The following is a 72,089-nucleotide window of genomic DNA, read 5'->3' as shown; positions in this document are numbered from 1 at the left end:
GTGAGTTTAGGGATAGAAAACACATTAAAATTTTATATAGAGTAAAATAACATTTCAAAATATGTTGAGGGATAAAAATATTATTTTGTCCAAATATAAATTTTCCTCTCTTGCATTATGCAAATATATTACAATTTACCCCAATTTTTTATTTTTTATTAAAAATAATTTTATGACTAAACTAGTTTTTAGGCTTCCCTACCATGAAAGATTTAAATATTACATTTTTTTTTCTTATTTTTAAATCTATAAAATTATCTTTTAATAGATGAAAATATATCGCACTTTTTGCCATTTTTATATTTTCTATAAAAAAAAACTAATAATTTATATTAAAGAAAAGAATTTGACTAGAAAATCATATATTGATATATTTAATAATTTTTACAAACGAAAATTTTATATTATTAAGTTATAATAGTATTTTTTTTTTTTTAACTATTTCTTCATTGAACTTCATTTGTAGTCTTTTATACTATCAACAAGTTTGGTTTGATAATTTGTGACTTCTAAAACATATTTACTTATGAAGAGAAACAATGTTGATGTATAAATAAGAACCAGTTGGGACATTGAGTAAGTGAAGGATAATTTAGTAAATTATTTTTTACCACCTCCGTTTTTAAATATTATACTTTGTTTTAATTTTATTTATCCAATTTTATAAAAAAAATTCAAGATGCATTTTGCATTAATTATTTTTTTACCCAAATATCCTTAGTTACTTTACAATGCATTTTTTTATATTCCTTAAAATGAAAAAAATCTTGAAATCCGGGTCGAATTTTTCAATTCATTTCCATTTTGAGATTATAATTTAGATTCTATCTGTTTGTTTTGTTGCAAATTCCTTCCTTCGAAGTTGAGTATAAAATTCTATTTTATTTATTCCTCTTTTCATAATAGGTATTTCATACACGGGATTAGTTAAATATTATGTATTAAAAATATAATGTATCATCTCTCTTGTAAGGATTAGATAAGAATATTAATAAACATTAATTAATTAGGTGAGAAAGTAATTAAATGAAAAGAGAAAAAATGTGTCCCAATATTTTTAAAATGATTTTGGCAAAATAATACAAATTTTTAACAAATTTCATGCAACTAACTATATTAAATAATTTTCTTAGAGGGTGTAAATTAGTTAATTAAAAGAGTCTTATATTTAGGAATAGGAGTAATAACATGTATTTTGATAGACAAAATATAAGTATTATATGTTAAATATATATTAAAGTATATGTTTTATTAAAAATTATAAAAATAAATTTTGGAGTAAAGTTCAATATAATTTTTTTTACCTAATGCAAAAACTGTTCAAAATTGTATTAACTCAATTAACCGAAAGCTTATAAGTTACAAGCTAGGAGCTCTAAAAACAAAATGTTAGTTAAAAGCTTATAAGTCAGTTGGTTTAACTGAAAGTGTTTAGCAAGGTTAATTGATAAATTAATTTATAAATATTAAATTATATATTTAGTATTTCTAATATTTTAATTTTATTTCTAATAACTTGTATATCATCTTAAAAAGTAGGATAATAAATTTTTTAATATTCTATTATAAAAAAGGGTAAAATAATTTTTTTCGGTTTTTTGGAAAAGTGAAATTAAATTAACTTTATTAGAATTATATTGTTTAAAATCATTTTTTAACATTTAAATGCCTTAATAATATTATTTTAGAAAAAAAATAAAAAACTATTTTTTATTCATAATTTTTCTTAAACATTCATTTTTTATTTGTATAATAAGAATTTTGATATATACGTCTCTCTCCCACTTTACTCATTACGAAATAATTATAAGAGTTGATATGATTTAAAGAATTTTTAAGCATAAGGAGCAATATAATGATGACAATTGACGGGATTAAAGTAATTTGTCTCATTTATGTGTAAGAATATAAAATTAAATATAAGAATTTTTTCAAACAACGAACAAAAAAGATAAGAAGATTTTTAAATTAAATAAAAAGGTAAAAAAAATAGAATTTCAAATAAAATAATAAGAATAAAAAAAAATAATAGTAACTATAAGCTAACTTATTTTCCTTAAATTAATTTAAGTCACTTATCAAAATAAGTTCATTTACCAAATAAATTTACTTTGATCAAAGAAACTTAGAAGCTAATCAAAAGAGCTTATAAACTCCTAAAAAAAATTACCAAATATAACCTAAAATTTATTTAAAATCAATTTTAGACTCAAAATCAATTTTTCAACCTAAAACCAAACTCATTATATCCGTGTCTTAGATACCACCATGACTGAGGCAAGTTGCTCTTCTGCAGCTTCCTCTTGCTGGTGACAATGATGGAAACGTGGAAACACAAGTTGTTGACTTCTGCGGGCCTTCATTAGGACTGAACTTGTATCTGGTCCAACACCACCATCATACTAGCTAGGATTTTTCTTCGTGAATCTAGTCTTTTTCTTCTATACCCAACAGATTTACGAATTATTCCTGTTAATAAACAGATTTATAATCTCTAAGAAACTTATAGATTCATAATCCATAAGCCTCTTACCAATTCATAATCCATAAAAATAAGTTTATGGATTCGTAATCCATAAGAGGCTTACTTATAATCCATATATGGATTGACAATCCGTATGATTCATACGGATTGCTAATTCATATAACTTAAACTTTAAAAAAAAAAATTTAAAATATTTTTAATGTATTTTAATAAATTTAGTTATAACTTTTTATAATATTTGTGTAAATATTATTACATTAAGTAAATTTCTATTTTTGGTTTTATTACAATTAATTTTGATTTAATAATATATTTTTTACATATATAAATTTTAAATAAAAATCATAGGTTTAATAAAAATTTATATATAAAAAAATTAATTATTAGATCAAAATTAACTGTCATAGAATTTATTATGTAAACTTGTGTATTAAATATATATTATAAATTTTAGTGTTATATTTAGTGACATTAATGATTTTATAATATAATTGACCTATTAACTTAATTGATTAGAGCGTCGTGTTAATAACACGCAAATCACATGTTCGAGTCTTGCATGAGTCATTATTGGGCATACAGATTGCCAATCCAGACCGCGAATCCATATACGGATTGCAAATCTATTTATAGATTCACAATCCGTTTGAGCCTTACAGAATGGTATTTTTGGAATTTTTCTCTTACTGTTAGATGCACAAGAAAAATGTTAGGTGTGCAAAGCAATTCCGTACCAGCTAGTGTCCTGCCCAAAGTCGAAATTTCTATTCTTGGACTTAGACATGCGTAAAAAAAAAACGTACATAAATATTTTATATTATCAATTTGTCTTTTATGTTTGCCTATGGGAACTGCCTTCTTTTGTACGATGACGTAATTTTACTTTGCAATTCTAATTTTGTAGTATATAAGAAGGTTCACTATTCCAAAGCCCTAGAAATCCTTTTGAACTAAAAAAATATATCCACAATTTAAACATCACTTATTTGAAGTTGTAGTTAAAAACATGTTGAAATCTCGCATTCATATATCAGGACTTGCTTGATGTACGTTGAGAAATAAAACAAGCAGAATAACATGATTCAAGAAGTTAGTCACAATACAATTTTTTTGTATATTATTTTATGGTTGATGTATAATAAGCAAATTTGGAAGTATACAGCAAGGGATTGTTGTCGGTATCAACCCAATGACTTGTTAATTGTTCTTTTTTATCAGATTAACAATTATTTTTTTAAAAGCATTGTCAATGAAATAAGTTTTTTTTTTCTTTCTTTAAATGAAAAATATTAAGACTTTTGTCAAATATATATTGGGTTTTTGCAAATTAAGATTGCAATACATTTAAATTAAATCAATTATCGGATTCGACTGCAATTTTTGAAATTCAACCTACATAAAATAGAAAAAAAATAAAAATTCAATGTGTGCGTGCATGTTCATTTAGATACCAAAATATCATGTAACAATACAATATTGAAACTCTTACGCATTTCAAGTAATGTAATGTCCTTTTCTTTTCACTTTTCATTTTACCCAGAGAGAATAATTATCTTCAATAACCAAATTAATGTCGTCAGAAGAACTGATATGAACTCACCTTTCACTGACTGAAATGATTCATGCTTAGAAGGCGTTCCATGATTAGATCCCATTTGTGAAGCACTTTTTTTTTACCAGCACACAGGATTCAGGGACATATGTATGCACCGAGCACCCCCAGTATTTTATTAGTTCAGTAATCAAATAAGAGGCCCTCAATGTTCTACAGCATGCGCCATTCCAAAATGTTTAAATCTAAATACCAAATTTTATCACCAAAACAAAATGTGTAGAATGATCACATCTCAGTTTACAACAATCAAATCTTGAAGAATGAAAGCATCGAGAGTGTCACTCCACAGAAATTGCCTCAAGCAACTTCTGGGTGCCTTCACTCACCTCCACATTCTCCATCTTCAATCGCCGTTGCATAGCCGAACTGATCCTACCAGCAGCTGCATAAGTTCTGATCAAGGATTCAAACACCTCCACCCCTGGAGATTCCACAGATTTCTTCAAGATCTCTAGAAATTCTTCTGCACCATCAACATCCTTCTCTTGCTCAAAATGCCTCATCATGATACTGATGATCCTTGACGATGGAACCCACTTCTCACCATTCCCTCTACCCATTGATATTGCTTCGTTTAGATAATCCACTGCCAACTTAAAGTCTCCTTTCAGCAAATAGTAATCCATAAAGATTTCCAAGGTTTTGGCATTAGGCTTGGCACCCCTCCTCCGAGCGCGCTCCTTGAGCTCTTCAGCCTTCTCCAGCATATCTAATTTTACATATGCCCGTATCAAAACATTCGCAACTCGAATATCATAAGTGGGGCAGCCACATTCCCACTCCCGGAAACATTTTTCTGCTCCTGGGAGATCTTTCAAGTTAACTAACACCTGAATCATGTTCAGGTAGCTTATGTTTGCAGTTTTAGGAAATGCCAGCCTAAGTGAACGCCACACCCTATAAACCTCGTATAAGTTACCCGTTCGCCCATACAATGTAATTAGAAACTGGTAAGCAGTAAGATCTTTGAAAGCATTTCTCTTCTCCAATTCCTTGAGCGCCACTTCTGCCTTGTCAAACAAGCCAGCATCAACAAAAATAGATGCTAAGTTGCTATATGTAGTCCAATCTCCAGTGACTTGACCACCCCTCTTCATCTCATCATGGACCCTTTCAACACCAGAGATATCATTAACAGCAGCAAGAGCTCTCATCCAGACATTGTATGTATATGAATCCAGCATGACATTACTAGCCTTCATTTCTTGGATGAGGGATGGAATCTTTTCAGGTTGCCCTACTTTTGTATAAAGCGTCATAAGACTGTTGTATGGCATGGAACTTAAAGGAAGGCTAAGCTCCTTCATCTTTTCCATAAGACCTTCCGACTTTTCAGTCATTAATTCCTTGCAGTAACAATTCAGAAGGGCACCATAACAAAGATGATTCTTAGAAGGTTCTGGGAGACTAACAAAATAATTTTCAGCAGCAGTAATTCCTCGAGCCTTTGCAAGAAGGTCAAGATGTATCGCATGGTCACTGACGGTCTTGATCATGTTCCTCTTAGCCATGGTTTCTGATAGCTGTAACATAAAAAAAGAACATTTCTCCATGAATACAAGTTATGAAAACTATAGCCTGCTAACACAATATCTCTAGATTTAGTGCTTGCATAGTTTTGTAATCGACTTGATACAATACATCATAGAATGTAAATCACACAAGACAATTCATTATTAAAATTTGAAAGAATTGATACAAAGAGAAACATTAATTTCTTTTCTTTAAAAAAAAAAATTGGATACTCTCATTTTCTTTAAAAATAAGATGCAAATTTTCCTAGTTTTTTATGCATCAGTATTGTGAATAAGAGTGTGTTTGGACTGAACACCAATCCATCCCTCCCCTTCCCTCTACATTTGCTGCTTTGGAAAGTGGGGTTTTACATTTACAAGGCTCCAAATGAGTTTACACACACCCTTAGTAGCCAGAAAATGCTATCAATAATTCACTACTACCCCTTTAATAGCCTTTGGTTCATCCACATCCATAAACCATAACAAGTGTTAATTCAAAATCCTAGGCTTAATAATAATTTGAAGAGCAACAATAATAATAATTCCTACTACATTGCAAACCAGATCCTAAGTCATACATTAGGAAATAAAAAAAGATTAAATGTTTGTATTCCATTCAAATAGCACAATGTTAGCTTTTCCCTCAAAATATAATTATCTTTTTTCCAGTTTTATATTTATGGAAATGTGTTATGAGTAATTCCCAAGGTTTCAAATTGTGCTTGTGGTTTCATCCATAATCCTAGATCTTGCCAGAAATTGCAGTCAAATGCAGCCAATGCGGCCACAATTGCGCAGATGGCGATGCAGTCGCGAAACCTAGTAACAGCCGAAACCACAATCACGGACCATTTTTTAAAACCTTGGTGATCCCCATTTTCATAAATCAGACAATACTTTGTGAAGGACAGAGACTACACCCAGTAAATTTTCACAACACCAAGGCATTAGAAAGAGACAATTTCAGTATTTATTTATACGAACCAGAAACATATTTAACCCAAAAAAAAACAGTTTAATAGGAAAAACAAATAAAAGTTAAAATGAGTAAAAACTTCTAAACAGTGAAATGTGAACAGAAGGTAGAAATGATGTGTGTGACCTTAAGAGCGGGTTGATAGAGCTTGCGATCGCGAAGCTTCTTGAGCGTGTCGCCTACCTCCCATTTGTAAACGCGCTTTCGGCTCTTGACGAAGTTGTTGAGGCTCTGGCGAACGATGAGCTGGGAGCTTCCATCTTTGAAGAGCTTCATGTAAAGCGCTTCTTCCAAGTACTTCTTCGACCGCTTCACCACGCTCTTGCTGCGCCCGTAAAGTTGCATAATCGACATTTTTTTTCCTCAGATTCGTGTTACTCACCAAGATGGGAAGCGTTCAAGGTCGGAGAAACCAAAACCAAAACCCTAACAGCTCCAGGCATGATGAACAAGAAGAATAGATTGGGCTCGCGGGCTCAAAATTGGTGGGCTCTACTTATTGGCTTCATAATCTCGTCTCAATAAGTTTAACTACTTTAAAAACTAAAAGTGTGAATACACACCTAATTTGGTTCCCAAAGAATATCACATTACTCGCTTATTTTTTTTTTTACCAAATAGTATCACAAGATTACAAATGTAAGATGATAAACCATCAATCTGATCCATCTCCTAAATAGTTCCTAAAGTAATGAAACTATATAAATTAAATTTCTTAAATATTAAATATCTATCAATTTAATCTCTAAATTGATAATATTTTACTATTGTTTGAAGACCATTTTGAAAACAAAAATTCAACAGTTACAGGACTATTTACCATAATTTTTTGTGCTAAGTAATTATTTATCTAGTTTTGTTTTGTTTTTACTTTAGAAACTATATAAGAGAAAGTGAGAGAAATAATCAGGAAAAAAAAGTGAGGGAAATACTTTAAAGACATAATCCTGTACTTGTTACACATTTAATAACTAAATTAAAATTTTTGTTCTTTCAAGAATTAAAATTGTAACTGATTTACATATTTAAGGACTAATGATTATTTACCCGATTTAAAATATTTCTACCTATTTACCAACGCATTGAGTAAATCCATATCCAGTGACCAGTACGCTATAAAAATGTCACGAGAGCTATTGCTACGAGTGAGTTTAGGCACCCAATCTAAAGGTTACATGGCATCAATTTCGACAAATTTTTATACAAATACTTATATAAAATAAATAGAGCAAAAGAATCAAATTGTATCATTTTGTGTTTTGTAACTGCATTAGTTTTTACATTTTCTAGATCAAACGTGAATTGTTGGATTAAGAATCGATTCATTAACCAGAAATATATAATCATTTAAGTGTAATACATAATCTTTTGATAAATTGTGTTCTTAATCTGAAAGAAAAAAAATCAAACATCGGGTTGGCTTCAACGAAACAAGTTCAAACTCCAATTGAAAATCTTTTCTTCAGTGAGAGAAACAGAACTCCACTTTCTCCCAAACATGGTACTTTTGTTAGGAGATCAAAATCACAATCTTTCCCCTCTTCCCTTCTCCGTTAACAATTCAACTGACCTTATTTCTCCCTATATGCAGCTCATGTATCCAGGTATGGAACCCCACAAACACTATAGAATTACCATCTCAACTCTCATGTTACACTGCAATCTTATACACCCAAAAGACAGAACACAACCGCGCTTTTCTGCAATATATCTGTAAAACTGTGAATAGATATTTGAAAAATACATGTATATTTTATCGTGCATACATGGTTGAGGGACAATTATTTCCCTATCTATAATTGGTCAGACTACAATTTGACCAATTATACAAAACCCTAGAATTCTCTGTAAAATGAAGATCAGACTACAATTTGAAGACGATAGAAAAAGATGGACAGATTGTGATTACAAAAAAGGCCTGAGAATGAAGAGGAAGAACCAATCATTTTTCCTATCAAAACAGATTTGACCAAAGGGACTTGCAAGAGTTTCTAGCTTAGATTTAGCTGACAACTTTCTAGACAATGAGTAACTTATAATTTGATGCGGTCAGCCAAAAATCGATTAAAGACTCCCTCTTCCATCCACGATCGTTAAATGAGACAATTATTTTGTGAATACCAAACAAAGACACAAATCTCAAATGAGCCTCAGTTCATACTCTCCAGCCATTGTTATGTATCTCACCCATGGAAGAGCCTGATAACCACTTTTCTCAATAATCTTCAAATATCTTACCTACAAATCAAAAACATTTACATGGTTGATTAGCACCTTGATTAATTAATAAAAACCTCATTTAACTGAACTAAAACATCACAGTATATGGTAAACTTAACAATAATTTCAACATTATATCATGTGGATGTTGATGTTTCATTCAGATTACCTAGTCACGCAATTCATATTACTACTACACAAAACTATTAACCATAGAAAAGTTATAAAATTATGTATATTAGTTTCTCATCCATTTATGATGTCAAGTTCTTTCTTCTCATTAGTAATTAGTAATTATTTTACAATTTAATATCTATAAACACTCTTTGTGAACTGAATATCAATTCGCCCATGAAAACAAATGAATTTCAAAAGATTCATCGAGTTCACTAATTACTTCATGCCTCAATAAATAATAAAACTGACAAGTGAGACACCAAGGCAACAAGCAAGTAAAGACACCTCTCTTGTTTGAAGTGTTACAGTGTTGAACATGCTTCTGACACTGACACCTGTCTTATACAGGTCAGACATTCCTCATTAAGTGTTCAATTAAAAAAAAGTCTATTGTCAGCTTGAACACTTGTGCCATACCCCTATGAAATATGAATGAACATGCACTCTAGTGTTATAAAAAAATATATATTCATTTGTTGGAATTTTTTGTAAAGAAACCAAGTACTTTATTGTAAAACAATTCTTCTTAATATTTATTGGTGATGCTCACTAGCATAGGAAAAAGATGAACTTGATGATATGAAAATATTGATTATTAATAAGATCATATGTTATGTTCATATTCATTTCATTTTAGTTTTTTTTGTCTCTCCTATATATAGAGAGGTGTTCTAGTATCCTATATTTTTTATATTAGCCGTGTTGAATTATCCATGTCCTTGTTGTATCTGGTACAGTATTAGAGTCTTTGCTTCAGGATAGGAGATATATAATACTGGAAATATTCATCTTTTAATCAGATAGCGATGCATAGAGGCATAACAATATTCAGAATATAAGAAAAATATTGTATATGTAGCAATACCTGTATCCCAGACACAGTAAAATATGGTATCTCAAATTTTACACGTATAGGAGCTTTTCTCTCAGGAGTTGCTTCCTCATCTACTATACTGGGAAGATGAAACTCTGCCCTTAACATGTACTCCTGAAGTATCAAATAAGACAACCAAATCCATCAATCAATCAAACTATAGCATCAATATCGGTGTACAATGCACTTTCCTAGTGAATTAATACCTTTCCTCCAGGAAATGATCTTATTTTCCAGATTAATGCATCTTTTTCAGGTGCATATGATGCAGATCCCATTGAAGTCCGAACATTTGGATTGGTTGCATCAGCAGGAACAGGCAACTCAATCTCAACATTTGTGGCAGTACTGTAAAATAAATTCTCTTGAGTAGTTTGGAGAAGTAAATACATATAGAGTGGTCTAAAATTTAAAGCAGACCACTAGTCAGTACATAAATTTAAGGTAAGCAGTTCTCTCCCAGGAACAGATTTAAAGGGGAAAAGGAAAAATATCAGCACCTGCGTTCCTTAAATTGACTCCTAGCTTTTACCATAATCTCGATCCGGCTTTTTGAATGTTTTTCAACTTGTGCTTCCACCCAAACTAAAGGCTTAACCTGGAAACAAAGATCAAAGAATCGACAGACATGGAATAGTTATTTTTTAGTATGAGTGTAATTATGTAATTATTATGTCACCACTCAAACAAATATATTTCATATACAGAGAAGATGTACCTGTGTACTGAGCCTATATGTCATTAAATCAAATGATCCATCAGGAGGGATAAATGAAATCGTTCGATCATTCTCAAATCGGGCCAAACGCACACACCTTTGTCAAGTTCCAGCACATAATTTGAGAATTAGTCAAGAATCAAGCATAAATTTAAATTTGTAGAAAGTATATATTTAAATTTGCACAAATAATTATCAATCAGTGAATACAAGGAAGAGAATCAAGCATACATACTGATGAAATTTGATGTCTTCCAAGTCAATTGATTTTCCCTTGGTTGTTCTACCTTGTGCCTCTAATAATACTCTATCATTTAATCCAAGTTTACACTCAGGCATACCACTGCAACACTCAAGCACAGAATTTGATTAGATTAATATATATTTCAAAATGAACGTACAGAGTTCCTAAATCCAAACCACTATCAACTGTAAAAGTAGAATCTAAAATGAGCCAAGTAGTTGAACTTATCTGCAATATAACTATTCTCTAATCATGTATCGTTTAGCACCAGCTCCTAAAATTTTTAACAGTAGTGAATATGAACAAATCAATCTGAGCATGTCTAATCAGTAACAGAAAACAAAATACTTCAAAATCCTATTTTCATTAGCATTTCTCAAATTTTAGCTGGACAAAATACAACAACAGTTTCAGAAATATTGGACACACACACACACACACAAGTAGATATAAATAGACCCAAAATAGTAACCAGAAAGCCAAGAGCAGCTGGTACTAGCCCATAAACCAACATGTCACATAGGAGCAATCAATTTATATAATCTAGCTGTAAGATTACTTGAAACTGAACTGTTTTTCAGAAATGGAATGAGTCGTATTGAAATCTCAGAGCAACCGAATATAATAACAATAGAATTACTGGAATGGAAATTACAACTTGAATTAATCATTTGTATTGCTGAAATGAACTAGCACAATTACCGTGCCCATCAAATAGGGAAAGGAATAGTAGGAAACTACGAGAGAAGAGAATCAGAACCAATAGGAAGAAAGAACATCCAGATTCATCACACCCTCATACTGGCAATAGCACCACTAAAATCTCCTCCCTGAATGCATATGCATGTGGCCAGTCCAATTTCTTTAAACTCTCAGCCAATGGGAAAATTGCAGCACCAATAGTCTATGTGAATGTTCATATATTAATGGATTATTATGAAGCTGAACTTACAGCCCTTAAGAAGAAGCTAGGAGGTCTATTTGAAACTAAGGATTTGGATCCACTGGAACATTTTGAGGAAATAATTTGCTAGATTTAAAGGAGCTATATTCATAAACCAGAAAAATATGTTCTAGACAAATGGATAATGGGTTAAGGTGTAAAGCAGTAGAAACTCCTACTTGAAACGGAGACAAGAATGAAGGAACAAATAATGGACTGAAAATTTGCTTAGGAAAGAGAGTCTCTTGACCCTTTCATATATATAGAAACTCTATGCAAGAGGTTTCCTATAAATAGGGAAAATTAGAAAAGGATAATCGAAAAGAGAAAGAAAGAGAGAATTTGTGAGATTTATGAATTCTGATATTATTCCCAACTGTTTTCAGTTACTTTGTAGTTTATATAGAGCTGTGAGACTGGCAGAGCAAGTGACAAACTTCTATAGGAAGATTCTAAGGCTTGCACAGAAAGCTTCTAGTTGGTTATGTGCCAGCTGTCAAGGACAGCTGGATAACTAACTTACATATTCTGAACCGAGTACAATAGTACAATACTCACATAACCCCCCCCCCCCCCCCCCCAAACTTAAGGTGGGTGAGCTTCAGAGAGCTCAAACACCTTGAGTTTGTCCCTGATAAACTGAAATCTGGTGGATGAGGGGGGCTTTGTGAGAAGATCCGCCCACTGATCCTGAGCAGGTATGTGAACTACAGCAAGCTTGTTGCTGAGAACCTTCTCTCTGACAAAAAAGAGATCAATCTCCATATGTTTGGTCCGGGCATGAAGAACAGGATTATGTGCTAGTGCAACAGCTCTTTGATTATCACAGAGAGAGAGGTTTGGAAGAGGGCATGCCAAGTTCTTGAAGTAAGGTTTGAAGCCACAGAATGTCAGCTTAAGTCTGAGCTAAACTTTTGTACTCTGCCTTGGTGCTAGAGCAAGCTACCACTTGTTGTTTTCGTGACCACCAGGAGATCAGATTTGGACCTAAGAAGATGGCTGCACCTGAGGTGGATCTTCGGTCATCAGGGTCAGCTGCCCAGTCAGCATCGCAGTAAGCCTGCAGACTGAGAAGCTGAGGAAGAGAGGCTGGTCCAAATCTGAATCCAAAGTGCAGAGTACCTTTCAGATATCTGAGGATTTGCTTTACCACAGTCCAGTGAGATTCCAAGGGCTTGGACATGAACTGACAGACTTTGTTTGCAGCAAAGCTAATTTCAGGTCTGGTGATAGTGGGATATTGAAGGGCCCCCACCACTGACCTGTACATAGTGGGATCTGAGAGAAGATCATCACCATTTTTAGAGAGCCTCAAGTTAGTCACCATAGGAGAAGAAATGGGTTTTGCCTCAGCCATGTCAGTTTTGTGCAGTAGATCACAAATGTATTTGCTTTGAGTGAGTAACACAGAACCAGTAGGTGTATGGTGAACTTCAATGCCAAGAAAGTAATCTAGTTGACCAAGTTGCTTTAGAGAAAAGTTGGAATTTAGGTGATGAACCAGAGACTGGATGAGATAATTGGAGCGGCCAGTTATGATGATATCATCAACATACACCAAAAGATACACCAAATTTCTGTCCTTTTTGTAGATAAATAGAGAGGGGTCACATTTACTGGTGTGAAAACCATATTGCAGTAAGGTGCTTTGAAGCCTTTCAAACATTACCTGGGGGCCTGTTTGAGCCCATAAAGTGCCTTGTCCAGTTTGCAAACAAGAGATTTATCTTGGGAGTAAAAGCCAGGAGGCTGTTGCATGTAGATGGTTTCTTGAAGGAGCCCAATGAGGAAGGCATTGTAAACATCCAGCTAATGTAGTTTCCAGTGATGACTGAGTGCCAAGGTGAGAATCAGACGAATGGTAGTAGGTTTGACCACTGGAGAAAAGGTTTCATTGAAGTCATACCCCTGTACTTGATGAAAGCCTATAGCCACCAACCTGGCTTTGTACCTGTTAATGGAGCCATCAGGATTCTCCTTGATCCGAAATATCCATTTACAGCCTATGGCTTGACGACCAGGAAGAGGAACCAGGGTACATGTCTTGTTACTAACTAAAGCATCAAACTCAGCTTGCATAGCACTCTGCCAGTTTGGATCTTGAAGGGCATGTTTGGCAGACTTGGGCTCAGTGTGTGAGAGAAATAAAGACGGATGTAGACAAGTTTGCACAATTCCAGACTTGGCTCTTGTTTGCATGGGGTGAGAATTCTGAGGAATGGGATATTGGGAGGCTGACTCAGAGGAAGTTGGACTAGACACAGTGGCAGTGGAAGAGGAATCAATAGGAGAAGAGTAAGTGGGAACTGACTGAGTGTCAGAACCAGAATCAAGAACAGGAGTTTGGGAATTTTGAGGAATAGGAGAAGTGGGAACTGACTGAATGTCAGAACCAGAATCAAGAACATGAGTTTGGGAAGTTTGAGGAGGAGGGGAAGGGGAGTTGGGTACAGTGTTTGGTAAGGGAGTGACAAGTGGAGGACCAACAAGGGGAATGTTTGCTAAAAAGGAGGACAAGGATGTTGGGGTAGAGGAGGATATGGATTTAGAAAACAGATCAGTATATGGAAACCTGGTTTCATTGAACACCACATCCTTGGAGATGAATATTTTGCCAGTAGGAGACAGGCACTTATAGCCTTTATGGTTTGTAGAGTATCCTAGAAAAAGACACTAATAAGACCTAAAATCCAGTTTGTGAGAATGATAGGGCCTGAGAAAAGGAAAAGAGGCACACCCAAAAGCTTTAAGGTGCTGATATGTGGGATTTTGACCAGTTAAGAATGTAAGGAACAGAAAACCGCAAAGAGGCAGTGGGTAGTCTATTTATAAGATGAACAGCTGTGATAAAGGCATGATCCCAAAACTTTAGAGGCATAGACGCATGACTAAGAAGTGCAAGACCTAACTCCACAATGCGATCCTCTCCACTACACCATTTTGGTGATGAGTGTGAGGACAAGCAAGTTGGTGAATAACCCCTAAATCTGTGAGAAATTTGTTGATAGGTCTGAACTCCCCCCCCCCCCCCCCAAAATCAGTTTGCAAGGCTTTAAGAGGGTGATTATATTGCAGCTCAACCACGGTTTTAAACTGTTTGAAGGTGAAAGTGTCAGCTTTAGACGTTAAGGGATATATCCAAGTAAACCTTGAGTGGGCATCAACAAAGTACAAGTAATAGTGAACGCCACCAAAGGAAATCATAGGGGAAGGTCCCCACAAATCGCTGTAAACAAGTTCCAAAGGCTTATTATACGTGGCGTTAGACGAGGGAGCATGCAATCCGTGAGATTTGCCAATAGCACAAGCAGAACAAAAGAAAGTAGCCTCTTTATTTGATGCAGGTATATTACAATTGTTCAATACAAGTTTGAGGGTGTGATCATTTGGATGTCCTAAGCAAACATGCCACAAATTTAGAGCTAGGAGAAACAGCAGTGGTTACACATGAAGTTTGTGAACTAGAATTAGTTACAACTGGTGTTTGTAAACTAGAATTAGAGACTAAACAATGTGCTGGAAAAAACAGCTTGGACTGAGGCTGCAAGTGGAGGCTTGGAAACTAGTATAAGCCATCAGGACCCACTGTGCCTCAAAGAAGAACCTCTTTAGTTGCCTGAGATTTCACAAGACAGAAGTCAGAATGAAACTCAAAGAAAACTGAATTATCCTTGGCAAAACGACTGACACTGATCAGATTTTTGGTGATACAAGGAACATGAAGTAAATTGTGTAGAGACAAAGAGACATTTGACTTAATAGGTGATTGAAAGGAAGATGAACCAGAGGATGAAATGTGCAAACCTTGTCCATTACCAATGTAAATTTAGTCTGGACCTTCAAAAGAGCCAAGTTGGCAAATATTGTTCTGATCAGCTGTTACATGATACGAGGCTCCTGAATCTGGGAACCAAGTACTATTAGTTGTAGGACATGAAGTTAATGAGCTCTTGCTTGAGTTAGCTTCTGAAAGTGATCATGAATCTTTTCCCAGACTTGAAAGGAGTGAACAGATCCTAGAATACACGATAGAATCGAGCTGGAGAGAATTGATTGTAGCCATGTCAGGAGCATCTGGTCTTGTATTTCCCACGCAGTGTACACCGGATTCACAGTGCCAAAGTTCTGATCAGCTTCATTTGCATACCGAAGAGGAATCGTACACACCAAGTAACGGTGTAGTTGATGCGCTTTGATCACTGGTTCTACTTGTTGCTTTCACAGCAAGAAGTTCAAATCAGTGAGCTTCTCAGAAATCAAGTGCGAGAACGCTGACGATGAAGAGAAAGGAGTAGCAGAAGGAGGAGGAGGAGATTCTGCCATCGAAGGATCTTTTTGGCTCTGGATACCAAATTAGAAAAGGATAATCAAAAAGAGAAAGAAAGCGAGAGAGAGAGAGAGAGAGAGAGAGAGAATTTGTGAGATTTATGAATTCTGATATTATTCCCAACTGTTTTCAGTTACACTGTAGTTTATATAGAGCTGTGAGACTTGCAGAGCAAGTTACACAAACTTCTAGAGGAAGATTCTAAGACTTTCACAGCAAGCTTCTAGTTAGTTATGTGCCAGCTGTCAAGGACAGCTGGATAACTAACTTACAAAGAACTAAAAACACATCAAATCTTGCAAAGAGATAACATATCAGATCTTAGTATAAATGGAAAAATGCAGCCGACAGGAACCAAACAGAATCAGAGAATTCGATAACAAATGTAGAAATAAGATCAAATACACCAGACACATGTCCACACATCTGGAGTTGACACAACACATAAAATGGGGAGGCAGTTGGAGATTGACACAAACTGAGAAATTATGAAAGAGATCACATAAGAGGTAATGGGGAATAACTTCTCTGAAGAAGTTCAACGGAACTTGAAGGATGTCAAAAAAGATAGTCAAAAGTTTGCCAGAAGTTGCTGGAAAAGTAACAGAGTTGAAGCTTGCGTGAAATATTGTCAGAAAAAAATTCTGGAAGTTTGGCAAAAAGTTCACTGGCAGTGACAACTTGCTAAAAGAAATTGCCATAAAAGTCACTGGAGAGTTTGCCAGTGGTGACAACTTGCTTGAAGAGATTGCCATAAAAGCTACCAGAAAGCTTGCCACTGGAAACTTCAGCACCATTGAATCTTCTTTTAAACCAATAGTCTTCCCTGCTTACATGTTGGTTCATATGTGTGGTTTTTTAAGGGAGTTCCTTTGTGAGATATTCAGAGTGCTCTTTTTAATTCATTTATTTTTTTCCATTTTTGACTGGTTGAAGGAATTCCTGATCCTCCTATGCTGCATTCTTCTTCAATTTTCACTCTTCATAAAATATGTCCCCCAGATATGTTCTCAGAGAAAGTATAAAAGCAAACCTCAGATATGTTCTCATCTTCAATGCCCCAACAACATCAGACCTAATTATTTGTCCATTGCTATTGACAAGTATGTTAACACTCTCCACCACATCCAAGAAAACCTGAAAAGGGAAAAAGAAGAGAAGAATATTAATTGGTAGCTTAGACCATGAAACTATAAGTCAAGATGATATTCTAATGCCCACCTCATTTTTCTTGTAGTTTATCCCTTCACTGCGCCAGGATACAGCATTTGTCACAGCCATGGGAGGTCTCTGTGTAACTTCCATTCTATAGGCATCCGTCTTGATAAACTCACTAAGAATCTTTGCCTCAGTGTATTGCGGGTAGCCAAAGTCCATTATTTCATCAAGTAATTCATACTGCCAAGGACATATCTAATCAGCATTTTACCTAGTACAATCAATTCAACTCATAAAGAAATTGTGTTCAAAGGCACACTAGTATTTTACCACAACAACAAAGTTATCCCTAAGAGACTCCTCTTCCAATTCTTCAAAATAATGCTTAAACACCTGCCTCAAAGACACGAAAACCATTCCAAGCAATCGTTATTGCGCCAAAAGTTTTTCAATTTGAAACCATAACTACCAATAACGCTTACGTCAACGATACGGTGTAGGAAGAAAAGGAGGCTAGCAGCATTGCAGTTTTGTCTGGTAGCCATCATGAGGAAAACATTGCTATGCTGTATAAACAAGTAGGTCACACCATTATCATACACAACCGGATCTTGAGACTGCGGATCCCCCTGCAACAATTTCAAAACAAACTTCACTATACAACAATCCATATTCTCAATCCTAATTGCACCACTGTTAACATAAACATCAATAATGCATAAAAAAAACAGCAGAAACAAATTGTTCAAAACAGCACCGGAAACAAAGTGCACACAATTGGAGCTGCAGAAGCATAGATAAATGAATAATCATATAATGGTAGAAAGAAGGAATGAACCTCTTTTTCGATGAGTTTGGTGAAGAAGCGTTCAGCTTCGACGGCGGTGACGTCACCGCGGTAGTCGCGCCAGATGAGGACGCGGCCTTTGATGTCAAGGAGGAACAGAGCAGAGGCTGCCCCAGCCATTGGATTGGATCGGATCGGAATCAGAAACAGATCGGGATCGGATCAGCGTTGTTGGCGAAGAGGGAGAAACGCTAGGGTTCAGGGAGCCATGTTTGAAGCCAAACCATGGCTAGGTGGGTCATTGGGTTTCGGTTACTGCACTTAGGAGGAATTTTGGAGCTTCGGATTTTGTTTTGTCTATCTATCGTTGGAAACGTATGTTGGAGGATTCGATTCGGTCTGCGGGGTTGAAACTCCGGAGCGCGAGTGCGAGGTGTGTGACCATACGACGACGTACCAGCAATAATCAATAAAATAAAGGCTAAATTATTAATTTTGTTTCGTCTATTTATTTAATTTAATTTAATTCAATTCTCTTTTTTTTAATAAGAGATCTAATTTATTCTCTTATTCTTAAAAAATATTTCAATGTTTCCCTTCTCATACCCAATTTAGTCCCTTATTATTTAAAAATATCATAAATTAGTCCCTTTTTTTTAAAAAATGTTTCAGTGTGTCAATCTCATTATTTTTTTTTTAAAATAAAAACAAGAAACTATACTAGATAAATATCCAACCAATCAAGAGGATGGATATTTGGAAATCCTATACACCACAATTATCATATGAACTCCATATTCAATCACTTGAGTACCATTTTGGTTAAAGCAAAAACATCTAGTATAAAAAAAGACATCCTAATAAAGATTAAAGAGGTGATTAAACACTATAATCTCGCTTAAAACAAGATTACCTAAAATGGTAATCATGCACAAAATCTTACAAGATCAAGACCCATTAAAGTTAGTATAAATAGATATGAGAATCTCAAGGTAAGAACATTATCCATTCATTTATTACTCATATTTATTTCTTTGAGTTGAAGTCTTATTCAAGCGCTAAAATGTCTCTTGTAGATTCTCTTACTTCCAAGGCCTTTAGCTTTGTAGATTCATTGGGGCAAAGTGGTGTGGCGAATCTTTACCATTTCCAATTAATCAAGGGTCATGTTTGGCTGAGGCAAAAGCTTATCTTTGCAATTCCTCATTGTTTTATGACCCAAATTTGTTCTTGTAGCATCCAAATTTATACAAAACATTTTAAAAAAACTCTTTTATTTTTTAAAACCAATTTATACAATTTATTGACAAAAACCACAATTATCAACAAAAATCTTAAATAAAAGATAAAATAATTGTCTTGGGGTTTCATGGTCTATAATTTTTTATAAAAATATATAAAAGATCATAAGCGGAAAGTAAACTCAATCTCATGGACCACACATTACACAAGAATCACTAAGGGATTAGAACATACATTTGTAACATACTTTCAAAGAATAGGTTGCTCTTGATCACCAAGCAATCGAAAGTATGATGTCTCTACTTAGTCCATGTGAAAAATGATCGGGGTAGGATGCTAGCCGAGGATAGATGCGTAGGAATTTGTTGTGACACACTTTTTCTCTCAATAGTGAATAAGGAATTTCATGTAATGCGTCAGGTTCACCTCTTTCATATATATGAAAGTGATTTTATCCAAATTTAAATTAAATCTTATCTTTATCAACTCTTATTTGATACAAATAGTTATCTTATCAAATCTTATTTTATTTAAATCTATAATCTTATAAGATATATACATACATACATATATATATATATATATATATATATATATATATATATATATATATATATATATATATATATATCATCAGATTGCATCTTATTTAATTAAATCTTATTTTATTAATTAACTATGAACTAAATTAAATCTCATTTAATTTATTCATTTGCTCCAATTGATTACTCTATGCATGTGACCTATAGGCTCCCACTAGAATGCTATAATATTATCTTATAATATTATAGATAGTTATTGACATCTAGCAATGCACCACTGCAACCTAGCTCATGAGAAAAATCAATGATTCGATTTCAACCTTAAAGCAACCATTTCCACTGTGTAGCCTTTTTCCTTTCGTTCAAATGTCTTAGTTGAACACTAGGCATAAGAGTATCATCCTCGTTAAGCTTGATCATTGATTTCTTGATACCCTAGTGGAGGAGTAAACACAAATGGATCCAATATCTCATATTAGCCCATTTTCGTGTGGCCACGCATATAATGCGTCTCACTTTATCGAGAGGTTCATAGACATAACTCCTATTATGTGTGACACCCTCTACCTCGACATATATATAAATAAGAAAAACATATAAAAATGCGAAATTTAATTTTATTCAAATCACGTAAACAAATTCATGTGGCTAAAAGGGTCTCATTCGCTTCACTATCACCAAATACAACTTATTAAAAACATATTCGGCTCAGAACAAGGTCGTCCAAGTTTACAAAAGAACTCAAGTTAAGCAACACAATAAAATAAAGTAAAATAACATGTTCAGAACATCATGCAATTGAAATAAAACTCATGTCCCAATGTCACATCCTATCAGAGCATTGTGTCCCAGCGCTCTCTAACACGGGGTTCTTTAAAGTCGTCCACCTAACCATCTACTCCTACGAACACAAGGTTTGAGATCATCACAGGATCCAAACACAAACAACACACTTGGAGTGAGTTATCACATTCCTAAACAAGTAGATATAAACAAAAGCACACACACACATATAATATAATACGTATAACAAGCTCAACTTAGCACAATTCATATCATTTTACCACTCATTGCATAACATCACTTGTCTTGAGGATTTAATCACAAAAGCACATTCCACACCTTCACATTAATCACATGTTCAAAACAACACATCTCAAACATAACACATCTCACACTCACACAATTCATTACACATCATCACGTAACAAGTGTCAATGATCATTACACAAGCGTTATGCAACAAATATATTAAGACTCAATCCTATATGCAATGTGGTACCATGTCAGTGAAAAATCTCGTTAGGCACCTAGGAGTACATGACAAGACAGATCATACACTCGTAAGTCAGGTCACTCTCACTAGGTAAAATCATAGGGAGACCAAATAGGGTCACATTGTTTTGCGAGAATGCTTCAACCATGTGGGATCGGCACAAGTTTAAAGGAGCACTCAAATCGGGTGTATTTACCCCAAGGCTTAGACTCCGCAGAGTCCATCAAGGTCTCTCCCTCCTGATTCAGGTCCAACCCAAAAAACATTTTAGCACATAGACTCTATCAATGAACTGTACAAACACACGACTCCTCAATTATTCTTAAAATAATTTTAACTCGCCGCACCTCAAAGTGATCAAACTTGTTAGGTTCCCACAATGGATCTCATCACAATAGTCGTCACGCATTAACTTGTCGCCCTTAAAGGATCTTACAGTCGTGTGATTGTACGATTCATAGCTCACAACTTAATGCATACAATATCTCAATACGCATGTATCTTACAATTCAACATATACTCAATTTATCTAATACACTCAATCTCAATCACAATGCAATAATCTCAAAGCAACATGTTATCACACCTCATGAATTATATACACATCACACAATATTAATATATGTGGCACAAATACAGACTTTACTTATGAACTAGGCAATACACACAACTACTCAATTGTTTTCAAAATCATTTTAACTCATCGCGCCTCAAAGTGATTCAATTCATTGGGTTCCCACAATGGATCTCATCACAATATTCATCGCCCTTAAAGTGTCTTACAATTGTGTGTTTGTACAGTTCATAGCTCACAACTCAATACATACAATATCTCAATACACTTGTATCTCACAATTTATCACATATTCAATTTATCCCTTACACACAATTTCATGATCCCAATATAACAATTTATCACGCTAATCCAATAAATCTTGTCCAAAATACAAACAAATCATACAATAATGTTTCTCACAACACGGGGAGTAAAACCCCTTAAACAATTTCACATAATCATATCAAAATCAAAGGAATCAAAATCATAGGTAAAAAACAAGAAAACACCAAGAACATTTAATATTACCAACCAATTCACATCAGGGCATCAATTGGTTCATCAAACACAACAATCTCATAATTATAATCGTAAAAGAAGAATTAGAATACAATAAATATCCCAAAATAAACCCTGATTTGATCATCTAAGGAGGATCCCTACACAAATTCATTTGAACCCCAATTGTTATAAACTCATCTCGTACCTCTAAGTGGGCTCACATGCATAGTCCGGTAGTGATAGTGGTGTCTCTAGTGGTTCCTTAAGATTTCTCAAGCTTTTCCTCTGGTTGCTTTGTTAGGGTTTCCAAGCATTAGAGAGAAGGAGAAAAGATTGAAGTCTCAATTTTACTGTCTCCGTGAGAGTGGTGTTTCTCTCTATAGATGTTATTTAAAAAATCCCAACGGTGAGAATGTGAGAAAATAAGTTCCTAACCTTGTGTCCCAACTTTAGGATGATCCAACGGTTAATGAGTTCAGAATTATAGTTTTACTGGGACATATTTGAGTGTATGCAAGGAAAAGAGAGGGTTTTGGGAGAGAAAAAAGGGAGAACGAATTTGAGAGAAAGAGATGTGAATCATGCAGGTTTTGATGATGTCAGAAAGAATTTGGTTGATAATGATTATCATCATCAAAAAAAGGGAGAATGTGACTGTATGAATACAGGGTTTTGATGATGTCAAAGTATATTCAAACAAGATTGCTTTAACAAACATTCAAGGTTAAGCAAACAGAGATTGCTTTAAGATTAATTCAAGGTAAAGCAAGCAAGATCAAGAAAAAAGATAAGGCCTTAGATTACTTGTTAAAAGAATCTCACTGGTTGATCAGTTTTTGCCTCAAACAAAGGGTTTCCAACAATTCAAAGGCACTGGTAATCGATTACCAAGCAGTGTAATCGATTACCAAAGACAAGATTTCAAATGAGCTTTTCAAAAGGGTTTTGAAAATTGAATTTTAAATCTTGTAATTGATTACCAGATGTTTATAATCGATTACTAGTAACGACACTTCAGAAAACACTTTGGAAAGTCAGGACCCTTCAAAATATAACTGTGTAATCAATTACCAGAATCTTGTAATCGATTACTAGTGAGAAAATTTCAGAAAAGCTTTTTGAAAAGACACATCTCTTCAAACCATTTTGAAAAGGCACAATGGACCTATATATATGTGTGTCTAACTTCAAAAAGAAAAAGGGAGAGATGTTCTAAGAGAACTTAATTGTCAAATGCTCTCTCAACAACTATTGTACAAACACTTGTAAATCTATTGAGAATTCTTCTAGGATCTTCAATTTGTATCATCTACTCTAAAGGAGAAAAATATTTCTATTCATCTTATAAACTCTGTTGTAATTAAGAGACTGGTTGTCTCTTAGATTGTACGGATATTGAACACAAAGGTGAGAGATCTCAAGGTGTGTTCAAAGTCTATAAAGGATTTACAAAGATAGTGGAAAATCTCAAGTGGGTTGCTTGAGGACTGGACGTAGGCATGGGAAGTGGCCGAACCAGTATAAATTGAGTTTGCATTTCTCTCTTCCCTTATCTTAGATATTATACTGCAGTTTACTTTGTCTTGTGCATTTAAAAGAACATTGTTAAATTGATTGCTTGTTCTTCTTCTGCATTCTGAGCCTATCATATATCATTTAAAAGGGGGTTAAAATTTGTTAGTGGGAAAATTTTGAAACTTAATTCACCCTCTTCTTAAGTTATTGAGGCCACTTGTCCAACAAGTGGTATCAAAGCAGGATTTTTGTCTAAAGTTTAAAAACTTCAAGAATAATTATGGTCTCATCTAACTTTCCATTTCCTAAGGAAAATTCTATTAATAAGCCTCTTGTTTTCAATGGTGAGGGTTATCACTATTGGAAAAATTATATGCAGATCTTTATAGAAGCCATAAATTTAAATATATGGGAAGCCATTGAAATTGTTCCCTTCATTCCTACAATGGTAATGGGAAATGCAACTATAGAAAAACCTAGAGAACAATGGGATGAAGATGAAAGAAGAATGGTTCAATATAATTTAAAAGCCAATAATATAATTACTTCTGCATTGGACATGGATGAGTATTTTAGAGTTTCAAATTGTAAAAATGCAAAAGAAATGTGGGATACATTACAAGTTACACATGAAGGCACAACTAATATTAAGAGATCTAGAATAAACACTCTCACACATGAATATGATTTGTTTAGAATGAATCAAAATGAGACCATACAAGATATGCAAAAGAGATTTACACATATAGTTAATCATCTTGCATCATTGGGAAAAATATTTCCTAATGAAGATCTCATTAACAAAGTGTTGAAATGTTTAAGTAGACAATGACAACCAAAAGTAACAGCAATTGTAGAATCAAAAGATCTCACCAACATGTCTCTTGCCACTCTCTTTGGGAAACTTCAAGAACATGAAATGGAATTTATGAGACTCTATCAACACGAAGAGAATGAAAAAAAGAGGAAAGGAATTGCACTCAAAACTTCATCTTCTTCTATTCATGAGGAAAATATCAAAAAAGACTCAAATGAAAAGAACTTAGAAGAAGATGATGATTTCAATCTCTTTGTGAAGAGATTCAATAAATTTCTGAAAAACAAAGGAAATCAAAAGAGATCAAACTTCAATCCAAAAAGGAAAGGATAAGATTCTTCCTTAGTTCCAAAATGCTATGAATGCGATCAACCTGGGCACTTGAGATTTGATTGTCCTATCTTTAAAAGAAGAATGAGAAAATCCGACAAGAAAAATTTCAAAGATAAGAAAGAGAAGAAAGCATACATCACTTGGGAAGATAATGATATGGATTCATCAAGTGATTCAGAAAATGAAATCATAAATCTAGGCCTCATGGCCAAAGACTATGAAAGCGAAAAAGAGGTAACGTCTTCTAACTATGACTTATCTATTTCTTTTGATGAACTCTAAGATGCATTCAATGACTTGCATAAAGAATTTGTCAAACTTGCCAAATTAGTTTCATATTCTAAGAAAACTATTTTAAGTTTAGAAAAGGAAATTTTGAAATTAAATGTAGAGTTAGAAAATCATAAATTTGAAGTTAAAGTTTTAAAATCAGTAGATAAAAATCAATCTTCTACAAAATGCTTAATACAAGAAAACAATAAAGCATCTCATTCATGTGAATGTTGTGATAAATTCAAAGAGGAAATTGTAGATTTAAAAATTGCTCTTGCCAAATTTACTCTTGGTAAAAATAATTTAGATATTATATTAGGCAAACAAAGATGTGTTTTTGATAAGGCTAGATTAGGACATAATCCTGAAAATCAACAAAAGATGTATAAAAATTTATTTGCCTCCACTCAAAAGAATAGTTCTCCCTTCTTAAAATGTTTTTACTGTGGTAAGAAAGGTCATAGTGCATCAACATGTTATATTAGAAAGAATGGTAGTAGCATTGGAAAAATGGTATGGGTTCCAAAAGGATCCTTACTCAAAACTAACATTCAAAGACCTAAGAAAATTTGGGTACCAAAATCAAAATATGATTATATGAATTATGGACTCCTTGAAGCAAAGTTGGTACATTGATAGTGGTTGCTCGAAACACATGACGGGATATGCATCAAAGCTTATTCATATTTCTCCCAAAAATAGTGAACATGTGACCTATGGAGACAACAACAAAGGTAAAATTGTTGGAGTTGGAAAAATAGGTAAGAAATCCTCTACCTCCATAGAAAATGTTTTACTTATTGATGGTCCTAAGCATAATTTATTAAATATTCATCAATTATGTGATAAAGGTCTTTTGGTATCATTTGATTCTCATATTTGCTTTTGATGAGACTAAATCTATTAGGCCATTTGTCCAACAAGAGAGAGCATAGAGACGTAGTAAAAACTGACTTAATTGTCTTTATTTATAGTTAGGATACTCTCAACCTATTATTTACTCTATTTTTATTTATTTTATTATTTTATACAAATGAACTCTATTTTACTCCCTATCAAATGAATAAATAAAATATCATTTTTATTTTTTAAGAACATATATTTATTTTATTTACCGTAAAACCATTATTTTAATTAATAAAATTATTTCTCCTTATTTATTTAATTACAAAAACTTCATTATTTTCCTAAAACTCAATTTATTTTTAAATAAAATCCTTTTTAATTTATTTTACGAAAAATAGGGTGTTACACTGTGTACGAGGGGCGAATCCTATCTACATCTCTCACATCCATCAGCATGATTCATTACAGACCCAGTTACTAACTTTATGATCACCCTGTTACGGATAACGTTTGATAGCATTAAAGCCTACAACTCCCACATGTAGGAATCATAGTGACTGCAAGTCGAAGGACAATTATCACCTTATGGTAATCATGAGAAGCACTTATGACACTTACATAACTGAAGCCTTCTCATAATAGGTCTATCCAGTATAAATATTACTCCTAATATTTATACATATGTGTCGACTAGATATCTCATATCTATGGCCTATGAGATTTTGTCATCATTCTACTCACGCAATAGCCTTGATGCATTATTATCCTCTCAATCAACAATAATACTTGATTACAGATGCTTTTAGAACGTTTCATTGTTCAATGAATCTCATAATCAAATCTCACTTGATCTGTCATTGAACGAATCACTTATTCTAAGGACATTATTATTCTATACAATTAATTAATAACATAATAATTGACGTGTCTCATGTATATACAAAAATATATAAACCAAAGTTAGGATACAAATGTAGTATGAAATGGATTAGCCGTTAGGGCTAACTCTAGCAAATTGCTCACAAAATAAGGTGTGAAAAGTAATTACCATGCAACCTACATGGGGGACCATCCATGATAAACCTACATATGAGTTTCAAAACCTTTTCATAGAGCATCAAAACCCTCCAAACTGAAACCCGACCATCATGACACCCACAACAATTATCACAAGTCTAATAACACTAAACACTCAAAATATATGTCATCCCATAAGATTACATGAAGACAAACAGAATATCAAACAATTTTTTTCACATAGATCTATTCATAACCCAACCCAAGAACCAACCAAATCCTACAAACACAATACAAACATTCCACAACAAAACACGACCTGTAGATGTCTTCACGACACCAAAGATATAGCCTTTTGTAGTAACAACAACAAATTGCTCCGCCAAAATGTAGATCTAAGTTTAGTGTTGCAGACACAATCACAAGTGAAACTTCAAAAACTTGGCCTAAATGCAGGACGAAACAAGATCTCAAGCATGAACACCCCTTTTCTTTCACTCGTTCACAAACTGTTAAGAATTTTCCAAAAATGGGTAAAAGAGACATTTCACACTTAAATAAAATATTCATTAAAAGAAAATAAATAAAAAATGGCTACTTGCACAACCTAGTATAACACGTTCTATTGCATAAGGCAATTTGGACCATTTGAGTAAGTGGTCAAATGGTGCTTTGCCTATTTATTAGTCCCTAAAATTGTAATAGACGGTTAAATTGGTACTTAAATTAACTAAAATGGTAAAATGGTCCTTAAAATTGTAAATCATCAATTATTTCACTTATAGACATTGTAATGGCTAGACAAATTTGTTAGATCAAAGCTTGAAGCCCTTAGTTTTTAGTTTTGGTTTGATAATTTTGCAATGTCTAACATGTTTAATAGATGAGGCATTTGCATTGAATGTTTTAGACTAGACATGTGTGTGATATAGTCTTAATCTTTTTCATGCTTAGTGATTGATCAAATATGAAATGGATGAAATATTCTTATTCTCTAAGTTTCTTAAGAACTTACTTCTACTTGAAATTTGGCTAGCAACATCGAATTAATCGATTGCCTCGTTTGGTAATCGAATGCCCAAGCAAATTTCAGAAGAAGGAAGGATCTATAGCTTAGGATAATCAATTATCTCATTTGATAATCGATTATCCGACTTGTGGAAATAAAGAGAAGTTCTTTGTGTGATTCTATAATTGATTATCACACATGATAATCGATTATCTAGTCAGCCCAGAATGAACATACATTCTTAAATTGAAACAATTAATTGATTACCCATTTTGATAATCGATTAACCAGTTTATGGAAATGCATAACAAAGGAAATTTTGACTAATTAATCGATAACGTGGTTTTATAATCAACTAGATTTGTTTTAATTGTCAAAATTTATAAATACCTCTATGTGTTTTCTTTAAGAAAGACTCTTGATTTGTTCAGTTTTAGAAGAAAAACATTTCAAGAGAGTCTTATAAAAGAATAGCACTGCAATTAGTTTGAAGATTGAAGTTGATCAAAGAATCATTCGTTTTAACATCACAAATTAATTATCTTGTGAAGAAATATTGAAGATTAAAAATCTACGCATTTCAAGCGCATTCAATCCTTTATCTTATTCCTTTAGATTGTAGTTCTTGGTTAAGGTTACCAAGGATGTTAGAGAATTGATAGAGTTTCAATTTTGGATCTTTTCTTGTAGGGTTCAAGAGAAAGATTTGATTTCTATTAAAGAATTGTGTGTGCATAGTGTTTGTACTTATGTTCTCTATATAGTGAAAATTCTAAGAGGAGTTAGAACAACTAAATGTAGGTCCGGATTGGACTGAACCAGTATAAACTCTTGTGTGATTTTTTTATTCTCTATAACTTTGAGTTTTGTAATCAACTTGGTAGTGGAATTGATCTCAAGGGTTATCATAATAGTTTTTGTTTTTTAAATTTTTTAAAGAAAATTTGATTGATTTAAAGGGGTATTTTTAATCGGTGTTAAAAATAATTGAGTAAAGTTTTTGAAAGAATCTATTCAATCCCTTCTTCTAGATTCTTGGCCGAATCCAACAAAATTGGTCCCTAAAAAAAACTTAATTGCATTTTTTTCCTAACTTTAAAAATTGTGAGTTTTGTTTATGAAGCACTATTTTATGCATCTTGATCATAACTTATATAATTTCATGAATTTTGAACTAAAAAACCATGTTGTTAGTGGACTTTGATGTGGCAATGTTAGTAACTGATATGATGATATGATGATATGATGAGGGGATATATGTTTAAAAAGGTTTAAGTACATTTTTTATTCTTTGTATTCTCAAAATTTTGTGCATTTTGTAGAAAATCTCGTTAATGAATTTGATGGATATTTCACACCATTATCATGGTGAACCAAGAAAAAAAAAATACATACAAGGATGCTTACACATGTTTTTTTGAGGAGGAAAGTTAAAATAGCTTAATTTTGATGATTCTTTGTTTTCTTGTCTCCCTTCTTCATTTTTTTTAGTTGTATTTGTTATAAAACTTTGAAAGCCCAGTGGTTATTTTTGGGTAAAGTTATTTCTTTTATATTTTTTATGTTAATATAGCAAAAAACATGGGACTCAAATTATCATGTAATCAGTTAACAATGTACATGGAATGGTTTACTTTACTAATGACTTTAAGCAATTAATACAAACTAGGATCTTCATCTTCCACTAAATAACCCACTAAAGACCTGGCTGTTTCCACATAGGGATGCTTCCCACTCTGTCGAGGACATCACAATCTGTGACAATGCCCCAATGATATCCCTCATTTCAGGCCTTTCCATTGGATCTTCTTGCAAGCACCACTCAGCTATTTCTGTCATCTGAAAGATTTATATATATATATATTATGACAAAAGAAAGGCATATTTAATTGAATAAGAAGCGAGAAGAACTACTAGAATAATTCTTCTTATTTTTTTATAAAAAAAATAAGTTATAGTGGATAGAATAATGTAAGATACACTATAACTTGTTTCTAAAAAAAATTGGATGTAGTAATATTTTGTGGACATTAAATACTAGTTTTACATCATGAGATAGAAAGAAAAAGAAGGACCAATAATATACCAAGTGATTCCATATTTTTTTGATGCGTTAAGCGATGCCACTTGATAAAAAGAGAAAGATGATAAATGCAGTTAAATACTTATACTCACATTCTGACTTGTGCCTTTCTCATATGATTTTGCTCTTCTTCCTACCATTTACATCACTTTAAGGCATAAAATGTTTTCATTGGTCCTCCCTAGTGGTCTTCCCAATTACTATATGCCAATTATATCAATTTCTAAACTAATCTTTTGCCCTTTTGATATTGACTCTATATAATAAAATTAAAGGGAAAGAATTAATGGATACTCCACATTCCAGACAAAAATATAATAATCATAGATGAATTTAACCTTGTAGACATCTTCCATCGGATAGCTAGCTTCAAGATTCTTATCTATGGCATCTTCTAAAGCAGTCTCTGGGTCATCATCTTGGAATATTTCATTAACCTGAATGTGATAAAGAAATTTGAATGTCATTTAAATATCATTTCAAACTTGAATCCAATCATCTTCTTACTTTCTCAACACTTACAACAGTAATAAGTGATTTCATTTTGATGTCTTCGTGGCTTTCTCGAAAAAGTGCACGTTTTCCTGTTAACAGCTCTGAAAGCACCACTCCAAATGCAAACACATCGGTTTTCGGGGTCACTTGAAGCTCCTTCAGAGATCTTAAAGGTCAAGAAGAAAGAATGTCAGCGTTATAATAAAATAGGAAGAATAATTTTTCTTTCCTTAAGCAAATTATTGATAGCATGAAAATTGTTTATCCATCACAGGAGAGCAAAGTACTAACCATTGTTACACATGTGCCCTTTAACATTTTTTTTCAAACACTTTGTAAAAATGTTGTTAATTTTTTTTATAACATTTTAAAAATATCATTAAATATGAATAAATGTTATTTATATTTTAGTATTATTTTATCAAATGTTATATATAATTCATATCGTTGTTTAAAATATTGTAAAAAAATTTTAGCAATATTTTTAATAAGTGTTAGATAAAAAAATATTATTAAAAATCACATGTGTAATAATAAACATACTCTTTCTAACACACCTTTTATTATTGATTAAAATTTGTTAGAAATTATAAATGATGAGTGACACTGATTAAATAAAAAGTAAGACATACAAAATTATATAATTTTTAACTAATTTCAGTCAATTTAAAAAAAATATGTTCAAAAGAACATCAATAACTTTTTTACTGTCCATTGAATGCACTAAAATTCTAGTCATGATTGAAATGCATAAAACCTTACTCTGGTGGAAGGTAGCCTGGTGTTCCTACAAGCCTAGTTGCTATAAAATTTTCATCATCTGTTCTATCTACCAGCTTTGCAAGTCCAAAATCTCCCACCTTTGAATCAAATGTGTCAAGTTAATGATAAGAACTATGTAGTGTAAATAATTGATTGATGTAATGTAATTTGACAAATAACTGAACTTACTCCTTAGGCAAGTTAATCCTGAAATCTATGGTTAGCTTTATTTCTTATGATAAGAGATGATAGTATATTACTATTATTTAGAAATATGAGCTTGATAATTTGAGAGCAAGTTCTGTTAAACATTTGTTTTTGGTCAGGTCCATAATTTTTTTCCTTAAAAAAAGAATTAATGAGAGGCATTTTGAGCCAGAACTGAGTAAAAAGAAGTTAAAAGGATTCACAAGTGATAAGTACCTTTGCTCTGAACTTGTTATCAAGTAGAATATTGCTAGTCTTTATATCACGGTGCACATATCGTGCTTTTGTATAATCATGTATATATTCAAGACCTTTTGCAGCATCCAGTGCAATTTGAACCCTAGCACTCCAAGAAAGAGGCTGGTTCCCTGTTCCAGTATCATGCTTCAGATTTCTTGATATATATCTAAAAATGTATAATTACTTATTTGGTGTCTATATATGCACAATCTTTACATTAAGTACATATATTTAGAAATTGTTCATTTAATCCCTATACATATATATTTTTTAATTTGTTTTAATCTTCGTAATTTTAGATGATTGAGACTAATACATATTGAGTATATGCAGGAATTAAAACGAATAATTTTTAGGTATAGTAACTAAAATGTAAAATTTGTGTAAGTATAAACCTATCTAAAAATATTTGACTTTTTCCTAAACTAATAGTTTTCTCAAGGACCAACTCTGTTAAAAGATGCTGTTAAAGCTGTGATTGGTTTATAGTTTAATTGCTGGCGTTTTGGAATCGAACTAACAAGCGATAGTCATAGATTTGATGTCAGTTCTGTTTAATACCCCATTCCTAATTTTTTATTTTTATGTTAGTTTTCATTTTTTATATATTATGAGTAAAATATCGGCATTATGATGCTGAAATTACCATAATAGAAGATCACAAAATAATCCCTACTATCTGCGTTTTAGGACCGTGTTGTGGGCTTTATGGAAGAGACTAAATATATCCTCTATAGAAAACAATTCTATTTAAACTTAGTAGAACTACTAAAATTCTCAATATAAATATTTAACACAGTTGTATTGTATATTTTAAACTCAAATATGAAACTATTAATTAATTTAAAAAAATCTTATTACGTCAATCCATGACTCCACGCGCTTTTTGGTCTGACCTTGTAGCCTTTTGTGGCGATACTTTTAATTATACAAATTCTTTTGTTTCTATGGCCTTTTTTTAAAACAATTTTTGCATTTAGTTTTTCCAGGAAAAGTAAAAAAAAAAAAAAAAAAAAGCCTGATTATCCAAAATACCTTTCAGTAATGGATTATGAAGATGATCACTGAGAGATCCATTTGGAACATACTCATACACTAAATAGAGATAATCTTCTCCGTTGGCATATCCCAACAGCTCCACCTGTAATAATGATTATGAAAAAAAATAGTTTTATTTTTTCAAAACAAATAAGCTACCACAAATTTTTATAAAAGAATAGGTTAGAAGTGACAGAAAAAAAATGTATGATGAGTATTATTATTAAATAAAATTATTACTTATTCTCACTTGGTTTTCAATGTATATTTTTATTCTCTAGATAAATTAATTCCATTTATAATTTTATTGGTTATAATTTAACTCTACAATTATGAACTTCTTGTGCATTATTTTGTTTCTCCTTAGTCATTATGGTTATTATACTCTCATCGAGTTTATAATTTTTGTTAGAGAACTAAATCTAAGTCTATAATTATGAACTAGATTATCATGATTTTTATTTATCTCCATATGACACATAATTAGTATTTATTGTTGTACATCTGTCACATAAAGGTTGATGTGCATCATAGACATATAGTAATCTTGGATTATCTAATCATTTCTCATTACAAGAAATAGGATACTTAGTACTTAATAGACCTCTATTGTTTGGTGGCACTTTTTCTTCTTCTTTATATTGTACTTTTCACACTATGTAGCTTTTGGAAATTAGTATTATTATTTTGGCCATGTACTAGATACATGGCATTAAAATATAGGAGATTTTGCCCAAATTTCCATAGATTTGAAGCATAATTTGGTTTTTTAAAAAATATTTTACTAACAATGTTTTTGTGTTGATTGTTTACTAGGGTAAATGGTATTTTCCCTCGGACGACTTCACTCATCTATCAATATTTGTTTTACACCTTAATCCAACTTATAGGTAATTCTTTCGATGACCCAACTAAAAACACCAATTGTTAGGACTTAAACATAGAAGGAGAGGTATTACTTACAATGTTGATATGGTGGATTTTACACAAGACCTTGAGTTCAGCATAGAACTCTTTAGATTTATTAGACCTCATCTTCTTCACAGCAACCTCCTGAAGTTAAACAATCTCCAAATTTTTTAGTCAACACAATTAAAGGATGTGCTTGCATTGTTGAGGATCAATAAAGAATGTAACTAGTATTTGCATACCTTGTTCCCTAAGATTCCAAAATAAACACTTCCATATCCACCACTTCCTATTTTACGACTTTCATCAAAGTTATTTGTAGCCTCTTCAATGTCCTCAAGGTTATATATCAATGGTCTTTCTGATTCAAATGAAATTAAATCTGCACCAGTATTTTAGCATGAATAACCTAGAGTCTTTCTCTTGTTGTCTACTAAAAGAGATAATGACTAAAAATATATATTTGAATCATATGTTGCATTTGTTACGAAAGCTGCATTTTAAGTTACCTTCCACAAATTCCTTATGAAGACTATACTTTGAGGAAATAGTTTTATTGGCAATTGATCTTCCAGAAATAAGGCGTGAATCTTCTATGCTGATTTTGTCGACTTTATTTCTCCTGAGAATGAGAATGATCGTTGTAACAATTGAAAGCAATGTCATGCCCCCTAAGATGCCAATGATTATTGTTGTCCACTTATTATGTTTCTTTTCTGCCAACAAGGTAGAAACCAAAGGAAGAGAAATTGACATCAGGAGTGACTGTTAAGTGTTAACACAAAAATGCATCTGTTTAATTTATTAGGACCAAAACTATCTTGCCAAACTTTGCTTGGTCAGTGTCAGTGAACATCATTTGGTGAAAAATAGAAGTGCATTTCCCCCACTTAAACCACTTTCTAGGATTAAATTTAAATTAAGAGAAACATTATCAAAATGATCTAGCATGCTTAATGTTTTGACTTTTGAAGTTATGAATCATGATGTGGTAATTTCTAATTTCTGACAAACAGCATCATACGTCTAAATGATAATTTCTTGCACAAACTTTACACAAATTCAATAAGAAAGTAAAATATCATGCATAATGTTATCATTTTTTATTAAGGCAGAGAATCCACCTTCAATATTAGTACTAGTAGCACTAGGTAGTAGTAGTAGCCCTTTGGATTCCTTAGGGACAAATAGCACCCAACCAACATCGATGAATTCGATGTTCGGAGCCAGAACCTTGTTCATGTTCTGCATGTCAGCCAGTGTAGAATTTAGCAGATTAGCAATCATCATCGGTGTATCGTTCGGCTGGACCGTGTAGGTAACAACTACTTGAGACTTACTTTCTGAACATCCACATGGAATGTGTATTGCTAAAGTCTCATTTGGTTGCAATGTATGATTAACCGGCCAAGCTTGGCCACTGAAAATCAGGTTTGAAATATTTGCAAAAGTGTCATTTGGCCTCACTTTGTAGGTTGTGTCATAAAAGTATCCGCTAAGGCCACTTGTGTTTTTGCATGAACAAGGTACCCTGATGAGGTAGTCTTGTTTGATGCCATGCATTATAGGTGTGATTTGGGAAGAAATAACTGAGTAAAAGGAGGCTATTTGTTCAATTGTGAGATTTTGGGATATGTGGTAGAGTGAGGCATTACATGTTCTGATTTTGGAAGAGCAATTTAAAGGTGACAAATTTGTTGTTTTGATTGAGACCTCAGAGGCAAAAACTCTAACAAAAGAAGTTGTGAACAAAGGGAAAAGAAGAGAAAGAAGATTAGTGAATGAAATCATAGTTGTGAAGTAGAAACTCCCCTGGTGAAGGAGGGAAGTGGAATACATAGAATAGAACTAGTTTTAAAGTGCATCCCTTGACTTTGTCTTCATCACTTGGTTGTTGATTATTTCAAGAAACAAACACTTTTAGTCCTCTAGATTGATATAATCTGAGACCCTTTTTTCTATAGGTATAAATAGGTGTCAAACATTATCATGTGGTAGAGTCAACCATTTGTTCTCATTGTCCTGAACTGTATTAAGATGTTACCGTGGACTTGGAGCTAAAAATTACTGCTCGATGTTTACAAGTTTTTGCTGGTTATAATACCTGTATGTGAATTACGAGGATCATGGGAGGAGAATGTTTTGTGGAATCACCAATTGCAATACAAGCCAAATAAAAGACAGTTGAAACTAACAGCTATAGGTTATAATATTCCTTCATATATGTCAATATGATGCCATCACTGGTCAAACCAAACCAACTATTCTTTTACCATTCAACTTGTTTTTGGTATCCACCAACTTTGTATTTGACAATTTTTTTTTGAAAAAATTTGACTGACCATGTTTAGTGGGGTTTTCTCTTTTTAATTATTTTTTTTAATTCATGAAATTTGAATTTGAAATCTTATTTAAAGAGACCAAGTCTAATGCTATTCAAACCAATGACTTATTTGTTATCATTTACACGCTTAGCATAATGATAACACTCATCTTATTGTGGGAGGTCAAATTGAATTTTAACCAAATAATAAAAATATTAAGTTGAGGTGTTTACAATTCAGACTACATAGTTCTCAAGAATTTTGCTTTTTCCATTTAAAAAAAATCATGAACTGTCATTTCTTCAGGAATATTTCAACTGCATAAGCTGGGACCTGGTTGTCAGGTGCCCAAGCCTTTGTTTTCCCCGTCTGCTTCTCGTCCAAGTCACGACGTGTATTGTAACTAGTGTAACGTAAGAGTTTTAGTAAAATCATAAGAAACTTTTGTTCACTTTTTTCTTTTCCTTTAAGCAAGTTCGAGCTAATTAAAACAAGGCTTCACATTTTTGGACTACCTCAAACTTTGCAATGCCAATTTGTTACTAGGCTGCTAGCTGGTTGACAGTTTTTTAGACTTAAATATGTTTTTTTATATATGTAATATAGTTTATTTTGATTTTACTACATAAATTTCACTTCGTTTTTACTATTTAAAAAAATTTATGTTTGATTTTAGTGTTTATCATTCATCAGGGTCCATTAAGTACTGTAAGTATCCCTTAACGGACTCTTAATAACAAGTACTAAAATCATACATCTAAAAACTCTAGGTAAAAAAAAGGTAAAGTTTAAATATTAAAACCAAAATGAAATATATTACACCTATATGAAAAACAGATTAAACTTATTTTTTAATGCTAAACGGGACAAAAGGAGAAGAAAACAAAACAAACAAATTATAAAATGAGGAATACGGATGAACCTGAGTGTAATGACTTTTATAATTATATAGCATGTAGCAACACATGCCGTTTCTGAAAAGCCACGCTAGGTAAGACACATACTATGCGGAAACATCTTGCTGCAATTAATGAACTAATTAGCCGTTTTGCTTTGTTGGGTGTATCTGCACATGCATATTTTTTGTTGGCATTTTTTTTAGCTCTTATCTTTTGGTCGGGGGTCATTTGCGGGATCTGATTTGTCCTATTGCTGATGAAAGTTTAGAGTCAGCTGTTACATTCATTGAACAAATCGCCTTATGAAAGAGCTAAAGTAAATTTGATTGAAATTTGAAACATTAAAAATGAGATGTGTACCTCGTTTGTATAATCTTTTAGTTCTTAAAAATTTTCACGCGTCTTTGTTTTCTTTCGTTGTCCAATTTATTTTTCATCATCTCAATTCTCTTCCAAAGCATGAAAATATATTTATTGTGAAATTGTGATCATCGAGATTTAAAAACATTTATTTAAGAAATGTTTATAATGATGAAGGATATTTTAGAGCTAAACTTTGAAAAACATTTCAAGAAAATAAATCTAGCCCATAATTGGAAACAGGGGTGTAATGCCTAGATTTTGCAAGACACTATGCCATCAGATTCCATAGTGGAGAAAAGTTCAATGTTAATATTTTTGTACTATATTAGATTTAGATTACAATTAATCTTAGATCACCGTTTTAACTAGGATTTCTTAAAACAGAAACCACTTGATATGTTTTCACTAGCTAAACACTGATCATCATCATACATTGCCTTTCTTCTGACAGCTATTTGCTGAACAATAAAAGATGCTAAGACAAAATTTAGCCTTGAATCAGTAACTCAGTTGCATAGTGCATAGTAAAGAAAGAATGGAAGGAGAGAAAGAAATTCACTGTACATTTTTTGGGCAATATGAGGTGAAGGTCATCATGGTTTAGTATTCAGTAAGCAGGAAGACTTGCTAAGCTGCTCGTTATGCCATTTTCAATGCCCTGGAAAACTAGAAGGACATATCACCCCCCCAATTCGCTGATAACTTTCTCCACCTTAACCAACATATCTAATTAACAAGAAAATGGATCATGAGTCTCTTGGACACAGTATGGCAGACCGTATAATACTAACAAAAGAATGGATGTAGCACAAGACCTCTACTAATACATAAGCTTAAATAGCATAACTAAAAACTACCGGTGATAAGGGGTGGGTACATAAAGCCATGGGGTACATAAAATGATTCATATTCAAACCAAAGAAATACAAGAAACTTTCAGAATTTTCCATTCATGTTCTACACTAGGACGGAGAAGGGGGAAAAAAGGAACTAAATAAATAAAATGGCACATCATAGTTAACCAATGTAAGAGACTGATAAGCAATAAGAAAGAGGGATTGCTACCTTGGAAGGAAGAATCTTCCATGTACCTCAGCATCAAAGGGAAAGAAATATCATGGAACAACAAATGAGTAGTAGAGAAGTTGCACTCTCCAAATATTTGCATCTTAGAGAAAATTTATATTATAATGAGCATCATATCAATATAATTACGTTAATCAAGCATCAACAAGTAATATCTTAGCAAAAATTCAAAAATATGTACCACAATTTGCGATTTGAGCTCAATTTCCTCTGAAACAATTGGTTGAGCTGCAACATATGATTTTATTTAAATGAAATAGGTTACGATAGAAATCAGAACAAATATTAGGTTAGAACAAAAGAACTAGTGTGGAAAAACTGGGTGGCAAGGCAGGGAGAATGTCTTCAAATTTGTGACCAGGTGGTGTTGCCGTTTCTTGAGATCCTGAAGGTCTACCCACCTCATTATTCACATATAGTGGCAATTGTGGAATGTAATTTTCATCTGGAGTCATAAAACTCAATTCCAGGCAAGCTCTACAAATACAGCAAGTCTCAGTATAAATTGCCACCAAAACAATTAAGTCAACTAAAACTTTTATATAGGTAAGGAGAAGCATATATCTACACTAGACAAATGCGGGAAAACAGAAAACAGATCAGTGAAAGGTTATTTAACAATCTATCAAGGCCTAAGATTAAGAACTTAGTTGTATCCTCCCATTCCTCCAATTGTTGACATGAACTCTGACTGCGACAAAATTTCAGAACCAAAGTCGGTATTCAAAGGTTCTGGATCCTTGTCACCTTTCAGAATCTCCTGCAAAGCAACACAATCATCAAGAATTGACAAGGGAAGAATATGGTTATAGAATTGCAGCCCCAAGTTTCACGTATTTTTTTGTGAATAGTGATATTATGATAAGAAACCATTACCTTCAAAGCATTGATAAATGACTCTGCTTCATAGATTGATGGAAACCGCATAGCAAACTTTTGAATCTGCCAGAGAAAAATGAGTTGTGTCAAACGTGCATCTATTGATCAATTTAGCCAGGAAAAGTTCCATATAATAGTGCCAACACACACCCTACCAACCCAACCATCACCACAAGACGTTACAATTAGAAAAGCAAGAATCAACACTGTATATTTTCAGTTTGTTAGCGATGTTAAATAAATCACAAGTGAACAATATTAAATGAGTAATCATAGAGTTATGTTATCTCCAAAGTTTACACAATTCATAGAGGGAAACTAACAAATCTACTGCTGTGCAATCCAACGAAAACGAATTCTATTTCCATCAAGCGAGAATAATTTAATCAAGCGCATGTTTAGTTTCAAAATTGAGTTATTCAAAATCACGTTGAAAACACCAACTAATGTGGTTTCAGGCAAATGTTTTCACATGTTTGGTCTCAAATTAAACATTAATTTTGAATACAAAATTGATTTCCAATTCTTTAGGTAACTTTAACTTTTGCAGTGAATAAAAAATCTGTACTACGTTTCATAACTTAATTTTAGAATAAAAACACCAGGCATAAACAGGTTCAATCCAAAACCAATTTCAACTCAACTCAAATCTGTACATTCAATTTCATTTCAAATCAATTTTCCCCTAAACTAATTTTGCAAAATTCAGATCGAAACACACACACTAAAGATCACTTTGAATATTAAGTGCGTGAAGAAGAAGAAGAACAAGAATCTTGCCTCGCCTAGGGAATCTCTGCAGCTAACAAGCACAGTTCTGATGCCCCTGGGAGGGTATCCAGAGACGCAAGACACCTGAGGCCACGTGAAATGCAGCTTGGTGACGTAGTGCTCCTCCTACCACAATATTTTGCAAGCACATCAACTTCACAATTCAAATTCAACGCGTAATCGTCGGAACGAAACAATTAGTATTGAAAGGAATTAAGTTACTGAGGATGAAGAACAAGGGATGAAGCGAGCCAAAGCATATCTCCCACTGCTCTCTATGCAGCCTCGCCGGGTTCTTGTTGTTGGAGTGCTCAATAACTGCCATATTTCCCGCCATTTTCGCCTTTCAATTCAAACACTCTCTATTTTTAAATTTGTGGTTATTCATATATAAGCCAGCCCCGATGTGTTATTACCAAAATACCCGCGCGCCGGATCCTCCTCCTAGCCCGCCATCGCACCGCCGGTGTTCACATGCGCATTCACGTCAAGGGCGGCAACCACACCTTCCACACTACGCCATTGCGGAGGCACTGTTAGTGCGCGCGTGCGATGAATGAGAAAGTGTCGTCACTTGAAAAAGGGTATTTTTGGAAAGATAACAAATTTTAAAATGTTAAATTAAATTAAAATTTGATGGTAAAATCAGTTGACAGATGTCCACATTTCAATGGCCTGCGAGATAATTCGGCTTATATATATCGCAGGATATAGCATTTCTCATTCTTTTCTTTCTTCTTCTTCTAAAACATAGTATAACTTTAGTTTTCTTCCATAATTTTCATCTCTTTTTTTAAAGGCTTAAAAATATAAATTCTATCATTAAACTTTTATTATTTTATGAATTACTTTTACAAATTTTATTATTCAATTTTTATAATTTCTAAATTTTAAAAAATGAAGAGACTAAATGTCTCAATCTTTAAATAGATGAACTAAATTACGAATTTTAAAAAAATAGGAAAATAAAAGTACATTTTAACCTAAATGTTATATATCCTGAATATCTTTTCTCTTCAAATTTCATTAACTGTGATCCATTTTGGTGCATACTTTATTCTACATTGTTCTAAACATTTCTTGACATGTATAATTAAGCTTTGCAAAGCTTGTTTTCTCGTCTTGGTCTTAGACCTAGTTATGACACCTCCATTGTCATACAAAGCATCTTTTTGTTGGTTTGTTGGATCTCTATCACCTAATTACCAGTAAAAAAATTAATCATATTAAATGGCATTTAATGATATTAAAATAAAGAATAAAATCATTTTCAAATCAAATACTAGTTATAGCCATTAATTAAAATTAATATGATATTATTATTTATAAATTTTAGCAATTGAACTAAGAGATTGTATTTTCTATATAAAGTTGAGCAAATAAAGTATAGCCATTTTAATCATTTTAAATTAACATTTAATGATATTAAAAAAATTAATAATCATTAATGACACAAGTGTAATTTTTAAATAAAATCATTTTAAATAATACATTAATGACATAAATGATTTTAAATTTATAAAGAATAACTATATGAAATACATCACTTGATAGCACTATTCTTGATTAATTACGTGAAGATTTTTATTTATAAGATTAAACATATACATTTTTTAGCTAATAATCTATAATGCTATGCAAACATGTTTAATTACGTAGATATGATGCAATTTTTCATTAATAAAATTTAATATTATATTTTATAAGACCCTACTAGAAAAATACATTTTAGCGACCGAAATACAGACCGACTAGTTTCTATCACCTCTTCGACCGAATTTGCAACCGAACTAAATAGTGGTGGCTAATTTGCGTCAGCAACCAAATTAGCGACCGAATTGAAGGGTGGTGACCTCTTAGGTCGTTATTTCGGTCGCTATATATCTAAATACAAACATACTGTACCGACTGAAATGGACGAAGATAACGACTGAATTATATTCAGTTGCTATGTTATGAGATAATGACAAAAAATGTTTCGGTCGCTATAAGACTAAATACTAGTTGAGATTAGCAACCAAATTCATTTTTTTTTTAAGTTAAGAAACTAAAATATTAATTTATTATAAATCATAATAAATATATAATATACTTCAATACATTTTATACTTGAAAAGTTTTGAAATTAATATATTAGTAATATTTTTTAATTAACAAACCAATATTTACATTATTTGATTAAGATAAATAAATCATGCTTATCACTAGTCTTTTAATTTGTGTTTTTTTTAATAATTGTTTATTTTATATAATTATTTAAAAATAATAATAAATAAATACCCTTTATATTGTGAAAATATGTTATAATCAAATTTTATAAAATTAAGTATTTTAAAATATAAGATATAAGTCCAACATTAATGATTCATTAAAGTTCAATTTGGTGAAGATTCAATTTGATTTTATTACAACATGTGCACTAAGCAAGCCTAGTAGGATGCAATGTGTAACTTGTATATCCACTAAAATTTTAATTTGACTTTAATTTAAGGCTTATGATAAATAAATCATGCTTATCACTAGTCTTTTAATTTGTATTTTTTAAAAATAATTATTTGTTTTATATAATTATTTAAAAACTATAATAAATAAATACCCTTTATATTATGAAAATATGTCATAAACAAATTTTATAAAATTAAGTATTTTAAAATATAAGATATAAGTCCAACATTAATGATTCATTAAAGTTCAATTTGGTGAAGATTCAATTTGATTTTATTACAACATGTGCACTAAGCATGCCTAATAGGATGTAATGTGTAACTTATGTATTCACTAAAATTTCAATTTGACTTTAATTTAAGGCTTAATTACAAAATAGAGTGAGGAACACACTCCTTTACTACTACACCCAAGTGTTTGTTTGAATATTTTGTGTAAAATATAATATTAATATAAATTTTATGTGAAAGTAATTCAAAATTTATTATATTTTTAAAATCTTATATATTATATTTTAAAATATTATATATATGATTAAATTTTATTTTCACATAAATTAGAATGTGAATATTTATATAAGTTTTATTTTTATTTTATATATTATATTTATCTTTTAAAATAATTTTGTGATTTAATGATAACATTTTTTTATCTATATTAAGATATTCATGTTATTTATTATAATACAGATATAAAAAAATATTGTCAATAAATCACATAAATAAATATTTTAAAAAATACATAATATTGTCATTTTATTTAATTATGTATCTTTACTATATAATTTAATTATTTAAAAAAATTACATACCTGATTAAATAAAATTAAATATAAATAAAAGATAATATTATTAAAAAATAACAAGAATATCTTAATATAAGTAAAAAAAAATATTGTCATTAAATCAAATATATAAATATTTTAAAATATAATAAATTAAAAAAGAATAAAGTTTACATATTCTAATTTATGTGAAGATATAATTTAATCTTATATATTATATTTTAAAAGATAGTATATAAGATTAAAAAAGAATAAAGTTTAAATTTTGAACTATTTTCGCATAAAACTTATGTTAATAATATATTTTATCCCAAATATCCAAATGGGTACATGGTGTAATGGTAAAGGAGAGTGTCACTTATTTCAAGAACCATGATTCTATTGACCAACTTTATAGTCTAGTCAAAATAGGATAATAGATTTTGCAAAAGCCTTAATTTAACATATTCAGTAACCCAAGTCCAATAATGATTTATGAATGTTCATTTATGCATTCACCACTTTTCAATTACTTACTTTAGTGTAACATATACTAATGATTTATTCAAAGCCAATAAGGCCCAATATATTACTATATTGTAACATATGCACTAATGATTATTGATATTCAATAAGATCCGATCAAAGTCCAATACGACTTTAATGTAACAAATGCACATTAAAATTACTAGTGTGTTCCCGTGTAATGCACTTGTTGATACATTAATAATTTTTTTCATTTTATAAAAATTAATTCAAGATTAAATATATTTTTAAAAAATAGTAAAATTAATTATATTATGAGAAAAAAGTCATGCACTAACATATATAAATGTGTACTATACTCTCACTTATTTTTAAGATACCACTTGTTTTTTTTTTTTTTTTGCGATACCACTCTCACTTGGTTATGTAAAAGAGTCAAGTTCAAGTTTTTTATTTTTTTTATTTCATATAATGCATGTTAACCTCCTTTTTTAATTATCTTGTATAAAAATAATTATTAAATATTATATTGATAAAGTTATAAAATAATTTAAGAAAAATTAATAAAGATAATTGAGTTATAATTAAGTTAGCAAAAATTAATAAAAATAATTAAATTTGACTCACAAGTTGTTACCATTTGTGTCAATTAGTGTTGATTAATTTATTATTAATATTATATATATATATATATATATATATATGTATATTAAAATTAAAAAACTAATAATTATTTTTTTTGCACGAGTAATTATTATTATTATACTATTACTCACAAAACAATGGTAACACATTATAAGTTAATTTTTTTTTCAAATCTCAAATTCCTAATATTATTGAAATTCTGATATCGATGACAGATGTCGTACCGGATGTCACGACATCACGCTTCAGAACATGCAGATTATATTTGACAGTATGAACAGATTAAACAAGTAAATAACACAAGAGAATTGTTAACCCAGTTCGGTGCAACGTCACCTACATCTGGGGGCTACCAAGCCAGGGAGGAAATCCACTAAAATAGTGTTAGTTCGAAGATCTAACAGCCACTGTTTACAACCTTCTCACCTAACCACTACCCATGCAACCTCTACCTAAGAGCCACTCTTAGATATGAGAACCCCTCTCACTCCCTCTCAATCACTCTCCCGTGTTTACAAATAAATCAAAGACACACCAGAGATTGCTCTCTGAACAAAAGAGATCAACTCTACACACTCAGGTCCAACACTTGATGTTAGGGTAACATCAAGGTGGCTCACAAAACACTCAAGTCCCAAAAACTCACAAAATAACTCTTCAATCTCGGACTTGGTGGAAAACTCGTGCAGCCTTCATGTTTATATAGCAGTGTACGTATCTGGGCTGTAACAACTTGCGCTGGATAAGATCTATCATTCTCCTGAAAATCTGCACTTAAAGATCTAAAAGATAAAGTTTTATCTTTTAGTTTTTATCTTCAATCTCTAATCCCTGAACGAAATTATTCAAGTTTGTAATTCAAACTTTAATTATCTTTTAATTCGTTCCTAAAGATAGATCGCCTAATCTGTTGCTAACTGCACATTAATCTGTTAAAGATATAACAGATTTATGTGTCCAGTATTTTCGGGCAGGATGTCCTGGACATCGTATCCGACATCGTGGATCCTGCAGCTTCAATTCTTCATTTGACATTTTATCTTGCCTTGTGCATTGTGCAGCCCAATCTGATTCCTTGACATCATGTGCAGCAACTCCAGCTTTCCTTCATTGTCTAAGTGCTTATGTTTTAACAAAATTTTAGCCAATCTTTTAAAACTCAGTAAAGCTAAGCACTAACAATTATAAATTATAATATACAACTTAGACACATAATCCTTCTCTATAAATTATAATATACAAATTAAAAATATCATTAATTATAAAAAAATTAAGAAATTAATTGATACACACCTTAATTTCTATAATTAAATTATAAAAAAATTATAATATACAACTTAAACTTTTTCAATTCGCACTAAGTGTGTTTTGACTTATCAAAATAAAAAATTGTGGTAAGTGAAGCTCTATAGTTCATCTCTCATAGAGTTCTCACATAGAGAAACTCTTGCCTCTGTTCTTAGTGAAGGAAAACTCTCACCTTCGATACATCACTGGGGATCAAAGATAGAAATAGAGAGAAAGAGATTAATTTCAATCTTTCTATCTTCTCGCTTGCTCTCTATCTCTCTCCTTGATTGCTCTCCATCTCTCTCGTTCTCTCTCGTAGAGTTCTCATAGGTATGAATCAGGATTTGAACTCGCTTTTAGATTTGAATCAAGATTTGAACTCGCTTTTAGATTTGAACGTGTTAACTCATTGGCAAGTGCACTAATTTGTCCAAGTAGTATTTTCAAATGGTAAGACCGAGTGTCGCGTCCACATGGACTTTGACTGTACTCAGAGTTTGTATATGTCCAATTTTAAGCGATTAATGAATTAAATTTAAATTCGATATTGGTTGAATAATGATACAGAATGTAAAATTCAACATAAAAAAAGATAATTAAGTACAACACATTAAAGAGATAGACAAACACTCGGAGGGTGAGTTGTCGGTTGAAGCAAAATTACAGAATGTGTTGGAACTCATCCCACCGAAACTACTCTTGATGCAACATTAACGATTTTTCACTATTTAATGTTATTCCGATTATTACCTTCATCCACTAACCTACCCTAACCATGATCCCTCATGTGAAGAGTCTAAATTACCTAATTTCTCTCTTAATCCCTTAAGAGCTACATCAAATAATTTTCTTTAAGAATAAATATGCATACATAAGGCTAAATAATACAACTATATCCCTAGACATGGATTACCTAGATGTTCTTTTCAAGTTCTTAGGAGATAAACATTTTCCAATACATAAACCCTATAACACTACATGAGCATGGGTGATCAAGCCATAAACATGATATTAAGCACATAAAAGAGACAATAATATCTAACATTAAATTGATAGTTAGAATCATTACATCAAGAGTGTTTGATTGCTGAGCTCCCAACAATGAGTGGTTTAGCCTCTCATGATAATGAGAGGCTTACTAATACAAAAAGGAAACAAGACGTGTGGAAGAAAATGGAGGAAAGGATCCCCAAGTGAGTGGATCTACTATCTTCTCTCGTGCCCTAACTTCTTATTTTCGTCCCCCAAAAAGAACTCTCTCATTTCTCCTTTTTTTCCCTTTAAAACATAGCACAGTCATATTTTTTTCGACATTGATTGTGCGCTAAGCTTGCATGTGCGCGCTAAGCGCATATGCAAAGTCCAGCTGACATAAGTAACCGCGCGCTAAGCCACCAGATGAGTGTTAAGCCGCCAGATGCAGGCTAAGCCTAGCCTCCAAGTTGGCTCCTGCTTTGTAATTTACAAAAAAATACACCCAAAAACATTGTAAATTAACTAACTTTAGCATCTACTAGACAAAAAATAAGAAGAAGCTAAAATCCTAATATTTTAACACAAAAGAAGCAATAAAAGAGAGGAAAATTAGATAATTACTATGTGATTTAAATATTCAAATTACATAAGCATAGCAATTATCAGAACGCATTTTCTTTGAACACCGTACGCTTCTCTCTTGTTTCCATTTCGCATAAGCCTTCGATTTGCATTCAACGCAACAATTTTTTATAGCAAAGCAAGTTCTAAAAAATTCCTAACCTCAGGTATTTCTCACCTTTAATTTCACCTCTAATTTTGTTCAATCTTGGGCCAGGATCATGATCTGAATAAGTCTTTATCGATTGCTCAATCTCTACCCTTTTCTGAGGTAAGATGAACATCCATATTCTAGTCAACATTCATGCTATTGCATGATTGGGAAATTAGACTAGTGGTATTATCCTATTTAGGAAGCATAAAAATTTCCTTTTCTGGTTTTGTAGTGGGCACCAATAAAAAGTCATTGGGAGGGATGGCTTCTAACTTTTCATCTTTACAGGCTATATCCAGGTTCTTCCCTAAAGGATTGGGGTATTTTGTCTAAATCTTAGGACCCACAGAAACAACCTTAGTAGAGTCCTTTCTTAGTATATTGTGTTTAGGGTCTTGCACATACTTTCTAGGGGTATCAGTCCCTTTTTGAGCAGCCATATAGTTGTCCATTTGCTTCCCTGGTCCCGAGGTGGAGAAAGGATGAGCTTTGTGAGTCCAAGCCTCAGTCGGGAATCACTAAACTGAATTTTTTTATTAGTTTTCTTCCTTCTTTGCACTACAAGCCATTCACATTGGGCTTGAACATCATTGACTGCTTGGTAAAAAAATTGTCTTAGATTCTCTATTTATTGGGAAGGTAAGTCGCTTGCCATTTAGTGTAGAAGCTAAAGCATTGATTTGATTTGAATATGATATGTATGTATGTATGGCATTACTATAGTTCTAGAATTGTGTCCCTTATTCAGAGGATATTCCAAATTTATTCGGTGTTTGTATGGCATTACTATAGTTCTAGAATTTATTCTTGTGTAGCTTCATTTCCTAATTTCCATATATAAACTTTTTTGTTAGCAAAGGTATTGAATGTGAATGGCTTTTGGTGGTGGGAACCTTGCTTAGTTCACATGTAATAAACCTTTTTTCCTTAATAATTCTCTCTCACCAACTACCTTTATGAAAAAGTTATAGTGTGTGTGTGTGTTGAAGATGTCTATATGGGGGAGACTAAGATGAAATGAATCATTGCTCTCGAGAGGGGCTTAGTAGTGCTAATCATGATTAGTACTACACGTGTTCTAACTGGCTTTACTAAAAGAAAATTCTATCATAATAACCCCAACTATCGCTTCTTTTCATTCTCACTTTTTTCGTTTGTTGTTAGCTATCTTAGATTATCTAAATGATATATGCACATTTAGGCCATTGCAGCTGACATGTCTTCTAAGTGCCCTATAAAGTTACAAGTATTTGAAAACTTCAATATTACATTTAATACAAAAAAAATATTCTTGGCTTATAAAAAAACTTGTGGTTAGTCTATATTTTTAATGCCTTGTCTCATTCTTTTTTTTTCCTTTCTTAGGATTAGGTATAGTACTCAAGGGATTCTTGAGGGAAATATATGCAATTAAGTTTCATTTGTAATGATTTGTTTGTATATGTTTATATGTTTACACTATTGCTTTGGTTTCTTATAATTTTTCCCAATGTAGTCAATTTCATGTGATAGCACATTTATCACGCCAAAGCAGCCCCTGGTTGTCTCAGAGTTCTTTCATAAATTTATGCTATCTTTGGTATAGTGGGTGTTTGGCAATCTAGTATTTTGAAAATAATAGCTGCTCTAGGAATTGCAATACTGTTGTAGCACTTTTGGGGTTGGTTGCTTTGCTAAGCATCCAATATTGACTAATATGCTTTTTCCCGTGTGGCTTTCTCTTCAAATAGAAATTTATGCAATTGATGATCAGAAGAGATGTCTATATATAAAACTTATACTGAATTTCTTTATTGTGGTATTGCTCAGCATCTGCTAGCATATGGTTCCTTTTATTGATGGTTACCTCAATTCTTTATTGCAGAAACAATTATTTAGTTTGATCAATGATATTCCATTTGTTTTTGAAGTTGTGACTGACAGGAAACCAGTTAAGGACAAGCCAACTGCGGATAGTGGAAGCAAGTCTAGGGGAAGTGCCAAGGTTAGTGTATTTCGTTTCTTGTGATAATTGTTTCTTTGTTTCTTGAGTACTAACACTCTTTTAAAGACACTTATTAGCTGAAATTGTTAGGAAATCACAATTTTGTAGGTCACATTTCTTATTTAATTATACAAAAAAAATCATTTTAATATTTTTTTATTATATAAAATGTGTTTGATTTTGTTATAAACATATAAAGTTCTGAAAAAACTGATTCCCCACCACCAAAGGCACCAACTTCTCTGTAATATATTTTCACGAGTCACGACTAACCAAACCCACTAGGCATAGGCAATGACAATGAGGCAAACTCAATGACCATCCTTTTCTATCTTATCAAAACTATTATTAAACAAAGATCAAATATAAAAACATAGCACTGACTTCAGATTCAGACATATCCTTTCAAACCCGTGATGACTGACTCAAGAGAAAAAAACCAATTGTCGTTGATCTTAAAAAACAAAAACTCATGTTGTTTATAATTTTTTCCTTTTTTTTGTGAGGTGGAAATAATACAAATCTTGCAAGGTGATATATATATATATATATATGGCAGGCCTAAGCTGAGTTTAGTTTCTTGCATACTAATTGAAATGATGGATGATTAAATTATATTTTAAAATAATTCTTATTTTTATATATTTTAAAATTAATTATTATGTAAATTCTGACATGTATCAATAAAATATCAAATAAGTTTAGATTAATATAAGATTTTGCAAATACAATATATATAGTAAAAAAGTTCGATCTAACGGTAAATTGTAAATAATATCAGTAGATAATAAACTATAGAATTGTGTAATTTAGTTTGGTCTTAAATAAAATTTATATTAATCATATATAATTTTAGAAATTAAAATCAAAATTTTAAAATAGCATATTAAGAGAGATATTAAAGCAAATAAGAAATTTCTCTAAGCCTAACAATGTGTTTGGATGGAGAAATTAAAGCAAGTAAAGTATTTCAACAGAGATATTAAAATGTCTTCCTATAATGTAATCGGTTTGAATGAGATATTTTAAAACTAATTAAAATGCTATCATTTTTTAAAAACATTTTAATATACTAACTTAACAACATTTCAAGTTCTCACCAAACAGAAAAGAATTAAAATTCCTCAGCGCACACCAGCTCTCTCTCCCCCTCTCTCAGCCACACGTACTCTCCGTAACTCTCTCTCAGCAGCATATCGGTTAGCTGGTTCTGACTTAGCAACATGCAACTCAGCATGACCAGATTCCCGAAGTCTTTTGGAATCTCGCTGCAGAGCTGATTATTGCCGAGGTCGAGGTGTTTGAGTGAGTCTAGTCGGGTGATGGACGCTGGAATTTTTCCGTTGAGGGCGTTGTCGGTGAGGTTTAGGACTGTCAGACGTGAGAGTTTGCCGACATCGACGGGGATCTCGCAGGCAGGGATCTCCCCGACAATGTCTTTCCATTCAGCGACGACAAGGGTGGTGAGGGTGTCGATGTCGAAGTTGAGGCAACAATTGGAACCCGTCCACGAGTTGAAGAGGCCAAGGTAAGGCTCGTTCAATGCTTATTTTGATTATTTAATTATTAAATATTAAAAAATTGATTATTAAATATTGTATAGCATTAAATTTATTTTGAATATTTAATTATTTAAAAATGATTCATATTTATTTTCATTCAATATTGAAATTTTAATTTTTAAATAAATATTTAAAAATGAAAATTTGAATTTCATTGAAATTGAATTACTTTATCCAAACAAGGAAATTAAAAGACAAGAAATTGAATTGCCTTATGCAAACAAAATATTTACAAAATGAAAGGAATTTAAATCAAGGCAATTAAAATGTTGTGCATTTGAATTTCCTAAAAATTTCTAAATCCTCCATCCAAACACATGTTTGGATAAATCAATTCAAATTTCTTCAATTTTAAATTCTTTGTTTGGATAAGGCAATTCAATTTTCTCCATATGCAAAATTTCAATTTTATATTTTAAATAGATGAAATTTCAATATTAAACTTTACAGAAAACAAACATGATCTAATTTTAAAATATTAATTAAAAAATATTTTTCAATTTTTAATAATTTAAAAATACGAAATATTGATAATTTTAACTAGGGTTGTTTTTCCTGACCACAACTAGTGATGTTTTTCAACCGACATTAATCAAGGCTATTTTTCGGTTGACATCAAATAGTGTTCATTTTGTTAAAGTACGTCGGGAATATTTGTCAGCTAACGTCAGTCGAGGCTATTTTTTGGCTAGCGTTGGTTAAGTCTATTTTTCTGCCTATGTTGGCTAGGTTTTTTTACCAATGTCACCTAGGGTTTGTTTGGCCGACACCGACTAAGGCCTTTTCGAACGACATTGACCAAGACTATTTTTAGCTAACGTCAGCTTAGGATTTTTTGGTCGATGTCTTTTGGGGATTTTTGAGTCAATAAATAGCTCTTACTAACCAACATCGGCCTTAAAAACCCTAGCATGCCTTGACAAAAAAAACTCTATCCAATATCGGCTAAAAAATAGCTTGGTCGATGTTGACCAATAGAACCTACCCGACCTCAGCTGAAAAACATCATTGGTCAACGTTGGCCGAAAAATCCCTAGTCTAAGTTGGCTAGAAAATAGTCCTAATCAATGTTGGACGAAAAAACCTAGCCAACATCGACTATAAAATAGCCTTGGTTGATGTTGACTAAAAATAGCTCTAACCGATGTCGACCAAAAAAATTCTAGTGGATGTCGACTAAAAGAACCTAGTCGATATCAACTAAAAACAGTCATGCCTGATGTCAGTCAAAAAATGCCTAGCTGGTGTTAGCAGAAAAAACCGTAGTCAACATCAACCAAAAAATCCTAGCTAATGTGGTTAAGAAATAGCTCTGGTTGATGTTAGTAGAAAACCCTAGTCGATGTCAGCAAAAAAAATCCTAACCAACGTCAGCTAAGAATATTTTGTTGACATCAGCCAAAATATCCTAGCTAACATTAGCTGAAAAATAACCCTAACTGATGTTGACTAAAAAATAACTTTGGCTGATGTTGGCTGGAAAAACCTAGCTGATGTCGGCTGAAAAACCCTAGCAGGTGTCTACTCAAAAGTTAGTCATGACCGATATCAGTAGAAAAAATTTAGCCGATGTCGGCCAAAGAAATCATTGGTCAACATCAACTGAAAAAACTTCGACGACAACAGCTAAAAAATATCCTTGGCTGATGTTAGCAAAAAAATTCTCATAATTGACGTCAGTGAGAAAATAACCCTAACCAATATCATCTAAAAAAAAATTTAACCGATATCGGCAAAAAATAGTTTTTGTTGACATCATACGAAAAATTCTAACTGAAAAACCTCGACCAACGTCAGTGAAAAACAACTTATGTCAATGTCGGCCGTAAAAACTTTAGTCACCCGTAGTTGCAAGTGTTGAGCAAGAAAGAGTCACGAGTAAGAATGTGAGTTAGAGTGAGCATCTCCAAAAAAAGAATTTCAAACTTTTTATTTTTTGAGAGAATTTGAAATTCCATTGTTTTAGTCAATCAAAATGATTCATAAAAATACAAAAAATTAAATCTCCTTTTAAATATTCTATCCAAACAAACTATTTTATCATGAATATTTTCAAATTCCTTGAAAAAATGAATTTCCTTGCTGAATTACTCCATCCAAACACACTAGTATGAAAATCTGATTGAATTCAATTTCACACTTCATACACTCTTCCATTTCAATCACGAGTCATAATATTAACAATAAGTATAGTATGATTCCAAATCAAACACATTTATGTAAGGATTTTTTTCATCTGCGGGTTATAACAAAAGCATATTTATGTAAGGAGTTTTTTTCCATGTAGTCAATCGTGTGATGACTAAGACAGTGACATTAAAATTTAAAAAAATTAGATAAATAATAAGCAACCAAAATTCATAATTTATTAAAAAAAATACTAGGCTAAACCCATCATAACTTATATGTGAATAACATTAAAAAGATTAACTAATAGTATACAAGTGTGTGACAAGGCATTAAGTTTTCCTGGAAAAACTAAATTAATTAACCATGTTACATGGAGATAAAAAAACATTGAAAAAGAAAAAAAAATGTTACCATAAATTAAAATAATTTAATTCCAATGTAATAAACAACTTAAAGAAACAACTACTAATATATTGAAAATTAACATCCTAAATTAAAGTGACTAAATTAAAACAGATAAACGTAAGAAGTTTTAGATATATTCATAAACTTATATTTAATTAGACAAAAAAAGCCTTTTAATAAATTATTTTTCTTATATAAAACATGTTTATTATCAAACATATTTTTTTATGTTTAATTTTGTATTGTATGAATCAAATATAAAAATACTATACAATAAAAATTAATGTCAAAATTTATAAAACAATCATTATTTTCATAAATTTAAGAATAAAAATTTATGTACATAATTATTGTTCCTACAACATAATTTTTTTTAAAAGTTTCAATTTCATTAACAGTAACATTTGGTTTTAAAATTATTTCTTATATTGACTAGTATTAAATTGTTAGTTATGGTTATAACTAAAGTTAACTTATTTGAATGTGTTGGATTTTTTTTTTCAATTTGTTGGACTATAATACTTTATTATTATAAAATTTGAATAATTTTTTTTTGGATATCAAAATGATAATTTCTTAAATCTTCTTGTAGATAAATGATGTAAGGTTACTACAACAAATGAAACCGAGTTCCATGTTGACAATGCTGAGTTTGGTTGCCCTCATGACATGTGAAAGGACCCCTAGGAATTAGAACTTTATTAAACTTTGACATTGTATTTTATTAGACTTTAAAAACTTTGAATTTGTAATTTATCAATCTTTCAATTAGAATTTTTTTATTAGATATATTTACACATTATGAATGTCCACTTTTATTTATAAGTTTGATTATACAATTTAAGTAAAATTATATTTATAGTTGATAATTATTAGGCATATCAAAATGTAAAAAATAAAAAACAAAAAAATACAGCATATTTTTTAATTTTTTCTATATTAAAAAATTAAATATTAAATAGCAACTGAATTGCATTTTAAAATATTTCAAATTTCAAATTAATAATTAAATAGCGACCGAGTTTTTTAAATCATTTTCTATTATAAAACTAGCAACCGAATGTATTCATTTTTAATTCTTTAAAAATTAATTGTTCAGTAGAGACCAAATTAGAAATCGAAGTTTTTTTAATTCATTTTATATTGAAAATTAAATGATTTGTTAACGACTGAATATTCTGTTGCTGATTTGGTCCCAAGCAAAACAGCAACCAAATAAACAACGACCAAATTTAAAGATTTAGTGATCGAATATTTCGGTTACTAAATAGTAGTCAAAATTAAATTTGGTCGCTAAGTTCTTTGCAACACAAAGGATTCGGTTGTCATTTCAGTTGCTAAAAATTTTAGTGACCAAATATGCCAGTCGCTACATCATGCTTTTTTTTTTTGGTGGTAAGAATAGTTGTCTATGATAACATAAAAATGTATAATAAACATTATTGATAAATAAAAATAGCATATAATAATATGAAAAGAAGTGTTTGATCAGGCTTTTTCTTTATTCATATTGATTGTATGAATATAAAACCACTCACAATATTATCATCATTCACAATATAATTATTATTATATGCTATAATTTAATGATCATAGAGTTAGGTTAATTATTTTCTATTTTTTTAATCTTTTTTACATGTTAATAAATATGAAATATATAATCTATAAGGGAATATTTTTATAAGGGAATATTTTTTTAAAGAATTATAGGAGAATATTTGATAAGTTACTTTTTATAATATTTAATATGTTCTATCTTATAATGATAACCTCATAAAAAATTGATTGCTATAATAATTTACAATGAATTGTTTATAATTAATCATAAATTAATAAAACAAATTAAAATATTTGTATATATTGAAATTATATTGTTATATTTAAATAAATCTATGCAAGCATATTACATTTAGTATGTTTTTATTATATATACTATATGCCAAATATTATTCATTATTATATACTATACGTCTATAACTCCTCTAATTTCTATGAAACATTGTTCATTATATATAATATTATGACAGAAACTTCAGCTAATTAACAAGATTCTATTAAATATTTCATAACATGTATTTTTAAAGGAATAATATTTGGCCTCTAATTATTCTAAATTCTATTTGTATCCAAAGCAAAGCAAAACAAGACATAAGAAAATATCAAAATCATGATGCAAAGGGCAAGAGAATGAGAGAGAAATCATGTTGAAAGCATAAGGAGAAAGAATTTTCAGATAAAGTTAGATTGAGAATAGCAATGTTGCAACAATTATTTTAGGGTTTTTTTGTTTTGTTTTTTTGCATAACATGAAGATGATCAAGCACATGAGAATAATTTTTTTTATTTTCTATTTCAATTTAGTAATTTTATTTTGATGATAAAAAAATTTGATGCTCACTTGAAGTCTCTAATAATGCATAAACTTATGAATGATACTACAATCAATTATACATTTTCATGGTGCTTATATATTTGTAAACAATGAAAAAATATTGAAAAGAAAATAGAAAAGAGAAAGAAATTTGAAGAAAAAAAATCTATTAACTTTTGATACATCTACAACCATAATTTAACGTAAAAAAAGAAATGTGAACATCATCATAATAAAAGTATCAATTTCTATCATCAAACTTAAATGAAAAAAGAATTCATATTGATGAATATATTAGTCACTACTAAAAATGCTGCATTTTACGATGCGAAAACGATGACGGTCTCCATTGAATCGTCTTAAAGTTGATTGCATCGTCTTAAAGTTGATTGCGGTGATAATTTTGTAATATATATGACTTTAACAAAGACGGGTATATAAAAACCGTATTAAAAACTTGTGTTCCACGACGGTTTTTCCTAAGACCGTCGTAGTTTCATTTCTCTTCCAACGAAACTACTTGCGTCTCATTCATTCACACACTCATTCACGCTCAGGCTCACACTCGCAGTAGAGAAAGAACCCTAAAATTCCATCGCTGCAATGAACATGCATTGACGACAGTGAAGACCTTGACCTTAGGAACATTGAACTCGACTCGAGCAACGGGCTCTGAAGAAGGTGGTTCACTCTTCTTCAAATCTAATCGAAGAAAGAAATGGATGAAGCGCTGGAAATGTCATGTGCGAAGGACACAAAGGAGAGGATGGCGGATGTGGAGCGCCTCCACTAACTTTTAGAAGCTTTCAGAAGAGCTTATCCTCTTTCGAAACATCCAGATGACCTTTATCCTCTGGTGAAGCTAAAGATGGCAGTGAGAAATACCAAGAATCTGAGAAATGTTAGAACCTTGTTTTTGATTATTTTTCCTCTTTGATTTTCATTTTTTTCTGCTGTTGTTTTTGTTGTATTATTTTCTCTATTTTTGACATGAGATTGGAGTTCTAACTTTGTGGTTTTTGAATTTTATTTTTTGGATTGTGTTTCTCCAAGTTGCTACATCGAGCTTGCAAATGGAGGTTTGGTTCCTGTCAGTGAAGCTCTTAATGTTTGTTTCATATTTCAATGATTCTGTTTTTTTTTTAAAATTGTAATTCGTTCTTATTGTGATTTTATTTTCGTAAACAGTAAAATAAAAATAAACTGTTGAAAACGTGATTTTAGATTGTGTTTTTTGCAATTATTTTTATTTAAGTGTTGAGTTTGTAATGGGCTCGATGGACTTTTATCAAATCCAGTTAATACAACTCAGTTCTTTCCCTCCCCGTCGAAGAGGTCTTAAGGGATTTCAAGGGTCACAAAGCTACTTTGATTAAAGCCCTCATCACCAGTTCTTACTACTACTTCTTTCTTTCTTCTTATCCTTTTTTCCATTTCAAATTTTATTTTTTCTTTTTTTCTTTACTTTGACGTTAGAGATCTTGTTTTTTCATCTTGTTCGTTCATCTCACTTCTAATTAAGGAACAAACTTTCCGCAGTTGAAATTCCTAGCTAGCTAGCTTCCATCAATTTGAATCTCTAACGTCAAGGTTCTCTCTGCTTTTGTCGCCGACGGATTCTCCAATACTCTCACCTAGTACCACAATCATTTCTCATCTCAATTTTTATCAAAAAATTGTTTGCAGTTTCAGCACGTTCAGTAATTTTCGCCCGATGGGGTTATTTCTTTTTCTCTCTATGAAAAGGGGGGATTCTTGTTCTAACGGGTTATTAAAAATTGAATAATGAAGTGAGGGATTAATAATTGATATATACTTCCTCTATCTCTAGTCCTTTATTAAGCAGGTTTGATATTTTCCTTGTTCTCTTGGATACAAAAAATCCTGATTGGAATGTAGTAGTTTTATCTCATATTCTTTTTGGGGTAATCTTTATCCATGTACAACGCATACAGCTTCCTGTGGTTAAGATTATAATATTTGTATAAAAACTAATATCCAGGCATAGCATATTATAATGTGCTTTAAGCTTGAAAGAGTATGGAACATTGGAACATTATTAATAATTATTACTTAATGAAGTTATTGTGAGTTTCCTTTCTTGCTCTATTACAGAAAAACTTTGTGCTTGTGTACGAATTACTTGATGAAGTTATTGTGATTTTTTCTTTGGTGGTTGTAGACTAAGATGAGTAAAGAATACCCAAGGCCTCACTCGTGTACAACGTTGATGACCTCAATGGGGGCAATGCAAGCCACAATCTTTGCACTCTGTATTGAGAAGGATTGGAGCCAATGGAAGTTGGGCTGGAATATTAGGCTTCTAACTTCAGCTTTTTCGGTATGCTAATTTCATAATTATATAACAATGGATGGTGAATTAGTATACCAATAATTAATTATTAATAAACTAAAATATTGTGGCAGGGAATTGTGGTCTCTGGATTAGTTGTAATTGTCACTGCTTGGTGTGTAAGGCTTAGAGGTCCATTGTATGCATTAGTTTTCAGCCTTTTGTCACTTGTTATAGTGGCTATTTTTGCTTCCTTGATGTTGGATGAAAACCTATATGTAGGAAGGTATACGCTAAGATCATTTCATATTTTTGTGCACCATTATTTAATTCAGTTGACATTATAATTCTCTACAAATAGCTTGTACCTGTAGCTTATCTCGAAATCATGTTCAGCTTACTATTTTATGATTTGGTTTTTTGAAACATTTTTAGTGTAATTGGAGCGGTGCTAATTGTGTGTGGCTTGTACATGGTGTTGTGGGGTAAAAGCAAAGAAATGAAAATGACCCCTCAATTGGTGTCATCAAACAAAGAAAATTTTGAACCCAGTACTGTGGCTGTAGTCATTGCCACACTGGATTATGACAATAGTGACTATGACAACAATAACCACACATGAAGAAATACCAATATTGTTACAATGGTTCATGATGAATCTTCTGAAGTGAACATCATTGACTGAATAGAGGGAAAGAAGACATCTATACATTGTTGATCGAGTCATAGATTTTTAATTAGATAATATGCATTTGTAAGTTTTTATTTATCTTTAATTATATGTATTTTTTTACTATTGCAATTTAGTTACCTATGTCTTAGGATGATATTGTTAGTCCGTGGGATCAGATAACTAGCTATTTTCTAGGAACTAAGACTATAAACTTGGCCATTTTCATTTTCTAGAATAAGATGGTGAAATCTAGCTTTTCAGTCATTACACAGTATTCTTAAAGCTGAGTTAACATATAGTATATATCAAAGTCAGGTTAATTGTTAGCAGTAAAAGGAAGCAACACATGGGTACCACCATGAAGAGTTGGAGGTGTTCTTGTTGTTTCTCATGCGTTTGGTGATAGACTCCTGAAGCAGTATGTTGTTGCTGATCCAGAAATTCAGGTGTGTCTACAAATGGTTAGTTACATCCATTCTTGAATATGTTATATAGTTATGGATTCATCTCAACCTGTGCTCATATAGGGTGCACGGTTCACATTTGTGCTTACGAGATGATATTAAGCAATATGATTTATATTTAAATGTTGATTAAAAGTGAGCCAAAGGCATATTTTACTTTCATTATGTTTTAATATATTAGCATATCCCTTGATCATTTGAATTTTTTTAATTACATTCCCAACCTAAACAAAAAAAAAACAGATTGTTGTTTTTTTTTGTTGCAATTTTTGTACTTTTGGAATTAATTAAATCATCACATAGGTAGCAGAATTCAAAGATCCAAAGGCACTTCAATCTTTTTTGCATCATTTAATTAACTTAGATCATGTGTTCATCTTGTGTGTAAAGTTGATATTGTCCTTGTTTCTGTTAAGGTTGGAGCGGAGGAAAACAAGAAATACCTGTATTTCCTTGGTTTTTACTTCGTTTATCCTTTAGTTGCTGATTTTGTGCGTGGACACATGTACATCGCTAAAGACAAAGTGGTACGAAGGGAAAATAAATATTCAATTAAAATGTATGATTTTGCGATAATAATTGATCTCAAATTATTAAAGAAATTAATTTATATGACTTATAGTATAATTGTTTTTTGATTTTTTTATTAATAATAGTCAAAAACAAATTCTTGGGAATTACAATAATTTATGGATTATATTCAACTAATTAAATTGAACTTTTGAGTGATTACACAATAATTTCATATATTTTTTTCTCATTTTTTATGTAGACATTTAAAAGAAATTCCCTGTATTGCCGCATTATCTTATTTATTAGTATGATATGTCAATTGATGTCATTTTATTGTTTTTTTTTTTGCGTGAGATTATAGTTTTGTTTTATGGCAAACATTTTTTTTTGTTTTATGTCAAATGATCCAAAGGCACCGTAAATGATGAAAAAAATAATTATTTTATTAATTAATAATGTAAAAACTTTCATTATGTTTTAATATATTAGCAGGTCCCTCGATCATTTGAATTTTTTTAATTACATTCCCAACCTAAACAAAAAAACAGATTATTGATTTTTTTTGTTGCAATTTTTGTACTTTTGGAATTAATTAAATCATCACAAATCATTACTTTTCTTAGCAATTTCAAGTTATCAACTATAGTTTATAAATTAATGTGAACTTAGATCTCCAAATACATTCTTACACTGTAACTGATCTCACATAGGGATCAATGCAATGCAAATGTACAAATACACTTTCTTCGTTGTTAATTAAATCCATATTGTGTAAATGATGCAAAAAGATTGAAGTGCTCATAGGGGCAATTGAACACATTTTTTAATCTTTTTTGTTTTATATATTAGTTATGTTCCCATTTAAATTTAATTAAGACATAAGTTCTTATTCTCTTCTTAGTTCTAGCAGTTGAAATCTAACTATTTTCTAGTTTGCATGCCACAGTTCTTATCCTCTTCTTAGTTACTATGTTTGCAATCAAAGTTCAACTTAACATGATATGATTCCTATTTCCTTTTACAAGCTCCGCTTTTGGGACAAGTGAAGACAGAAGTTGCACATTTAATGGCCCTAGCAACCTACATGAAGGAACTAATAAAATAACACTTCTTAGTGTTGCTTTAGTACTCAAATTTGGACTTGATTACCCCTTTGCACTGCTTGAATGTTTCAATATGTATGCTTGGCAGTTTGTACAAACATTGGTTGATTTTGTTCTTTTTTTCCCCTAGAATGTTGGATTTGATTTTGAAACATGGAAGGCTGGGATCACTGGAGTTTTGGAAGACGTAAGAATAGAAATTATGTCAAAAAGTGAGTTTTTTTCTTAGACTGTTCGAAACTCAAGGTTGGTGATATTATTCTTCGGAGTCCATATTCTTAGACTGTTCGAAACATATATACTTGGTTTTTTTGGTCCTAAATAAGTTGGTTTATCCCAATTTATTTTATTATTTTATTTATCAACACAGTTAATATGATGTGACCTTGCCTAATTATATATAGGTGGCAGCTATATTTAAAAAATCTAGCTTACATATAGGATTGTGTGTCAAAGTGAAAAGTTACATGATGATAACTCTCGTTATTTAGAGTAATATGTGCTATTTTCTTTTTCCTTAAGTTGAAGCCGATTATATTTATGTAGATAACGTAATAATGTATTGTCCACAAGACACAACTTGTGAATATCATGAGATAATAGAAATTTAATATTATGTACATGCTAAAATATATTGGAACTCAAATAATTAATACAATAAATTAATTGATTTTGTATAAATTAAATTACATAATAGTAGTTTTATATTCTATTAGTTTTTGTTATTTTATATTTATATCTTAATTATAATATCTTATAATGAATTAATTTATAATATGAGAAGATATATAAATAAAGGAAGAAGAAAAAAGAAACAAATTGCTTTATAAAATAAGTTATGAAACAAAAGAAACAAATGGAGAGAGGATTTCAATATGTTGTCGGGATTTTTAATTTTTTTTTTATAAAAAAATTATATTCTAAGACGATTCTTTTCTTAAGAATAGAACCGTCTTAGAATGTCATCATTCTAAATTATTTTTTCTGAGAACCGTCTTAAAATGTATAGTTTTTTTTTGAAACAATTATTTAAAAACTGTCATAAAAAATTTTGATTTTTAACGTCGTTTATTATAAAGACAGTTCAAAATCGTCCTTAAAAGGGTCATATAATCGATGTAGAATCATCTTTGTAGTAGTGAGTGAAACAAAAAACTTCATTGTCTCATTGCAAAATATATTAGTAGGACAAAAACAAAAAAATAAAATAAAAAGAGAGACAATAACATAAGTTAGATATAAAAAAAAACAATTCAAATTTGACATACTTGCAAAATGGAATTCTTAGACTCATACTTGATATAGTACGTCTTGCACAATAATTCTAAAAATTGCATATTGTCTACACTCCTAGAATTTTTGGATCCCGATCAATTGCTGACAATAACTTAAAATAACTGTATAGAATATTAATCATGAAACATTATAAGAGACATAAAATTTAGAACAAAAATTAATTTCTTACTGGATTTTTTTAAGTTAAGGATTTAAAGCTCTCGTGATAAAACTTTTTCATTTCTGTCATGGTGAACATAAGTTATATTTCTTATTATATATATAAAATAAATATAATTCATAGATATCATATTATTATGTATCATTGTTATAGGATTTGATGAGTTTCAATTATTATTAGTATATAGAATGATTTTGTTTTTTTTTTTAGATTGTGAGACCATATTAATGTCAGTTTTATTTATTATTATTGTATATAAGAAAGTCTAACTCAAGTAGTTATAATCTCATTGATACTTGAGTTTTATTTCTAAGAATAAAAAAATTTAATTGTTATTATGTTAATATATAAAATCATAACCTTCTAACAAGAAATTAGTAGAGTCTTTAGAAAATAATATTTAAATAATTGTAAAGTGACAAAAAAGAAATTCAATCTCCATTAATAGACTTCTGGATCAGTCCCTATATATATATATATATAGTCTTCCTAATAAAATAATAAAAGAAAATGAAATCAAAGAGAATAAAATAAATACTACAAACGAATGGAATATAATCCTACAATGAGTACACCACCATTAATTTTAGATGAGACGGTGAAAAAAAAGGCCATAGCCCCTTTTTGCAATTGTTTTCCCAAACTTGTGCATAGTTGAAGGGTTATGTGATAAAAAAAAATTCCAAAATCCAAATCAAACACTTCAAATAAGTTTTATTAATCAAAAGAAAAAACCCAAAAATTATAAAACAATTAGGTAACAAAAAATTGGACAAAAAAAATACCAAAATAGAATAAAATTAAAACATACCTTTCTTGAATTGGAGATAATTCCGGAAAAATTTCTATCTATACTTGGAGATAACCCAAAAATCTGAACAGAGTAAAATAAGATAGCAAACAACGATAATTAAATCTTTCACACAAAACTAAAAAAAAATACAACTGAAAACCCTTTAACCCCAAATGGAAAATATACCCGGTTAAATAACATATGAAGATGAATAAAAAGCTATATTATAATAAAAATGCAGCGAATCATAATTTGAATCCAAAATATTCGTTGAGATGTGAAAAATAGGAAACAAAAAGACAAAAACATATACCTAATAATGCAAACAACCATATATGGATAAAATAATGGAAATTGCTTTGTTCATTGATGGACAATCTTCAAGAATTCTTCTTCTTGAACTCCTTGCATGATATCCGCCTTAAATGGTTGTGTTCGGAGAATGAAATAAAATATTAAAATGTCTAAAAGCCGCAAAAGAAGAGATTGGGATGGAAAAGAAATAGAAACATATTCAAAAAATCATAAATCTGTTTACCTACAGTTTCTCATTAGAAATTTGTATCTGAAAAACTATTGAGACTTGACATTCCTTTTATAGTAAATGAAAAGTGTTTTAAAGGTTGTAACAAAGGCTAAAATATGTTTTTCTTTCTTATAAATATCAAAATTTTTAAAATTCATTCCTATAAATTTTTTGATGTTTTTTATTCTTGTAAAATTGAAATATGTTATTTTTGGACCTAGGCTGGAATGAATCCAAGCAGAGGTAATATTTTTCTTAATTTAAATTTTAAAATACAATTTTTGAGGATTAAAAATCACCATAAATTACAAAAATATTAAAAAAAATCAAATCACAGTTTTTGACAATTAAAACCACCACAAATAAGATTTATTTATTTATTTTTACAAAAAAAAAAAAAACCTTTCTTTTCAAAAGCACAAGCCCACCTCCATCACCAAACACCACCATCAAAACCATCAAATTAAAGTGCACCTCAGCCACCACCACTACACCTCAACCAAACAACCACCATCTTCAATCTTAGAATATTAAGAATGTGAATTTAGGCCTAATTCAACCCCAAAAACTAGTTCAAGGAATGAGGATTGTCCCTCACTTATATATTCTAACTTGACTTTATTTTTAGCCGATGTGAGACTTGGATTTTCTCAACATCCAACCCCCAAATCTGAAATCCCTAATACCCAAATCAACTATAATAATAAAAAAAAAGATTGTGAAGTATGTGTGGGGAAGGATGGTGTGGTTATGGAGAGTGATGTGGAGAAGGAGACTTTCTGTTGACATTAGCCGAACCACTTTGTGTTGCTCCATGTCACCAAAGAGGAGCCAAGCTGGGTGGGTATACATCTTTCAAAGGACGCGAGTGTGGAGTTTTACACGACATGGTTAACTAAGTCCAAAGGGGCAAGGATGTTGTTCGATGTCAGGGTTGAGCCAACGGCCTCAATGATGATGAATTTGCCATCGAAGGTTGTCATGGAGGTGGGAGGAGGAGGGGATGAAAGGGTTCGATGGAGAAGAAACGGAGAGGACAGAGGGAGGGAAGGAAGAGAGACCATGACCAGACTATAGAGAAAAAGAAAAGGAAAGAAAAATGTAGGACAAGTGTCTAGATTTTAGTAAACACACCTCATATACTTAGGTTCAGATTCGTTAAGTCTAATTTTGAAAAAAAAATATTTTAATTTTATGAAGATGAAAAATATATTTAAAATTTTATAAGGATGAAAAATAAATTTTAATCTTGCTTAAATAAAAGAAGAAAATAATTAAATAAGATGATAATTGGCTTTAGGATCTACCTATTCATTTTTCCAAACGGTGCCTATTGACTTCACACAATTAATACAAATAATGGTTATCCATAGTAGAACGTTAAACACATGAAATTAGCAGTTATTGCAAATGTAAATAAGACAAATATATCCTCACTTAACATATTAACTTTTTTTTCCATTGAATTACTAATTAGTCTGCATTTATGGGTGAAAAAAAATATTTCATAACATACGAAAATAGCAATTAATGCAAACGTAATTAAGTTAATATTAATTTGAAACCTTTTTTACCATTCAATTACTAATTAGTTTGCCTTTATGCATCAAATTATATTTCCAAAACTGTCCGAGACCTACCTCCTTTTATATATATAAATATAAATTAAAGATATCTACGAATTTTTACATATTACCCTTGAATTTATTACCTACAGAAAAATTTGTCGAAAAAAAAAACATTACTGGCAGACATAAATCTGTCAGTAATATCCATATGTAAGTTTAAATACTTATAGACAAAATATAATTCGTCTTATAATTTATAAATTATCGACGAATAATCTCCATTGGTAAGTTTAACAAATTACCAAGGATAAAATCTGTCAATAAATTTAAATTACTGACGACACTACTACAAAAATAGCATTTTACGACACCTAATCTACGACGGTTGTAACGGGAACTGGCTTAGAAAGTGGTGCGGTGACAATTTTGTAATTATTGTAAGAACAAGAGCATTTTACGACACACATTCTAAGACGGTTAATAAAAACTGCCTTAGAATGTTATACATAAATAAATTTACGACGGGTTTTATAAAAAAAACCGTCTTAATTCAGGAAAACAAAAACTAAACGCAGCATCAGGAAAACAAAAACTAAACGCAGCAGACCCTCGCTCGTCCCAACTTCTCTCCTTTCGCACTGAACCTTCCTTTTTCTAACCCTAGTCTCACACACGCAGGACCTCTTGCTTCTTCTTGAACCCTAATCGTGCGCACGCGGGACCTCTTGCTTCTTCTTGAACCTTAGTTGTGCGCACACAACACCTCTTCTTGAATCTCTTCCACATTGAAGCAGACTCTTCGTCAAGTTCGTTCCAACGAGTTGGACCTTCCCAGCTAGCTAGAACTTCCGAATCAAGGATTGACAGCGGGGCTTTCGCATTTACATCGGCAACAAAGAGATTGGTTTCACTTCGAAGAAACCGGGTAAGTGAGTTACTTACTTAGTTAGGTTAAGCTTGTTTTACGTGATTTGGTGTATTGTTGAACAGAGGTTGCGGGTTCGATATAACGTTCTTTTAGTGCTGATGTTTAACAATGCTTGTTGCAAGGAAGACACAGATCATCAATCAGTTGTTGGTTAACAACAACTGCTACCTTGTTTGACTTGGCTGCAAACGGGTCAGTGGGTATTTTTTAATTTTGTGTGATTCATGTCTTCATGTTAGTTTGCTTTTTTATTTGACAATGATATGTAGTTTAGCAAACTTTATATGTTATAATTGTTCATTTTTTTTCTATTTGATTGATGAATAAATGCATTGAACACCTCTATTTCCTCTTGTCTTTTGTTTGAGATTGCCCATTTCCTTTCATGAAGGCCTATTATTAAGTCAAAATCCTCTACTTTGCTATACGTGTACACCACGACATCCCTCTGTGGGATTTCATCATGATTATGATCTCATTCCAGTGATCCTTCTTCACCCTTAAATGACATGGCACATATGCCTTCATCAAACCAACCTCTAGCTGCAATGACTCAACTGTCAACTATCAACTGTGACAGCTAAATGTGAAGGGGGAAGGGGTAATTTTGTGGCTTCACATTTTTTTGGAAAAATCTAGCATAAAGATAGGTGAGATGTCTGTTACTTTGCTTTCAAGGCCCAAATTGTGTTGATGAGGTCGAAAATTGTGTATCCAATGTTTCAAATTCCCGGTTTTGTACATTGACCCAGTGAAATATGAATGTAGTAGTACTTTTCTCCCTGATTCAATTTCCAAGTTGAAAGGTGTATTTATAAAAGGCACCCAATTAATTAATCCGCTTATGCAAGTTTTGATCAACAAAATAAAAATGTCTCCTATTGAACTTTGGCTAAGATACTTTGAATATAAAGAAGGGACACCCTAAGTGACACAAGAAACATTCTTCTGATAATCTGAATCACTCACTCACAAGTTCCCTTTCCATTTCGAGATATTTGTTGCCACTGTTTCCATGGCTATGACTTTTTATCAATATATTTTTGCTGTCTCCCTAGATTTCACTATGTCCTTATCACTCCTACATGACCTTTTGTTTTTAGACTTCTGCTTCTTATCTTCAACTTGTTCTTGAGGAAATGTGTTCAAAATTAGAATCTACTACCTTAGTCAGACTCAGTTCATGCTTGATCTTGTTTCTACAACTCTACCCATCACTTGATTTATTTTATAGTTATTTTTTTGTTTTGGATCGACGAAATACCTTATCTTAGACTTGTTAGTTTTTGAAAATATTAGCTAGCTCTGTGATTACTTGGGCCAGCATATATTCTTCAGCAGTATTTACCTGGAATATAAACATTATTTTTGCTTTTTCTGGAATATATGTTAATTTTTCAAAGGTAAGAGAGCCACTTCACATTGGTTTACTGTTGCTGATTTGATGTTATGGTAAAATGTTGTGATAAAATGTCTTGGTATAAGTGATAAATCTATCATGCTTTCTTGCATATACACAAAACCATTTTCAGACCTTCTACTGTTAATATAGTAAATATACATATACACACGACCATTTTTAAAACTCTAATTAATTTTCCTACATATACACAACAAAGTCAACATTTTTTAACTAACAATTGCATGTTTGCCAACTTCTTATGAGCACAAGTTACTTTACTACTTGAAAAGTCAAAAACATTTATAGCGTTGATTAAAAATGATGGTATAAAAAATAGACAACTAAGTCAAATAAAGGAGTTTTGCCTTGTTTTTCTTCTTGTCTTTCTGAGCACTACTATTGTAATTGCTTAATCAGTACAATATCTCAAGGAAAAGACATATTTGCAATTAAGGTTTTCAATACAATATTTCAAATTACCTGTAAGTTTGGTGGCGGTCATATTCTAAATGGCCTTACGCCACTGTAAGTTTGGACTTATGAATTATTAGTATATTTTAAATAAAATATTTTATATTACTATTAATTAATAATTCATTTTTAATTAATTTCTATCAATAATTCCTACTACTATTATTATATATTTTTCTTTTCTATGTATCTATATAATCGAATAGTAATAAAAAAATATATCATTTTAAAATTTTTAATTTCATTCTTATCTTTTTTTTAAGTATTTGTATTTTACGAAATTTTAAATTTTAAAATTACAAATTTTTTATCACTTTTTTTATTTGTTGTTTTATCGCGTTTCTTGTTATTTCTTGTTATTATGTTAGCTGGCATACCTTTATTTTATTAGCAATTTTTTAAAAATATTATTTTTCAAATTATCATTAAATTTTAAAATAATAATATAACTTTGATTATGTTATCCCTTTGTCTGGTCTGCTTGAATTCTCTACTTGATTCACTACTTGAATTTTAAAATAATAATATGTTATTATTGTTTAGTGTTTGTGCTTTATGTGCCTGTTTGACTATTTGATTCACTACTTGATTTGATTATTTGACTGACATCTATACATAGAACTTTTTAACACCATTCACAAATTATAATTAAGGTTGAAAGAGACTCATCTTTAGTCGTAGTAGGTTTTGGGGGACTCCTCTCCCTTTATGGATCAGTGAGGATGAGGAGGAAGTAGTTGTCATAGATTCTGTTGCAAAAATTGAAGAGCTTTCAGTTTAGATTGTCAAGAGCCCAAGTCAATATGTTCGTATTTTGATGCTACTCTTCATTTTTTTTGTTACGTTCATTTTATTTTCGTTAGGCTTGCTAGCTAGCTCAATTTCTTTCTCATTGTTATCTTTTAGTTGGGCTTAGGCCCCCCCTATTAAAAAATAAGAAAGAAAAGAAAAACTATATCCTCTCCCTTTGATTTTGATACACACTTTTCTAACCCAAGCCGGGGTTTGACTAAACCACTTTCTTTTTTTTAAGATCTTACATGTGGTGATCACTGATTAAAATTTCCAAATTGGATGTTCTTTTCTTTGTATTTCTCTTCCCCAAATAAAATAAATTCATTTATTCGATTGAATAATTATTACATTCATATAGTATTATCATTTATATCTTATTGGCAAGTGGGATTGTCACACCGATCGAATTTCCGAATCGGGTGCTCTTTATTTTCTTTATATTTCTCTTACCTAAAGAAATTCATTCATTTGACTTAGTAGTTACCATAATCATACAACAATATAATATGTGATTGCCTTTGACAGAAACCTCAAGATATATATGTACTTTCCCCATTTTGCTTAATTAATTGTACCTTAGTTGCTTCATTTTGCATGTTGTGACTGGGATGAAATTTTGTCAATTTTGGGCAGTTATATTGTCATATTTCTCCCTAGGAAATTAATAGAATAACTGTAATGTGAAAGATAATCTTACATCATGTATTGGACTATGGGGAAACTTATGTATAAGGTTGTCATAGCTAGGAAGTTTCACTTATCGTTATTTGTTATGTTAATTCCTCCGCCATGCATTGTGAAAGTGGACATATTATATTATACTTACTATTGTCTATCTTCCGGACATAATGTACTAATTTACCATAGTGCCTCTTCATATTAAAGTATGTTTAAACTATTATAGGTTCTATTTCCAAAATGAATGTTCTATTTGTTTTCTTAGTTCTTATGGATACTCTTGCTAAATGATAAGTATCACTAATCTCATCCTTATGCTTTCTACATGATCATTAGCTTCATATGTGACCGGCATATCTCGTACAGTTCACCACCTGGTATTGCCAAAGTAATTATGAAATTTATGTCCTTTTATTTTCTTTGCCTCTTTGTTATTCTTTCAATTAATTGACAACCAAAATGAGCATGATCTTCATTGTGTGCCCTGTATTTAAGCATTTGATCTCTATTTTATATATTAGTCTAATAGTTGCTTGATATTTAAATTATGACTTGTCATCAAATCCATAATTGTATTTTAATGTCTGATAATTTTAGTACGTACTAAGTTGGATATCAATTTTAGTACCTGAATATCAATTTTAATGTCTGATAATTTGTCACTTTCGATGTCCTTTCTAAGACGGTTATTACAAAATAACCGTCTTTGAAAGGTTTCTTCATTTGACATTCAAAGACGACTATTTCATAATAACCATCTTTAAAAGATTTTTGGTTTTATTACGAAATAACCGTCTTTGAAAGGTTTCTTCATTTGACATTCAAAGATGGTTATTAACTAATAATCTTCTTTGAATGTCGAAGCAGACACAACGTTCAAAGACGGTTATTAGCTAATAATCGTCTTTGAATAATTCTTACTTTCAAAGACGGTTATTAAAATAATCGTCGTAAAAAACAATTTGGTTTTAACGACGTTATATACAACGACGGTTTACAATTGTCGTTAAAAGCACTTATTAACCGTCGTAAAAAATCTTTTTTCTAGTAGTGCAATTTAGGATCTGATGATAAGTATCTATTGATGTCGTTAAATTACCAATGCAGTAACCTTTTTCCTTGTAGTGTTGTTATATAAGAAATATTGTGGGACAAAATCTTAACGATTTGGAACTCCATTTCTAGTTGAATTTTTTTGAACTTTTTTCAAAAGGACAATGTAACTATTGCCTCTTTATTATGAATGGTCCTAAACCATGTTTTAAATGAAGTAGTTATGTTGATTTAACTTTATATAATAATGTTGTCCAATGATTATATAAGCAATAAGGATCATTCTAGTGCATGAACCTTTGAATAGAGGTTGTAATACTAACATGAATGGTAAGTTTGTGAAAAAATAAGTTCTTGCCCTATTTATATTTTGTATCCATTTCTATAATGATTAAGATTGAGGGATTGAGTTTAGAGTATTTGGAACTTGATGGAAGAGTAGGAACTTGGAAGAATGATAAAAATAAGTTTTTCCCACTTTATAATGTCATATATATTTAGTGAGTATTAATGTACGTGTATAGATGATATGATAAATGGAATTTGTAAGCTAAAGACTATCATATCTTAAGTAGAGTTCGAAGAATTTAGTTGTTTTGTAATAACAAAAATGTGGACTTTTTATTTATTAAGTGAAGTATAATATTTGAATATAACCAACCAAAGGATGATGTGTGCTTGTTTTGTGAATTTTAAATTTAGCCTTGGTGTGATTCCAAGGATGCTTGTGATAATCATTATATGACTTGATTGATGATTGTGTGCTTGTTCTATTGAATTATTTTAAGAAGAGAAGTGAAATGAAACAACATGATTTGATGATGAGCCTAAAGGTTTTATGCTCTAGCCCAATGTGCCATCTTGAGAAGTGTATGATATGTTGATGTTGTAATTACTTGTCAGTGTTGTTGTGTTGGATATGAGGAAAAAATAGTGGGCACATTTATCTATGTTGATCAATTGATCATGCTTATGAAGAGGCATGAGGGCATGTACCAAAAACAAATTAAACTCTAACAAATTTTATAGAGATTATGAATCCTTGAGTTAAGTATATGTAATAATTAAATCATTCGTTATGTGCCCTATGTAATTGTGTGGAAATGAGAGGGTGACAGAATGATACCTGTGGATGGTAGGCAAGACTTCTCTTGGATCTTAGAGGTTAAAGGTGACCGAGTGTGAAATTCTAATGGTTGGGTTCATAACTATTTGAACTAGGAAAATCACATAAATTAGCTCGATAACCCCAACAACTATTGAGTCTTACCAAGATTGGTTGAGAGTATTCCTTCGAGACATAAAATATGTGCATGAACTAGATTTATATACATTGATGACGATATTACCATTGAAGGAATATGTACTCATAATTACCCCTAGAGAAAAAGAAAAAAAAAAACTATAGGACTTTTGATATTGAGGATTTGGGCTCATACGCATGAGTAAACAATAAATTACAAAAAATAATAAGACTCCCTATGCATTGTATACCACAAATGGTCAGTAACAAGTGATT

General features: G+C 31.3%; 4 protein-coding genes and 1 long non-coding RNA gene across 7 annotated transcripts; 1 reads left to right on the top strand and 4 right to left on the bottom strand.

Moving 5' to 3' along the window:
* Positions 1 to 4,190: 4,190 nt before the first annotated feature.
* LOC100801616 (pentatricopeptide repeat-containing protein At1g60770) lies at positions 4,191 to 7,176 on the bottom strand. The gene is made up of 2 exons (XM_003531943.5): positions 6,720 to 7,176; positions 4,191 to 5,623 (listed from the first exon to the last, which is right to left on the bottom strand). Exons 1-2 carry the CDS (start codon positions 6,945 to 6,947, stop codon positions 4,379 to 4,381), a joined length of 1,473 nt encoding a protein of 490 aa, XP_003531991.1. The 5' UTR covers positions 6,948 to 7,176; the 3' UTR covers positions 4,191 to 4,378.
* A 1,113-nt stretch (positions 7,177 to 8,289) lies between these two features.
* LOC100801068 (AP-1 complex subunit mu-2) lies at positions 8,290 to 18,499 on the bottom strand. Its single transcript, XM_003531942.4, has 11 exons — positions 18,093 to 18,499; positions 17,737 to 17,883; positions 17,585 to 17,647; positions 17,318 to 17,494; positions 17,130 to 17,233; positions 10,818 to 10,925; positions 10,583 to 10,679; positions 10,365 to 10,462; positions 10,071 to 10,212; positions 9,856 to 9,978; positions 8,290 to 8,831 (listed from the first exon to the last, which is right to left on the bottom strand). Exons 1-11 carry the CDS (start codon positions 18,219 to 18,221, stop codon positions 8,733 to 8,735), a joined length of 1,287 nt encoding a protein of 428 aa, XP_003531990.1. The 5' UTR covers positions 18,222 to 18,499; the 3' UTR covers positions 8,290 to 8,732.
* An 11,103-nt stretch (positions 18,500 to 29,602) lies between these two features.
* On the bottom strand, positions 29,603 to 35,497 carry LOC100791718 (lysM domain receptor-like kinase 3). The gene is made up of 10 exons (XM_003530584.3): positions 34,842 to 35,497; positions 34,212 to 34,418; positions 33,945 to 34,084; positions 33,757 to 33,846; positions 32,791 to 32,896; positions 31,732 to 31,883; positions 31,309 to 31,406; positions 30,574 to 30,712; positions 30,390 to 30,488; positions 29,603 to 29,807 (listed from the first exon to the last, which is right to left on the bottom strand). Exons 1-10 carry the CDS (start codon positions 35,491 to 35,493, stop codon positions 29,643 to 29,645), a joined length of 1,848 nt encoding a protein of 615 aa, XP_003530632.1. The 5' UTR covers positions 35,494 to 35,497; the 3' UTR covers positions 29,603 to 29,642.
* A 2,121-nt stretch (positions 35,498 to 37,618) lies between these two features.
* Positions 37,619 to 39,374, bottom strand: LOC102666950 (uncharacterized). The gene is made up of 3 exons (XR_001389359.2): positions 39,251 to 39,374; positions 38,354 to 39,134; positions 37,619 to 38,014 (listed from the first exon to the last, which is right to left on the bottom strand). It is a non-coding gene; the product is annotated as an uncharacterized lncRNA (long non-coding RNA).
* Positions 39,375 to 56,167: 16,793 nt separating this feature from the next.
* LOC100791182 (WAT1-related protein At1g68170-like) lies at positions 56,168 to 61,219 on the top strand. Of its 3 annotated transcripts, none has more exons than XR_001389589.3 (3): positions 56,168 to 58,195; positions 59,136 to 59,266; positions 60,823 to 61,219. XR_001389589.3 is itself a non-coding variant. In XM_041018481.1 (2 exons), the coding sequence occupies exons 1-2, from the start codon at positions 58,043 to 58,045 to the stop codon at positions 58,492 to 58,494; spliced, it is 366 nt and encodes a 121-aa protein (XP_040874415.1). In that variant the 5' UTR covers positions 56,168 to 58,042; the 3' UTR covers positions 58,495 to 58,589. The 3 variants fall into 3 exon arrangements, 1 of the variants encoding a protein (XP_040874415.1); XR_005892685.1 differs by having other exon boundaries at positions 59,132 to 59,266; XM_041018481.1 differs by lacking the exons at positions 59,136 to 59,266; positions 60,823 to 61,219 and adding an exon at positions 58,282 to 58,589.
* Positions 61,220 to 72,089: the final 10,870 nt, after the last annotated feature.

This window comes from Glycine max, chromosome 8, assembly GCF_000004515.6.
Source record: "Glycine max cultivar Williams 82 chromosome 8, Glycine_max_v4.0, whole genome shotgun sequence".
Taxonomy (NCBI): Eukaryota; Viridiplantae; Streptophyta; class Magnoliopsida; order Fabales; family Fabaceae; genus Glycine; species Glycine max.
Note: the sequence above shows the minus strand (reverse complement) of the source record. Positions and strands in the feature narration are given on the sequence as shown.

Excerpts from the sequence above, each read along its gene's own strand:
- LOC100801616 (XM_003531943.5), bottom strand. The coding sequence starts at position 6,947 with ATGTCGATTATGCAACTTTACGGGCGCAGCAAGAGCGTGGTGAAGCGG. Across the intron at positions 5,624-6,719 it reads TCTATCAACCCGCTCTTAAG|CTATCAGAAACCATGGCTAA; the intron begins GTCACACACATC and ends TTTATGTTACAG.
- LOC100801068 (XM_003531942.4), bottom strand. The coding sequence starts at position 18,221 with ATGGCTGGGGCAGCCTCTGCTCTGTTCCTCCTTGACATCAAAGGCCGC. Across the intron at positions 17,884-18,092 it reads CCAAACTCATCGAAAAAGAG|GGGGATCCGCAGTCTCAAGA; the intron begins GTTCATTCCTTC and ends AAATTGTTGCAG. Across the intron at positions 9,979-10,070 it reads GATCATTTCCTGGAGGAAAG|GAGTACATGTTAAGGGCAGA; the intron begins GTATTAATTCAC and ends TTGATACTTCAG.
- LOC100791718 (XM_003530584.3), bottom strand. The coding sequence starts at position 35,493 with ATGATTTCATTCACTAATCTTCTTTCTCTTCTTTTCCCTTTGTTCACA. Across the intron at positions 34,419-34,841 it reads ACTACTACCTAGTGCTACTA|AAAAGAAACATAATAAGTGG; the intron begins GTACTAATATTG and ends CCTTGTTGGCAG. Across the intron at positions 32,897-33,756 it reads AAATCCACCATATCAACATT|GTGGAGCTGTTGGGATATGC; the intron begins GTAAGTAATACC and ends TCATTATTACAG.
- LOC100791182 (XM_041018481.1), top strand. The coding sequence starts at position 58,043 with ATGAGTAAAGAATACCCAAGGCCTCACTCGTGTACAACGTTGATGACC. Across the intron at positions 58,196-58,281 it reads TTCTAACTTCAGCTTTTTCG|GGAATTGTGGTCTCTGGATT; the intron begins GTATGCTAATTT and ends ATATTGTGGCAG.